Raw genomic sequence first — 70,511 nt, 5'->3', positions numbered from 1 at the left:
ATGAAGTGTTATTCTGTATGACTTAAGATCATACTCCCTCTGGACCAAAATATAGGGCATTAGTACTAATTTACGGTTCTAAAAAAATGTTTGTTGAAACCTTAATCTCTTAAAAAAATTTACATATTTTCATTTTTACTCTTATTAGATACTCTATATAAGTGCTTTGATAATAATAATTAAAATTTCAATGCATCATTTTCCCCCCAAAACGAGTAATAAATGAAGTAGGGATATAGTTGAAAAAACAATTATAAAAGTTATCTAATGCTTTATATTTTGGATCAGACAAGGCTTTTAGAAGATGCCTTATATTGTGGTTCGGAGGGAGCATGATGATCAGTTTTTCTATATACTGGCAGGTGGAAGACTTGAAGGTAAAATTACTTTGTAAATTGGAACAATCACTTGCAGACATTGAGCTGAAACCTGAAGAAACAAATAATGCTTCTTGGGATCCTTTACCCTTTTCCTCAGCTCATGAGGTAAGACAAACTAGTGTAAAATCACGTGCGTCTTAGAACAGAAGTTAAAGCGAGAAATAGGTACTGATCAAGGTAAATAGGGGAAAGCTATGTTAGGTGATGCATGCATGAGGAAAGGAGCACAAGATGGATTTATAATAAACATGTGACAAGGGCAAGAGATAGGTTAAAAACAACTATGGGTTTTTGTGGCAAAAATAAATATGATACTGGTAGTTGCTCCAGTATCCATTATTAAGATGTCAAATGATGAATAAAATATTTATTCAAAAGATGTCTGTTGCAATTCAATTCAAAATTTTGGTCTTATTGTGCGATGCTGTAATTTTACTTTCAGTGTTTTATTAAGTATCAGCGATCCTGACGTATGAAACTGATGAACCAAAACCATTTGTTTGGATTTCCTATCATAGGCTCCCATTCATGAATTTGTGGAGGCCATTCGTGCTTTTCAAGTAATATTTCCTGATTCAGAAAAGCAATTGGTGATACTTGCTCAAGACCTGCTTACCAAGTTAGCATCTTCATTCATCAAACTTAGTGTCTCTATCTACTCACTCTATGAAGTCAAACGTGCTTTTACCCACCTTTTTAATTCTTTTAGGCACTTCTTAATTGCTGAAGAATATGTAAAGAAACGGATTTGTGCAGCAGATTTACTTGGGGTTCTTCGTAAGTTTTTTTTTTCCCCTTTTCAATTCACTTGATATTTTTTAATGAATATGTGTAACTATCATTAATCACAAAAGACCATATAGACTACAATATACAACAGAAACAGAGACAAACCTTCTATTGGCTTCCCCCTCCCAACTATCAAGGCAGAGGGTGATTATTTCACTTGGTTTTTAAACCTGGCAACTTATATCTTGACCCCTACCTTGAGTATGAATCAACTATGTTTGCGATCTTGTATTAGCTTTCATGTGAATGATTACAATTGTTTTTTCTCATATTTAAATTTTTATATTAATATAAAGACTTTTGTCTCCAATTTTATATTTAAACTAATTTAAAGAAAGTTTTATTTTCAGATACATGGTAGGTTTTTATAACCATTGATTTAAACTGTTGTACTTCTTTTATGCAAAATTGTATTAGATGATTGAGACAATGCCTTCAACGGAATACTTTGAAATCCCTATTTTCTTGCTAATATAAATGTTATTTCCTGCAATATTCTCAAAAGTTAATATTTTCACCTGCTTTAATAATCCTGCAATGATTTAGCAAAGTTCTATTTCTTTTCTTTTCTTTTCTTTCTTTCTTTCTTTTTTTTTTTTGGTCTTTACAGCAAAGTGCTATTTCAAACACGGAGATCTTCTCACGTGAAATTGTCATGGCGTGGAGAAAAGTTTAATTTAGTTTTTTTTTTTTTAATAACATGGAATCAATCTATTATTTCAATTGGTTCTTCTAAAATCTACCCATTGGCCATTTTCGAAAATATCAATTTGTGTACATGCTACTTTAACTCGGTACTGTTTAATTTTGGATACCATTAGCTTTTCATGCTTTGATGATTTCTTTAAAGTACGTACGACGCTTAATCTGAACACAGGAGTTATTTGGAACGACATGCTCCAGATGGATAAAGTCTTACAGGAGGCAGATCTCTCTAACTATTCTCTTGAGGTCATACTACTACCGGCTGAAATCCTATTTATGCCTACAGCCCTTCTCCCTGTTTTTCTTCAGAAAATAATCCTTATTAAGTTCATATCTCCATGACTGATTTCAGTGATTAACCCTTTATTTCCAGGCTGCCAAAGTTTCCATGAAGTTGTATGTTAGCAGCACATTTTCTCATCTTCTGCAAGACGTCTCAGGTTACTTCATAACTATCTTTGCAAAAGGCTTGTGAATTCTAGTTATGGCATCATATTTTGAATATCAACCTTATCACATAAGAAAAGGAAGAAAATGAACTTAGAATCAGTTTGTAACAAGGTGACTGTTTGTGAAACAATCAATGAAACGATATAAAAATCATTAAATTGTTAGGGACTCTAATCTTATCTAGACAGATGGTTAATATTTTGTTCATGTTCACCTGATTCCCATTAGTGGAAAAATGCATTTGATCAAAATCTGAGTTTTCTGTTTGGTAGATTTCCTCTTGAAGGTTCTGAAAAAAGATGGAGCAGAGTACTCTCTGGAAGATGCTTTAGATGGTAGCTCAAAAGCTGTTCTTGAAGGCAGCAGGAATATCTTATTTGTACGCACATTTGTTTGCTCAGCTGGATATAGTTTGCTTATGTGCATAAAATTCCATAATTAGGTTTTCTTATAATTTATTTATTCACATATTTTGCTTCTTGTTTTTGCTTTTTGGGGATGGACCATTCCAGGAGTTCTGCAAAGTTCTAGATGATGACTCAGGCCTTTTGGTTAGACTAAGGGAGTTAATTATTGATTTGGTTAAAGAAGGATTTCTAGACTTTTTCAGGCAACTTGAGGATCAGTTCCATTTATTTTCAGAAAGCAATAATTCTTCAGCCATTCCAGATCATAGTTTGACTCAGGGAGCTCAAGGTGACAAAGCTTTCGCTGGTCTTGTCCTAGTGCTAGCACAACTTTCTGCTTTTATTGGACAAACTGCTATTGCAAAAATTACCGAGGCAAGAATTCACCTGATGAGCTTAGATTAGATTCCTGAAAAGACAGCAATATATGGTTAATTTAACTCCCATAACCTCAGGAGTATGAAATACAAATCCTTGTATTTTTCAGGAATTAGAAGTTTGCTTTTCTGGTTGTGGTGTTAGAGGCCTTGTGTATGGACCAGCATTTATTCCTGGAGAAATTTGTCAAAAGTTTCAATCGGCTGGTGAAAAATTCCTGCACCTGGTATAGTTTTAATTTCATATTTTCATTCAATAGGCCTCCAATTTGCACAGATCACTTGCGTGAATCATCCTTGTTTTCTTGGTTTCAATAATTTTTTTTGTTAAATTTTTCTTTCCCATGTTTTTGCCGTTTGTATGTTTCTTTCCCATGAACAGAAGATAATAAATATGAACAGCCATTTGGTTTTGGCAGTGTCTGTGTGAATAGTGAATTTGACTCAAAATAATGTTTGAGTCTTGAAGTATTTTTAAAGATACCAAATGCCACAGTTGCAGAAGTCCAAGGATAGTTTTTAGATTTTATGCAAGTTTCAGAGTGGAGGGGATGGAATAGAAAATGAAGGTACGGGATGGAAAAGGAATGATGGTATGGGAAAAAAAAAATTAAACTTCTGCAGTTTGGACAGTTAAAGAGAAATATAAGGGGGAAAATACTTAAAACACAAATATAACCCTTTTGAGATCTTTTTTATTTAGTTAGAAAGATGAAACAGTAAATTGCACTGCCTTCTAAAATCAAAGTAAGCTGCTCCCTCCATTACCAATATCCCCATAGGATGGTGAATAAAATGTGAGCGTTTGAGAGGTAATTGTTACCTCATTCCGCTTAACTTTTCAATTCTTAGAGAAGGCTACGTGTTTTCATCCCATCCGTTTTCATTTCTACCAAACATACCCTTATGGCATTGGACGTGTTAATATCTACAAGTTAGCTTTCTCCTAAAATGAGTGCTTTGTGTGCAACAAGCTGGGAAACAGTCTCCTGCATATCTTTGCTGTCCAGCTGCCACTTTTTCATGGAAGAAGCTGGCTGGTGTTTCTTGGGAGGTTAAATGTTGTCCTGAGTTCAGGGAAGTTCTGATTGATTTGTCTTTTTTCACCCGTTCTACCTTTTTTTATGACTTTGATCATTTATTCTTTTCAGTACATAAATATGAGAACTCTGAGAATTTCACTTCTCTTGAAGAAGCGGTTTACCACACCTAATTGGGTGAAGGTCAGTTTGGTTCATGCCTTTGTTTCAAACATGAATTCTAAGTGCTTAGATTTTAGAAGAACTTGACAAAGTGTTTCTGTGCTTTGCACAGCATAAGGAGCCTAGAGAAGTTCATATGTTTGTGGATTTATTTCTTCAAGAGGTTGGTACATCTGTATTTTTTTCAATTATTTATTCCATTATTGACGTCTTTCTAGTCACTATATTTTCGAGAATTGTACTTTAATACTTGTCATTTGTCATCATCTGAAACATATCAGCACAAACATTTAATAAACCTGTATTGGATAAATTTGACTGCAGTAATTAATTGAAGTCGAAGCAAAGTAAGTTATCTTTAATTTTATTTCTTATATATTCGTTTCCAGCTGCAATTTATTGTCAATGAAGCGAAGCAACTTTTGCCTCAAGGTACCCGCAAACACCATAGGGCTGGGAGTAATGGAAGTAGTAGCTCATCAAGGAGCAACGCCTTGCTAGAGGATAAATTAGTTCGGTCAAATGCTCAGAGGGCAAGGAGCCAGCTTTTGGAATCACATCTAGCAAAACTATTTAAACAGAAAGTTGAGATTTTCTCTAAAGTAGAATATACACAGGTATTGATTGTATAATTGTTGTTGAGGTGATTTAAATTTTGAAAAATATAATTTTGGGCCCCTACACTTTGCTCATGTTTTATTATTGATCTCTGCACTTTTTTTTTAATATTTTAGGTCCCTACACTTTTGTTTTTCATTATTTTAGGTCTTTCCATGAACAAAATGTAGGGACCTATAACAATGAAAAATAAAAGTGTAGGGACCTAAAATATTAAAAAAAATGCAGGGACCAATAGCGAAACGCGAGTAAAGTGTAGAGATTTAAAATTATGTGTTCCTTTTAAATTTTAATTAACCAGTTCCAAACCATCTCATACAGAGTTTGCTTGCAAACTGCAGGGATCCGTTGTTACTACCATAGTTAAACTGTGCCTTAAAAGTCTGCAGGAATTTGTCCGACTCCAGACTTTTAACCGGAGTGGATTTCAGCAAATTCAGTTGGATATTCAATTCCTGAGGACTCCTTTAAGGGAAGCTGTTGAAGATGAAGCTGCAATGGACTTCTTACTTGATGAGGTTGGAAAAATAATCCTACTTGGTTCCCTACTTCACTCTGCAGAAATTTTGTTTTCTTACGGTAATTTGTTGTGGTGAGCTGATTACTAACTCTTTCTTCGCTTCTCTTTGTGTCTGCATCTATATATTTTGCATCTCGGGGGCACAGGTCATTGTTGCTGCTGCAGAGCGGTGTCTTGATCCAATACCTCTGGAGCCTCCGATTTTGGACAAACTTATACAATCGAAGTTGGCAAAGAAACTTGAGAGCTAAACCGAAATCTTGTCCTATACATTATTTAGTAGCGGAGCCGGTGATCAATTTGATCGTTCGTATCCACAACGCATGCAGCATTTCCCACAGTTCTGGTGGCACCCTTTATGTGTGATTAGTTTGGAGTAATCCATTCATTAAACATTATGGTTTTGGCCAGTACTCATCTTTTGTGGAACTAATTATATAGGGCACCCACCTGTGTGCCATGCATGACTTGACATCTCAAGGCTGTTTGGTTTTATTAAAAGCCTGAAATGATTTTGGTGGAAATGCTTATGTGAATAATGGTGGGATGGCTCGAATAAATAACAATCACTTGATTGTTTCATTCTTTTTTTTTTTGGGGGGGGGGTAATAACACTTGATTGTTTCATTCTATTCCTGCGTCTGGTATTATAATAAAACAATAGCAATTACAGTAATTGACTATTTTGTTCAATTTTTATCTTGGGCACTGATATCCCTCCTAATCGGTTTATTCTGTTGTATTTCAACTTGATCAAGCACTACAAATGCGCTGAAATTTATTCTCATTACCAAGTAGGCTGTTTTAACATCTGTTTAATTCTTGTGGCCAAAAAATATTTTAATAATATTTTATTCTCGTCAGTAGTCAGTATTACTACACAGGCACTGTAATATCTGCACATTTTGCCACTACAAATCGTAGATATGTCTTAAATAAAAACTATCATGCATGCTAAACGAATAAACGATCATATCGAAGGTTAAACATAGTAGCCCTCTTGCTGCGAATGGATCTGATGGCTTCCAACAAATGCTCCTTGACAATGGGTTTGCCTAAATGCATTTCCATTCCCGCCGCTATGGTCGCCCTTGTCTCTTTCCCTGACGTATGTCCACTTAAAGCGATGATAGGAATGCGAACGCCTTACGCCTTTTCCACCTTTCTAATCTGCCTTGTTGCCTCAAATCCGTCGAACACGGGCATCTGTTCAATCATCATTAATATTATACATAATCAAAAGCAGTAAAACACTCGCCCACACGCACCCTCATACAAATCAAATCAAAGATGTATTAAAAATCGTAGTCACAGTTACCTCGTAGTCCATTAATATGTAATCATAAGGAATAGCCTTTGCCAGACAATCATCAACTAAAGTCACTGCTTGCTTGCCATTCTGGCATTGCTCAACGATCGCACCCAGCCGTCTCAGAGCATGGGAAGCTACCTTGCGTGGCAATTCGTCGTCCTCAACGAGCAAAATTCTCTTGCCCCTCAAGGCTTTTTCGAAGCTCGGGTCAACGCATTCTTGAATTTCACCTTGATGATCGGGAGAATTTCTTGCTCCGTGCCTACCATAAGATTGATCTCCTGACGATGTCTGACTTCCCTTCCTGAATTCTTCAACCCTTTGAAATGGAAGTCCATCACTCTCTCTTTCTACTTTGCTAGAACTGCTTTGCCTATATTCAGGAAGAAGCTTCATAACTTGAAACAAACGAGTCCCCTGAAATGGTTTGAATGTGACTATGTCATCTGGATCAAAATGTCCTCGTCAGGGGCATTGTAATTGACACCACGCATGAGTGGCTTGTTTATCCACACAACCTTACAAGGACTGAGAAAGCCTCTTCTGAAGTCAGAAACCATTCTGCAAACTTCTACAGATGGTCCTGCATTTGCGTCAATCACAATCAGAATAAAACCCATAGCAGTATCCCCATTCTTATTACTGGTAAGGACTCCGTTGTCTTTGGCAGTAGAATTCCGAGCCCTAGATTCAGAACTCAGACCAGGAAAACTTTCGCCGGAGTGGCTCCCCCTTTGCTTGATTTCCTTGAGAGTGTTAGACAGATGTTCCCACTGGTTCACGACCATAACTTCAATCTCTAAGCTCTCCATGAAGTCTTGTAATGTCCTTCGACGCTCCTCGTACTGAATGGAAAGAACAACCATGGAACCCCCTGGCCTTGGACAGGATCTAGGAGTTTGAAAAGTCTGTCCCCGAGGCTGGTGCCTGTTAATACCTTCCCTTGTGCTATCGCCACCTGTGACTTTCTCACACGCAGTAAGAGAGTACATTGAACTTGAAACAAGTTCCCTTTTCTCCCATGTCCTCTTCCACAATTCCTATATCTCCATGCATCAAATGTACCTAGAACAAATCACAATAGATTCATTCATTTCATTGAAGTTATATTTTAAATGTAAGTAATAAGATAAGTGTCTTGTATATAGCGGGGGAACCTACTACCTACCAACGATTGCACGATACCAAGCCGCAAGCCAGTGCCTACTCGTCCGAGGGCAGTTTCTTTGTCCTGAACATAATTCTCAAACACATACTTGTGTTTCTCTTTAGGAATTCCTCTTCCGGTATCATCCACTTCAAACACAAAATTCATGACATTAGGGTCCCCATGGATTGCATTCACAGCTTCTGGGTTTCTATGCCTTTCACTCTCCTTATAAAATGAGCACGATAAATGCTTCATGAGGCTGTGACGGTTAGAAGCGGTCATTGACTTCTGACCCCATGCTCGAACTGCTATGTGCCCCTCATCAGTAAATTTAACGGCGTTGCTTAGCAAATTTACTAAAACTCGCTTAAGCTTTCCTGTGTCACCTTTCATGCGGGAACATCTGATAATAGAAGCATCACAAGGGTCCAATACAAGATCCACACCTTTCTTCATAGCCGCAGCATGGAATAAATCAACTACATCCTCCAAAACTTGGGGAAGATCAAACTCTTCTTCCTCTAATTCCATTTTTCCAGCCTCAATCTTGCTGGCGTCAAGTATAGAGTTCAACAATCCTACAAAAAAAAAAACAAACAAACAAAGACATTATGTTTGGCGTGCCATGGAAATTTGTATATTATCTGGGTGAGAAATACAGTCAATGATAAATTTACCTAGTAAGTCTCTGGCACAAGAATCCATTTGCTTTAAATTGGTGTCCAATTCTGAACCTGGGACAGCTTCATGATACGACATCTGTATCAAACCAGCAAGGGCGGCGAGAGAGGCACGAATATCATGGCTGGCACAAGCTAAGGTGAGGTTCTTGTTCATATTTCTCCTCTCTGCCTGTTGAGTTGCTTCCATCTGCTTGATCAGTGGAGCAAGCCAACGCTTCTCTCGCATGGCAGCTCCACCGTTTATAATTAGAAAACTCGACAATGAAAAAATTATCATCACTGTCACTGGGACCAGTAGCTTAAATCCCTCCTTTCTACTCTTTTGAACAAAGCTCGATAATCCATTTTGCGGGATGGCCGACGCGTGCACCTGAAACGTCATATTTCATGAAACATGATGAATGGCTATAACGTATTTAGAAGACCAGAATGGATGTTATTAAAAAAAACAGAGAAAGTATAACGCACCGAATCGCCCATCCAATCAAGGGAGGAGCAGTAAAGCAAATACTGAGTGCCCAGGATATTGAAACCGGAAATAATAGCTTTATCCTTGCACGAGACAGGAGTGGGCCCGCATTTAGTTAGTGGGTTACCATCTGGGTTCAGTGACTGGAAGGAAACTATGTGATTTTTTTTTTTTTTGACCAAAGAAGGAAACTATGTGATTAGAGCAGGCCACATTTGTCCGTTGGATCTCGTGCACGTGCGCTTTTCCATCTTTGGTAACCAAAGACAGGCTTAAGTGTTGACGAGCCATTCCGATGGAGGATGAATTCATAGCGCGTGACAGTTAGCTAAGCCATCAATTTCAGATTGCGTTTCAGACAGACTGACTTGTGAGCTCTCATCCATGATCGCGAGCTGCTCGGTATGTTTAAGCAGAACATACCAGCATGGTATCAATGAGACTGAGACTATCAGTGCATCAGATGCCTGCGTCAACTGTTCGTGATTCGATGTCAATTAAGCTTTTAAGATCAAATACACGGAGTACAAAAAATAAAGAACTGTTTCTCAGCAAGATGGTTTCAATTTTAAAAAACAAGTCCTTGAATAGTTTTCAATTTTTTCGTGCGTTCCGTGAGAAAATGAAACAAGTATCTTGACAGGGGACAAGCAAAGAAGATACAGAGATACAGAGAGATACTGCGCTGTAAAATAACCCAGAAAAACTGAAAACAGGTGGGGGAAAAAGAAAGGCACAAACCAATGCCATCAGGATGACAAGAGATGAGCAGAGATTCATGTCGGAATTTTTCAATCATTACGATGATCGGCCTCTGCTGCGGGCGTGGAGAATTCTTAAAGTTATGTCGATCCGCATATATACGTATATACTGAATGGAGATGCAGGCTTCCAATGGGAAGTTGGCGGCAAGAATTCCAGGATAATATAATAGAAAATAAACAAGGCTTGTATTTTTTACTTTTTTTTCTTTAAAAAATATAAAATATTTTTAATTAAATTTTATTTTAACAAAATAATTATTTATTTCCAAATTAATTTAATTTATTTATATTTATTCCTATTTAATAGAATATTTTATTTTAAAATATATAAAGTAATTTATTTAGTATGAGCGATTTTAAAAAAATATAATAATTATATTTTAAAAAATTAAAAATGTCTTTTATTTTTTAACATTTAATTTTTTAAAAATAAATTTTATATTTTTTAATAGAATAGGATTGCTTGAACCAGGATTCTTCTGTGAACAATATCTCTGTTCATTATTGAAACCTTCATAATTTAACCGGATAGAGATTTAGGTTTCATTTCCATTTTAATGATTTGTAAGGGGTTTCATAGAAAGAGAACAGTAAATAAATAAAACTTGAGATTTAAGTAACATGGTCCAACGGTGATGATTCCAGTAATTTGATAGGCGGTCAAATAGTTTGACCTGGAACTATATATTAGTTATTACAATTAAAATAGACATTGCAGATAATATACGTGCCGTTGAAGAAACAAATCATGAACGAAGCGTAAGACCTCAAATTCTTAAATACATAATTAACGCATACTTAACTTTAATAAATAGCACATACTTAACTTTAAGATTGAGCTATCTTAATATTTATAACTAATTTAATAATAAAAATGTTATGAAAAGAAAAAGATCAACCTTAACTGTATTAAAAACTCAAAAAGCTAAGTAAGAAAACCCTGTAGAGATAGAATTTTATAAATTATTAAATCTCAAAATTGAATTTAAAAAGTCATTTAGCCATTATAAATTGAAGTAAAAAGTGTTTGGAAAGCATGAATAATAATTAGAGTTGAAAATAAGTCAAAATGAAGTAAAAAGAGTCATTTTTGCTTAACAGAGGTACTTGATTGTGGCCAGAGAACATTAAGCCGTGGCCAATACTTCCAGTGAAGCTTTTGGCCGCAACCAATTCTCTCTTGACTACAGCCAAATGGTCTTAAGAAGTCCTTTAGTTGCAGCCGAAAATCTTCTAACCATGGCTAAAGATATGACAGCAACTATCTTAATAACTCCTCAACCATAAACTTTTGACGAGTATAACTTTTGATTCGGACCTCTAATTGAAGTGATTCAAGTACTCACATCTCAAACATTTTATAATCTAGCTAATGGTTTTGCTTTCATGTCAATCCGATATCAGACGAAGAATTTGAACACCTAAAACCATAATTTCACACTTTTATATCTAAACCATCAACTAAGTGTCAAAATCTCAAACCATAAGCCATTAGCCTATACAAGAGCTTGAGCCACACTCAATAAGTTTTAATATACTTGTCCAAATAGTTATAATCATTAAACAACTCTTAATACAAGAGTTGACCACCCAACCACCATAAAGCACATGATAAAAAAGTAAAAAAGTAAAAATGTAATTATTTGCATTTAAGCTAAATAATTACTCAAGACATGTTAAACTCATCTAACTTGTCAAGATATACTTGTTTAAACTATCTTGGCACACTACCATGGTTGGATTAGGGGTTTGGACCCTTCTATGGCTAAAAAAGTCTAAAAATGACTAAGTTCAATATTTAAGATTACAAATGCAAGTAGACTTCAAACAAACATAATTCAATATGAAAGACATCTAGCTAAAAATATTGCATTTAAGTTACACATAAAAGATAAAACTAAAAATATTACAATTGATTATTCAGTCTCTAGCTTCATAGGCCTCTCCTTTGCTCTTAGCTTGATCCTTGCCTGTAAACATTAAACTATGGGAGTGAGATAAATATCTTAATAATCAAGTAATTAAATCAAGCATATTAAAGTGTGGCAACCATAACAATTAAGCGTTTAATATCGCATAAGGCAAATCGACATTATTCACAATGCATCTTTATAATGTGTTTTACATGATCAAATATAACTGCCTTATACTACTCTTTATATCATCTAACCAAATCCATGGGCTATTATCTCATGTAAGTCTAGCCCATGTGACCAGACTAGCCCCTCTCTCTAACTATGAAGGGTCACCCGGCTGAAGGTTCCCACACTCACTTTCGGACCATAGATTTTCCTTAAATTTCGAGGTGTGCTCGACCCATACCGTTTAATCCAGGATTGGTGAGACTGAGCATCATGCTCGACCCATATCACACCCGTAGGTTGTCAGCAATACTAAGCACATATAATAATGAAGTATGCCAACCACTATGTGCAAACTCAGTAGAGGCTATACCACGTGTATTTTCTATCATAATCCCTCTACCATGCTATGGTGATCTCCCACCCATTGTGATCATAATTCAATCAACATATGTGAATTTAAACTCATACATATCATAGTGATTCATCATCAGTATAATTTCTAAAACTTGCATGCTTATCGCAGTTTACATCATATTATAGTTTACAGTGGCTCGTTATATAATCAACTCACAGCCAATCAAAGCCCAATTCATATTTCAAATATTAAATAACATCTATATAAATATGATCACTAAATACTTCATCATAATGAGTCGTGTTTCACATTTGGGTAATAGTTTAAAATTAACATATTCATCCATAAGCTCATTTCAAACTATCTATAATAATGCTTAAAGTGTAAATGAAAACATAATGATATACTATACTTAAATTCTCAATTATCTCAACTGTTGGTTTACCAACCAAGAGTACCCGTGAATGTCCAATGAAGCCTCCAAGAAGTTCAATGGCACTAACAATGATCAATCTATAATCAAACACATCAATAGTCATTAATAGCTAATTATCTTTAATTAACTCTAATTAAAGCCTAAATCTAAACATCTCATTTTGATCATCTACCCACAACCAAATTCATTTTTAAGTTCCTTTAGTTCACTTAGGCATTTATTAATCTAATTAACATCACTAATACCTCATAACCTCTCTAGCTCAACTACAACTCTAGGGTTTACTCCAAATCTCACTTTGAAATCCTAAAATATTGATAGAATTATAACCCAAATGTTAGACACTTAAATAAACTTTCATTAATCTCATTACAGTCAGAATTTTAAGCAAACTCACCGCTTATTTTTGGATTTTGAAGGAACTACCTAAAAATCACGATGAAAATGCATAAAAGAGAAAGAGAAGAGGTTGTCAGCACTTACCTAGGCAATTAAAAGCTTCAAATAGAATTAATTCGATGCCCACAACAAACCCTAGCAAAGCTTTCCTCGCTCACCTTCGGACTTCCACTCAATTCTTTAATTTTTTGAGATGGAATATGATTTTAAAGGCTTAAAAATTGAGTTTTGGCTGCAGTCAAAGATTAAAATTTTAAATTCCAAACACTAACCATTTAATTGGGCTCAAATGTGGCTTAATACCTTCTAAGGTCCAATTCTAAGCCTTAATTAGGGTTCGATAAACCCATTAGTCTTTTATACATTATCTTTTAATCCAAGTTAACTCTCAATTATTTAATTTATCTTTAAATAATCCATTAACCTTAAATTAAATTTTATAAGATGTCACACAAAACAGTAAAAAAAAATAGTGTCACTTAAAAATTATATTAAATATAAAATTCACTGATATATATATATATATATATATATATATAGGGATGAACCTATGTTGGTCTTTGGGGCCATGAGCCCCTCAAACAATACAAGAGGAGGGTGGCGTCTGTTGCTAGTTGCAACCTCTCTAAAAAAGAAACTCACCATGTATTTTTTTTTAATTAAGGTATTTTATGTATATAACACAATATGCATATATTTTTTGTGTATTTCTTTGGTCCTATGCATAAGGCAGGAAGAGAATACTTATTTTGATTCTATTTATAAGATATTGTAATGAATATTGTGTCTATTTTTATCATTGCTCATATTAAATGTTGGGACTAATATTAAACACTAGAGTATTTTATTTTTAAAGTATGTATATTTAATAAGAATAAAGTAAAAAATATGTTAAATTTTTAAATAAAGTTAATGGGGTTTAAATTTTTTTTAATTTTGATAAAAATGCTTGGAGTGACTTATAAACAAGACTGAAGAGAATATATATTAATAAGAATATATATTATATTTAGTTATTTTGATATATGGTATCTTGTGTTTTTTTTTTTTCAATTTTCTTGAAATATTTATGTAATTATACTTATAATAATTAATACAATAATATATTTTAACTAATAAAATTAATTTTAAAAATTAAATATAGATTTATTTTTTTAAAATTCCCCTCTGATTTTTAAAGCTGGTTCCGCCCTATATATATATATATATATATATATCCAATTTCTAGTTGCATCTGGGGTGGGGCCTGGGTATAGTAAACATTTATTTCATCTCAGTTAAAATCTTTAATTAATTATTCATGTGCTTGACCGTTATTAGTATTAGATCAGTGTATGGTATACATACGACATGCTTCACACTCTGCTAGGTTTTGTTTGTTGGGAATTCTACTTTTTGTCTTCTTAATGTTTGTTTGGTGCATAGGAATTGAAAGTTGGAAAGTGAAAAATGAAAGTAAAATTATAAAATTAGAGTGTTTGGTATATTAAAACTCATTCTCTCTATAAATATTAAAATTGATGGAATTGAGCCCCTTGCTATAGCCGATGAAACTGACTTTAGTTCCCTGGAAGTGAAATTTTTTGACCTCTATATATCCTCGATTATTTCATCAATTGACAATTCTTGCCCCTCCTTGCTATCGTACGTCTTCTCCCAATGCCCTCTCCCACCATCATAATGTCTCCCCTCTTCTCCTAATGCTCTTCCTCACCATCGCGATGCTTCCCCCTCCGGTGACCGATGCACCCTCCTCCTCCTATGGCATCACTTCCTCCTCAACTTTCTTCAATCTCAGCTGGTAAATGAACGACATATCTTCAATTTTACCAAATTTGGAAAAAGTCAAACATTTTCTGGACCGATTTTACTCCTGTTCTCATTTCCATGATCGCTAAACGCAACTTCAATTTTCTTTGGAAATGGGTAGAGCTCCTGCACAGAATTTGGCCTTTTCAAAATATAAAGATAATATAAAATAAAATTTTAATCTCAATTCTATTTCTATATCAAACATATTTTTAAACTTCACTTTCACTTCTACTTCTACCTCTTCAAAAAAAAGAATTTCCTGTACCAAACGGGGCATTATTGCAGCATTGAAAGGATTTGTATGAAAACTATTATTTTCGTATTTTTGTTGTCTGATTTAAAATATGAGTAAAAGTCATGTGCTTGTATATAAAAAAAAAATGGTGGACCGTGTTGAAGCATGCACCCCCAGCCCCAATTTACCGCCGAAGAAGGTTTTTTTTTGTTTTTTTGTTTTTTGTTTGGGTACAGATTGACCTATGACAGGGGCATTCGGATCTGGACCTGCGATATTGCGGGGTAACATGGACGAGTCATTTTAGCGAGAGCATGGGCCTTTGCCTGTCCCGTTCACCGAAATTGGCGGTTCCCGGGAAAAGTACCGTAATTTCCCGCCAGGTTTCAGGTCCTCCCTGGTATTGAAAAGCGCTCGCCGTTCTTCGTGTTTGCTTCAGTTCCCCACAACACAGCCTCACTCTTCTTCCTCAGCAATGTCCTCCTCACGTCGTCAGAGCAATGGTCGATCGCCCCTAGTCAATCCTCAGCGTCAAATTACATCCTTCTTTTCTAAAACCACTTCTTCTCCTCCTTCATTTCCTGCCCAGCAGAAAGCTAACCCTAACCCTTCGCCCCCCTCCATTCTCTCCAAGCAGAAATTAAGCCCTAGCCGAATCACTGATCGAAAATCCAGTCCTAGCCCCAGCCCTTCTACACCTTCCCCTTCCCCTCCCAATCCAAGATGCAACAAACCTCTTCTTCTCATCGGCACTTCATCACCCCACTCTCCGTCTCGACCCACCCCCTCGTCTTCACCACCATTGGATAGCCTACCGTACGGCCAAGAGGTTGTCGGAAGAAGGATCAAGGTTTATTGGCCTTTGGATAAAACCTGGTATGAAGGCTGTGTCGGCTCATTTGATAAGCACACAGGCAAGCATTTGGTTCTATACGATGATGATGAAGAGGAATCATTGGACCTTGCCAAGGAGAAGATTGAGTGGGTTCAAGAGACTGTGAAGAAGTTCAAACGGCTGCGTCGTGGCTTTTGTGCTTCGAAGCAAATGGTGATTGAGGATGAGGGAGCAGAGAATGCTGGTGTCAGGGAAGAAGAAGGCAGTGGTGATGACGGTCATGACGACGATTCTAGCGACGATGATTGGGGGAAGAATGAGATTGCGGACGACGCCGAGGACTCTGATGAAGACATGGAGCTGAAAGACGAGGAGGATGTAGCCGAGAGGCCTAAAGCAAAAGGAGGTAAGAAGTTTGAGCCCACAAAGCCCACAAAGCGGAAACCAAGTGGGGGAGAGAAACGGGGACCTGCAAAAAAGAGCAAGATCGCAGTAGAATTTGGGAAGGGAAGTTTCAAGGTTTCAATGCCGGAGCAAAAAAGTAATTCGGACAGTAAGTGGTCAAGTATGTTTGAACTTTATCTATCGAGGAAGGTGTTGGAGGGCAGGGTTTGCATGTTTTCCTTCTTATTTTCTTTTCCTCATCGCTTAATTATTTCTTAGGGTGGCTTTAAAGGATCGCTATTTTTTGAGACACGTTATCTGACGTTGAGGGGAATATCAATTAAGAACTGAGGTCTGCCTATTTGGTTTATTCGCTTAATCTTGGGAATTTGAATTTCAGATGTATGAGTGAACTGCATATATTGTTTGTCAAATAAGATAGTAATCAAGGAGCAAAAGCACCACTTAGTTGGTAGCACAAATGCGCATTATGCATATCAAAGGGAATGTGATGATGCATCCCCATCGGAGTTCAATAAAAGTCTGGAAAGTGGAATGAATAACGGTTAAATTTAAGTCATCTCTATGCAGGTAAAAAGGCCATTAATGAAATTGGTTGTGTTGCAACTGGCGATGCCCCCGAAAGATTTGCAGCACGTGAAGCTGAGAAATTGCATTTCCTCCGAGTGTAAGTGCTGGCAAGAACACAATGGCGATTTCCTTTAATTCACATTTATAAGCAATTATTTTTATTATTGTTGCTGCTGCTGCTACTTTTTGTCTGGCCTTTTCTTTGCCGTCTTTTATCATAATATTTTTATGGTGCTTTGTATCTAATGAAACAGAAATCGAAAGGATGCCAGAAGAAGACGTCCAGGAGATGAAAACTATGATCCAAAGACCCTATATCTGCCTCCTGATTTCTTAAAGAGTTTGTCCGATGGGCAGGTGATTGCTTCTAAAATAGTTCAATAAGACTCTGAAATGCTTATTGTGGAATATTATTAATAAGGTTGCCTGATGAATGTAGAAACAATGGTGGGAGTTCAAGTCAAAGCATATGGACAAAGTTCTGTTTTTTAAGGTAATTTAGTGTGGCTAATTTTTCTTGGTGCCATAAGTGGAAAACAAAAGGTTTTCTTGGTGCCATCACACTTCAGTCTAATGAAACTTCTTTTTGGTTGGAGCAGATGGGTAAATTTTATGAACTTTTTGAAATGGATGCACACGTGGGAGTGAAAGAGCTTGACTTGCAGTATATGAAGGTTAGTACGAGTACCATAGAGTCCTGGACACTCTTTAGGACCTTTTGTTGCTCCATTACTTATTCTTAAACATGCATTTTAATTTTGGCCTCTCACCTTTGGTCACTAACATCATCAAATTGTGTAAATAAAATTATGAGGGCCTGTGTAAAATATGTCTAAGCTCTACAGCTCTTGGATCTTGTACCTTATTTGTTTACACATATTTTCATTTTTAGGGGGAACAACCTCATTGTGGATTTCCAGAGAAGAATTTTTCAATGAATGTGGAGAAACTGGCTGGGAAGGTTTGCCTTTTCTGACTCAGTTTCTTATTTATTTCTTTCACTGAACTTGAGCATATTTGTAAGCCAACTTGCAACTCTTACTAGAACTCCTCTGGCAGAGCAGGGCTATCGAATTCTTGTTGTAGAGCAGACTGAAACACCTGAACAATTGGAGATTCGTCGCAAGAAGGGTTCTAAAGATAAGGTCCAATTGCGTCGAGTGAAAATTGACTGTTTCTGTTTGTCAATGTCATCTTTTTTCCCCTTGAAGAGTGAAAATTGTCTGTTTCTGTTTTTTAATGTCATATTTTTTTCCCTTTGGAGTTTAAGTTGTAAAGAAGCAATCTCATGCCCGTACCTTATATTCATTCTCTTTGCATCCTGTTTTTATATATAGTTTTATGGTGAATCTGGCTAGAATTTCCTCTTGTTGATATCTTAGGGTTGGTAAAGGAATATTTTTATTATCTTGACATAATTCTCTTTTAGGTTGTGAAACGGGAAATATGTGCTGTGGTTACAAAAGGTACATTAACTGATGGGGAGTTGTTGTCGGTAAACCCAGAAGCTTCTTATCTAATGGCCTTAACTGAGTGCCATGAAAGCAAGGAAGATGAAAGTTTGGAACGTATTTATGGTGTTTGTGTAGTTGATGTTGCTACGAGCAGAGTCATTCTTGGCCAGGTTTGACTCTCTACTATCTTAGTCAATGGCATAATTGGTTTACAATATGAATTTATTTTTTGGATGGATCCATGAGACACCATCAAGGATAAATTATCTAATCATTCAGATATGTATCTATTCTATTAATTGCTCATTTTGCGTCTGTTTAAATGAGGGTTTACCTCTGTATGACAGTTTGAGGATGATTCAGAGTGCAGTGCCTTGTGCAGTATTTTATCTGAACTTAGGCCAGTGGAAATTATAAAACCTGCTAAACTGCTCAGTGCTGAAACAGAGAGGGTACTGCGGAAGCATACAAGAAATCCTCTGGTCAATGAATTAGTTCCTAATGTGGAATTCTGGGATGCTGAGAAAGCTTTTATTGAATTGAAGAGATTTTACAGTAATTCAGGTCTTTCTAGTGTTGAAGGTGATGGGATAGGTGGCATGCCAGATGTTTTGCTGGAGATGGTGAGAGCAGTCGATGACAATAGAAGTGCACTTTCAGCACTGGGTGGTGCTCTATATTATCTGAAACAGGCTTTCCTTGATGAGTCATTGCTTAGATTTGCACAATTTGAGATACTTCCATTTTCCAATTTTGATGGTCTTGCTTCCAAACCATACATGGTTCTAGACGCTGCAGCCCTGGAGAATCTTGAAATTTTTGAGAATAGCAGAAATGGTGATTCTTCAGGGTATTGTCATCTAATGATGGGCATTCTGTACATTTCTTATTTAAAAATGATAAATACTTGTTTATCTTTTACTGAAGTGATGCATCTCCTGTAGCACACTTTATGCACAATTGAACCAATGTGTTACTGCATTTGGGAAGAGATTGCTGAAGACATGGCTTGCGAGACCATTATATCATCTAGAGAAAATAAAGGAACGCCAAGAAGCTGTGGCTGGTCTAAGGGTAAATTTCAAAATTATGTAGTCTGTTTCTGATTTTAAAATATAATTAAGCTTTTGAGAGATCATTTACTATGACAACCTAGGTAAAATCAAACAGGATTTTGAAACTATCAGATTTTCTTTTCAGGTGTTGGCAATACTTGTTTTCTGATTTATTGAATTTTTTTGTCATGCCCCTGATTTGCATCAGAAAGTGGCCTAATGTTTTGTAGTTATAAATAATGAAATATAGTAGCTGACATTCTTGGCTATAGAATTGGTATGGACAAAATTTATCATTGGTACTAATTGTTACTTGCTGTTTAGGGAGTTAATCTACCTTCCTCACTAGAATTCCGGAAAGCATTATCAAGGCTGCCTGATATGGAGCGGTTGCTGGCATGCATATTCTCTAGTAGGTAAAAGCAGCATATATAAAAATTTATGCATCATTTACATGTAATTTTATGCATGCCAAACTGATGGTTCTCCTGATCATTTCTGCTCCTCTACTTGTGAATGCAGTGAAGCTAGTGGCCGGAATGCTAATAAGGTGGTTCTGTATGAGGATGCAGCAAAGAAACAACTGCAACAGTTTGTTTCAGCGCTTCGTGGATGTGAACTAATGGCACGAGCATGTTCATTGCTTCATGTCATTTTGAACAATAATGAATCTAGGCAACTTCATCATTTGTTAACACCTGGTATAATAAAATACAGTGAGCATAGTTTTTCAACTACTGCAGAGTAACTGTTTGATTTATTTATTGTTGTCATGTGCAGGAGAAGGTCTTCCAGATGTTCATACGCTTTTAGATCATTTCAAGGATGCCTTTGATTGGGATGAAGCCAATAACTCTGGGCGTATACTACCTCACAAGGGAGTTGATTCTGAGTATGACTCAGCCTGCAAAATGGTTGATGAAATTGAATCCAGTCTATTGCAGCATCTCAAGGAACAAAGGAAATTTCTTCGAGACAACTCAGTAAGATCTCTAAGGAGATCATTGGTGTTTAGTCATTTCATTGCTTGTTTAATCAATATCTGAATGTTGTCATTTGGCATTACAGATTACTTACGTTTCTGTTGGAAAGGAGGCATACCTGTTGGAAGTGCCAGAAAGTTTGAGTGGAAATATTCCACAGGATTATGAGATGAGGTCATCCAGAAAGGTAAGAAGCCAAACTTTTGATGGTGTAGTTAAATGCAAGCTGTGTATTGTGATTTCTATAACTGGGTCTGCAGTAATGTTATACTGTCTGGTGTCATCTTGCACGGGGCCCTGCTAATTCTTGAGCAATTGTATGAGTGTCATTTATAAATTAAAAGCATTAACCATTATGAGATTATTTGTTAGTCTTCAATAGATGGATTTTAAGTCTATCAAAAGATTATGCTGGTCAGCATAAATTGGCTTTCCTTATAAAGTAATTGATCTTTCATTCTTCCATCTTGTACATGTAGGGTTTTTTCAGGTACTGGACTCCAGATATTAAAAAGTTACTGGGGAAGCTTTCCCAAGGAGAACAGGAAAAGGAGTCCTCATTGAAAACTATTTTACAGAGATTAGTTTGTCGTTTTTGCGAACATCATACTAAGTGGAGGCAGTTAGTGTCTGCTACTGCTGGTATGTTGACTGTAGTTCTACCCAACTGACTGTGTTTTTAATGACAGTGCAATAAAAAAGTGGATGCCTAGGATTCTCAGTGAGTGTATTGGACTGCAATTGAAAGTATAAATTGCAATATCATAACATCAATAATTAAATCAATGACTTCCCATTTTCCCTTGGAGGATGTCTAATAGGTGTAAATTAGCATCTTTTGCCCACTTATAATGAGACAGTGAGATAACCAATGAGAAAGAAAGGTATAATTGAGTGAGGTGCATGTCTAGAACATTTGATTTGATGCATGTCGTGAGTGATTTGATTTGGGCTCAAATTGGATTTCAAATGTTGCAGAGCTGGATGCTTTGATCAGCTTAGCAATTGCCGGTGACTACTATGAAGGTTCAATATGCCAACCAAGATTCTTAGGCTCACTATGCACAAAAGAAACTCCATGCCTCTCTGCTAAAGGTTTAGGACACCCAGTCCTTGGGAGTGATTATTTAGGCAAGGGTGCCTTTGTACCGAATGACATAACCATTGGTGGTCCACGTCAGGCAAGCTTTATACTTCTAACTGGCCCTAACATGGGTGGAAAGTCGACGCTTCTTCGCCAAGTTTGCTTGGCAGTGATTTTGGCCCAGGTTAAGTTTTCATTCATGTTGCTTCAATTTTTTTTTTCTAAATCTTTTGGGGAGATTCTTTTATATATGTATGGCTTGTTCCCTAGCCTAGAGTGACAGAATTTTGTTAAAAAAGAGTGAGAATTTTTTTTTTAACCAACAAGAGTAACAGAATTAGAAACACAAATATTTTGAAAGCTACAGCACACTTAGACCCCAATCTAATATATCAAGCGACTGGCATTTTCTATTGAACCCTTGTACAACCGAGATTATAGATGTTTGTAACCCAATAATTTTCTTTTGGAGTGGGAGAGTAGGCATCATAGGGTTTTGTTAAATAGGCTTCTCTTTTAACTCTAAAGTCACTCATTTAGTTCCTTTTGCAGGTAGGAGCTGATGTTCCAGCCAAAAGTTTTGATTTGTCACCTGTGGACCGAATTTTTGTTCGAATGGGTGCCAAGGATAATATCATGGCTGACCAAAGTACATTTTTAACTGAGCTTTCAGAAACTGCAACTGTGCTGGTGAGATGTCCTTGCATTGGCAATGCTATTGAATCTATTGTGGATTCAATTGGTTTTTTAAAATTAAAGACATACGATATTCCTACTATTAGTTTGTAGTTTTTTAGGTTCTCAATAAGTTAATTGATGGCTCACTGCAGCCACAAATTAGACCATTATATTTTGAAGGCTGTTTCTTTTGGACGTGAATGGATAGTAATAAAAAATACATGCAAAAAAACATTGTTCAATGAGCCAATGAAATTAACAGTGAGCAGGAAAATATTCTCCTTGTCTTTTTTAATCAGTTAATCCATAATGTTTCCTTGTCTTATCAATTGCTCATTATGCATTATGCTTTGTATCAACTATTAAAGCACTCTTTCTTCTTCTGCATATCTAATTGGTGAATACAGTCATCAGCTACTCGTAATTCATTAGTGGCTTTGGATGAGCTTGGACGTGGGACCTCAACTTCCGATGGACAAGCCATTGCGTAAGTGCCTGTAATAGGATTAGGTGCACATGTCCCCAACGGTTTCAGTTTCCATGAAAGATTATTCAACTTTCTGATTTCCATCTTAGCTTCTGCTTTGTGCTTTTCAAATATCTGTCAGGGAATCAGTACTTGAATATCTTGTGCAAAAAGTGCAGTGTCGTGGGTTGTTTTCTACTCATTATCACCTATTAGCTGTTGATTTCCACAAGGACCCCAAGGTATGCCTAGGTTTTATCCTACAGAGTTAATTAGAGGTCATTGTACCAATCGTCATAATCTATAGTAAGTTAATGTATTTGAATGCTTAAATATCACTATCTGCTCATTTTTATATTGGAAGTTGCTTTTTAGCAAGATAATGTGAATGAATAGCCTCACTTTCTTTTTGGCTACTGTTTCTGCCTTTCTGGTATTTCAGTTCCTTTCCAATCATTTTTTTTTTTTTTGCATTTGTTGTAAAGGTTTCTCTCTGCCATATGGCTTGTCAAGTTGGTGATGGAGTTGGAGGCGTGGATGAAGTCACATTTCTTTATAGGTTGACACCTGGTGCATGCCCTAAGAGCTATGGGGTTAATGTTGCTCGGTTAGCTGGTATGGTCATATTTCTTTTTCAGATTCCCAATTCACTGAAACTGTTGGCAGCCGTCAGATTTTTAGTGTATCGCCCTTATTTTTGAGGATTTTGCTTTGATATGGATCCACTAAGCATACAACAGATGGACCTTAGTATTTATATCATTCTTAACTCAGAAAAGGAGCCTAAACTTGAGGTTAACATTCTCGTACTATTCATGTAGACATTGGTTTTGGGGCTTTGCGCGCTAAAATGTCTTTCACGTTTGGAAACTGTCTTTGAGAGCAATATTAGAAATGAAACAGATTGAAAAGATGTTCGTCACTAGTTAATTGTTAGTGAAGTGGTACTTTTAGGGGGAAAGTTGTGTGGTTTAGATTTTAGAATATTATGATCGTGTTTAAACTATTCTGTTTGAGAATATTTTAAAAAGAATTTAGTTGAAATATTCTCATTTCCGCTTGTTCTTTTGTGCTTCGAAGTCAATTTTTACTTCATTTCATTCTATTGATGCTTTATTCCATTATTAATTAATTCTTATTCTAAAGAAAGCAATCAGCTTTATTTCAGGTCTTCCAACTTCTGTTCTGCAAAAGGCTGCTGCTAAGTCTAGAGAATTTGAGGCCAAATATGGTAAACACAGAAAGGCATCTCTGGAAAACAACGCTTCCAATCAAAGTTTGGCCGATAAGATGGCCGTCATCATTCAAAAATTGATCAATGCCACCACAAATTTGAATATCCTGGAAAACTTGTCCGATAGTTTCCTCAGTGAACTTCATAATAAAACAAGAGCGCTGCGGCAAATGTTAAACCGTTCCAAGTAATTGTTTTGATCCACTAATATCCATTCGCCGGTCGTTGCCGGTTCTGTCATCAAAATTATTGTTCATTATTGGAAAGTCGAGTCTTGCTTGTTATGTTAGTTGTCTAACATCTCGGAACTTTATTCGAAATAGCTTTGGTTCCCTGTAAATAATTGTAGTCAATGAGTTGATCCAAGTTCAACTGATACTACCGCAGTGCTTTTTGTACGCGTTTCCAGAAGTGAATACTACTATGTAGGTGAATTCGGTTGTTGATTGTACTGACTAGTATTTGTAAATATTTTTTTGGTGGATGGGTGGGCGGTAGTAGGCAGAATGAAAATGCATTTGAATTTAATTTATGAATTCAATTACTTTTTTCCATAAAATTAATTGATGTTGCATAAGTGTTGGAACTCGTGAAGGGCATCAGCATGATGCTCCGAAAGACTGCCTATGTGTGTCTAAAAATCACATCACGCAGTGGCCCGTTTTCGTTGTTGTGTCCGTCAGATATTGCTGCGCCACCTTCAGAATCCTGAATGTGTACAATAACCATCGCGCTATCAGTTGCGATTGCATGTCGACCAGACAACGAATCAGTAACTGTGATTGCAAAGGTTAAAAACTAATAAACCTGATGCTGGCGCTGGACGATGTTTTGAAGCGCTCCGATCATCCTAATAATCATGAACATGGGTAGAACAATTCCGCCAGCCCTTAGCATTAAAACCTGCAAAGTAATCATCACCACAAAACTTCATTATTAGATGAGTTCGAAAAGCTTGTTCTTCCATCATTAACCGCAACTATATTGGAAATAAAACACACTTACAGTAAGAAGTGTAAATGGGTAATCTTCTACTCCACTTGTAAGCACGGCGAAAAGATGTCTCACGAGCATAAAGAGTGTGAACTGCCAATAAGATGAAGTGACTTGTATATTTTAGCCAAGTCCTCAGGCATGATACAGGAAGAGCTTTTACATTGGTGCAAAACTTAGCTACGCTGTATCAACTAGTTTTGTAATGCTTGACTTATGGTATGGGAGAAAAATTTACATGAAATATGGGGAAATATTCTCCGGATTCAACAAATCCTATGTTTCCTGGGAGAGAGAATATTGAGGTCAATATGACTCTTGGAGCCCTTGGTTGCAATTATGGGACCCATTGTGGGTATTGGGTAATTTAGTTGGCAATAAAACATGAGAGCAAAACTACCTTTGGTTCTTTCATTTTGCAACCTAAGAGTGTCTTGTTTGATAATTGTTATTCTACAATAATGACAGCGTAACTCGATGAATCTGATTAAGGAAAAAAAAAAATGCTTACTGCCAAGGCCAGGAATCGACAGTAAGATGCACTTCTATCTGCGGCAGACGTGCATTCAGAGTAATCACTTTCTATTGTCACTCTTTCAACTATTGCCTCTAATCTTGCATTAAGCGCTTCTTCATCCATTCTTGCAACTTGCAGGCTATCTCTGTAATAATGCAGTCAGAATTAAATGGTTCACACTTCACACTAGGATGCTGTCAACTTTGCTATGCATTATTAATCGATTAAGAAAAAAAAATAACAGTGAAATGGGTCCACATTCAAGAACCGTTGAAATCATTGACATTGAATTTTTAGTTGTCAGGCACTTTGGTACAATTTTGAGCGGACTGCACGCAGGAATTGAGAGAAGCTGTAATAAAGCAAATCAAAACCATCAGTAACTATACATAAAAGGAAGTGTACCGGATGGTCATTGCTTCATCATTTATCTGCAATTTCTTTGGAGGAGCTGTGTAGCCAGGTTCATATTGCTGCGAACAAAAAGTCAAACTAATACCAGTCAGGTATAGCAGAAGCCTCTTAAAAGGAATAATGCCATTCGTTATTGGAAGCTCACTGAATGAATGTATACAATCACATTTATCGAAAAAAATACCGAAGAAAAGTTTTCATGGATCCATTTTCCCCTCGAGAGAAAATGATGAATAAAAGTTAATTCAGTACAGGGTGAGCTAGACTTCAATATTAAGCAAAGAAAGCAAAAGGCCAGGAAAAAAAAATGAAAAAGAAAAAGTCTACGGAGGAGGAAGAAAGGAAATTATCATAGTTTCTAAAAGTCACTATCAGAAAGGACAGCCGACCCAAATTTACATAACGACACCAAAATGAATTGATTCACACGACCAACTTCTTTTCCCTTTTCCCAACAAGAAGATAGATGATCTGTTTAGTAAAACATGTATAAAAAATTATTCGAATTTATTGGAGCAAGAGAAAAGAATTGAATTGCAGATTACAAACTAGAGGAATGATCAACATTCATACCTGGAGGCATATTTCACAGATTGTATTCCCTTTCTCATTGCACCATCTCTGTATGCAATCTCTGTGAGCAAACTGAAGAAGGAAACAGAGTTATTAATTTTGAGAAAATACGAAAGAGAACAAGACCAGGAGAGCATGGATAGAGCTATTTCTGCGATTACCTTGACGGTCCCAGAACAAGCACAGGGAGCCTCAAAGCTTGTTGAGCTCTCGAATTCTTCCTCATGACATATTCTGCATCGAGAAATCCCAGAAATAGATTTCAAATCGTCAATCAACATAACAACCTCTCCCATTTTTCGCAATCCCCACTGCACTCGCTCCCTCTGTTTCTCTTCTTCCTCGGTTTTCAAATCTTTCTGTGAGACTGTTTTTCTCTGGCCTGGAGTGGAGGATGGACTCTATTTATAGAAGTGACACATAGAGTTCCAAAATCACCCCTTCTCTCTTTTTCAAATGTACCATAAAAGGATGTCTCACTTTTTTATTTTCGTTTTTATCATTATTTTCCATCCTCTTGGTTTATTTGTAATTTCACTTTTTTAAAAACTCATTATAAATCATGCAAATATTTTACTATAGCAACTTCCTTCCATTTTTTGACCTCTACCGATTTAATGTCTTTCGCTGATTAAACTGTTTTGGTTAATAAAATGATATATTTTTTTAAATGAAATGAATATAAAATTAGATTAAATAAAAAATTTCACATCTGCCAGTAAAGGTAGAATGACAAAGAGATTTTTAATTAATTTAAATTAAATTTTAAGTGTCAAACTTTAAAAATTTACAATTCAATATTTTAATTTTATAATTATATTATGATAAATTTATAACTTATTTTTTAAATTTTAATATGGTTGAAAAATAAAAAAATTATTTTTTATTAAAATTTAAAATATAAGTTATAATTTCATTATAACAAAATTATAAAATTAAAATATCAAGTTGAGTTGTAAATTTCTCAAACTTGACAGTTAAAATCTAACTTAAATTAATTAATCATTTTAAAATATCTCTGTCATTTTCCAAAAAAGTAAACGAGTGTCAAACAAAACTTCAAAACATGGAGAAATGTCCTAAAACTTCAAAACTGCTGGGTAGCAGTATTAAAATGCTAGACAAATGTCCTACAAAGCCAAACTTCTTAGTGAATATTCAGAGAGTGATCAGAGTTTATATGATGAGCTAATTAAGGAATGGATTAAAGAAAAACAAGATAAGCCTCCGAAACTTAGTGATGAACTGAACTGAAGAAAATAATGGAGAGTCTGTCAAAGATGATGTGCCCAGCCGAGATGCCCAAATCATCTTTCCTTCCTTGGCAGCATGCACTTGACGTTACCCGATTAGGATGCACTCTCACTCTGTTTACTCGTGACTTGTGATATAATGTCTTTCGCCAACTAAAATATTTTAGTTGATAAAGTGATGAATTTTAGGTTATTAAAAAAATTATATTGAAGTGTTGTGTAGTTTCACTCTAATTTTCAAGGGAAAATTGTGTGTGCATTTATATATTTAATAATTCACCAATTTTTTTAAGAAAATAAGTTGTAAATATTAATTTAAATTATCATAAATACAAATTTCAATTATAAACTGACAGTTCAGTTACATTTAAAATTTAAATATTTTATTTATAATAAAAACTTTTAATTTTTAATTATTTGTAATTGATTTTTAAAAAAAAATCTGTCAAGAATTTAATTATCATTAATTTTTTTAAGACTTAATTGTCATTCTTCTATATTATTATCTCCCAAAATGTGTTCTTTTTAAAAAATTACCAGAAAATAAAATACAAGTATTCAGGTGGAAGTAGGAAACAGGTTACATGAAAACATTACGGACCTACCATTAATTTTTTATCAATCAAAATTCTTTCCAACGCAACACAGACTCACATTGCCGATACTCCCAGCAAACATTTAAGGCAGTAGAAAATAATACGAACAATATTTACTCAAAAATAAGAAATAATAAGGATGGGTGTAAATTGCGGTATAATGCGAACTATTGTAATTTTAGTAATTACTTGTCTGAGAAATAAAATTAAAATTTGAAGAGCTCCCCTCAAAATTATCAAACTTTCGAGTTAACTTTACGAGTTTAATGATTTTACGTTTCCAACATACAAAATCATATCAACTTATTTATAAATTTAGATTAAATATAAATTCAGTTAAACTTACGAATTTATCTTTCAATTTACCACTTTCATGTTTCTAATTTACAAAATTGTGTTAACTAATTTATAAACTTAAACTAAATATAATTTTGGTTAAACTTGTTAAGCTCGTTAAATTTTTTTTTTTTTAGTTCAGCAAGTTAGGTATATATCATGAAGAATTCAATTTATAAAAGTTATAGAATCTAGTTTAAAGAAAAAAATTAAAATACAAAAATTAATATTAATAAAAAAAACAAAAATACTAAAAATAAGTTTCTCTATTTTAAAATTTTTATATCTTGTATATGATAATTTATTAATGTATATGTATTTAATTTTAATGATTTATATTTTTAACATATTTAAATTAAATTACAGTCATATGTTAATAATTATTTATTAATATATTTAAATTTTTATAAATTTATAATTTAAATTTATAATAAAAATTTACGTTTCTATCACAAATTTAATTAAACTTGTGAGCTCAGCACCTTTAATTCTCCCCCAGTCCGGGTTTTGTGAGAGAAAGCAGTTTTTTAAATCCAATGACTTCTGACTGGGGCCCATCAAATTCAAAACTGCGTTTCCAGATTCAAATGTGGGAACCACAGTTCCTCACCAACGGTAATAAACGTTCAAACGAACTTCAATTTGAAATCATGGGGCCCCATGAACTAAATCACTTGCCACGCGGTTCCGTGGGCCCTCTTACGATCTACGGTATCCATTCGTCTATTAGAATTTAGAACAAAGGTGTAATTTCACATTCATTAAATTATTACAATTTTAACCTGGTTTTCGCCCGGTGCCCATGATTCAGTTAAAAATTGAAGATATTCATATCATATGCTGTGAGAAGCGATTCTCTCTCGGCATAATATTCGCAATTATATATGATAAAAAAAAAATCATAATGTGGGCGACACTATTCATTTTAATAAATTATTCTCGTTCTCAAATTCAAAGATTATACAAAAAATAAAGTAATATCTTTTAATGTCTGGTAAAGTATTATTTCTTGATAGTTTCAATTTGTAAGCAATTGTGGGGAACAATGAGCATGTAGCTGTGGATTACGCTTGCTGTCCACGTCTTTCCACAAACATCATCAGATTATTAACCAATAATGGATAATTTCTTTAGGCCAAAATCAATAATGGATCAGGGATTAGGCTATTTGCATCTTTTAAACATTAAAAAATAAAATAATACTTTAAAACATGAGTTATAAGAGTAAAATTGGGATTAAATCTACAAAATACTGCTTTCTTTTGATTTGATTCTTTAAACATGAAGGCAAACCTTCGTTTGTTGAAAGAATATTGATAACTTGATCTAATATTTTATTTTTTATTTTTTAATCCAGATAGAACTTAAAAGAAAGTCAAGAAATTTTCGTGCAAAGATAACGTGACTCAAGAAAAAATATTTAGAGGAATTAAAATTGAAACATACATTTATAGAAGATCCAATTAAAAGTAGAAAAATATTTTAGGGATTAATTTGAGATGAAACTCAATTTAAGAAGTTAAACCAAAATGATAGATTTTGGTGAAAAATGAGTTTTGATTTGTAAAAATGGCAGCATTTCAAGGAGTTTGGGCTCAAAAAGTCATTTAAAACATTTAATCTAAGCCAGCAGCAGCAATAGAATCATGGAATCTGAAGTTCAAAAATTTCAAGAGAAAGGCATTTTGGCTTTGGTCAATCCAGGGCATAGCAATTTGATTAACGAGCAACAAAGTACATTGAAGGTATCTAGAAACAATGTAAAATAGTCAATGAATCTAGTGACAAGATTCTACACGAGATCCAAATTTCGAAATCACAGGATTCATAACGGATAGTAGAATTCCAGATGAAATTTCTCCCACTTTAGATCAAACTAACTAGCATGCAAGAAATCAAAGATAAAGCTTGATTCATGGGGGACAAAAGCCACAACATAATTTATACATTCACAGATCATGGAGGTCAGAAGCCCATGGACATGGAGGTTTTGCAGTTTTTTTTTGGAAAAAAAAAATTCTCGCTGCACATGTTTGCCACGTGGATGCAATTTTGCCATCAAATTTTGCAATAGCACTTGGGCAAACATGGCAACATTGCAATTTTCTTTGAGTTCAGGAGGTAATAGCATGTCGTTTGATAGTCTAGGACATTCATTTACACCTGCAAGAATAGTTTACGAGCAATACTGCCCCTTTACTCGTATTTTATTTTAATAACAAATATTTTAAATAATTAATAAATATTGATATAATTTATTATTCCACGTTGTAATTAAATAGGAAAAAAATGCGCAAAAATTAAAAAAAAAAAAGGCAGCTAAAAGGAAGAAATAAGGGGCAGTGATTAGTTTATAATAATGGAGGGTTGATAAAATGAGGGAATTAGGTGCGTGGTTGATATTTGAGAGGGAAGTTGTTCCGTTAGAAGAAGGTAATGGTGTGGCCGTTGAGTTTGGTGTAAGCTATGAATTAATTAGGTTTGAGAATATCATGGACCTGATCAGGAACGAGAGGCCATCCGTGATATATCCAATCCAATCTGAGCATGAATTTCCACACTTTGATTAGCAGAACTCCAACCATATTGTTGTTGATGCCTTAGCTTCCAAGTTCACGCCTGCTTCTCCCATCAATCTCGTATCCCTTACCCTTTTTCAATATGGTGGCCCATAAAATCTCTTCTCTCTCACTCCATTCTTAATTTGACTCTTCCCCTAAGTGTTACATGTCAAACCTCTTTTTCATGCTGCTGTCTCGCCACTTCCCTTAACACTCTGTCTCTTTTAGCATCGGTTGATCTCGGTGGACTATTTTGTCACGTTTGAGAGGTAGCACGCTCTTCGTTTAGGTGTAGTCGTGTATTATTACCAGTGGCGATGCAGTTATCAACTCAGATCTCACACCATCGTCGTATCTTTTATTTCCTTGTTTGTTCCATCAACTGGAGCTGTTTGGTGTTACTGGCTTCTAATTATATTGCTTTCTGATGTATGTACACGACATTAGTGAAAATGTTTGCTTAATGTACATCGGTACATATACATATACATGTTAAAGATATATGGCTAGCTTTCATGGGTTCAAAGCTCAATTGGATGGGTTAATATGTCACCCACCACATCACAAAACAGGGTACGCACACTCAAACTGCAACAGACGGCGCCAGATGTTGATCCACAATAAATTAATGACCTAAAATTTCTAGACCGAGTTTCATATACAATTGAAAACACGGGTTTTCAATAATTTTTTTTGCTTTGTCCTCACTTGATGCTCCGATACAAAGGTGGGCCTTCCCTATTGTTTTCTCCTTATCTGGGCCGCGACAACCGACACCAAGCGTGAATCCTATCCTTATGTCATTAAATATTAGGCTCCTCGAGTCGAGACAAAGTCCTCTCAATGATCTCAGGCTTGAAGAATCCAGGGCTTAATTAAAACCAGAGGCGACTAAACCCCGAAGCAGTTGCATATGTACGCAATAACACTTGCAAGTTTGAGCATCGAAAGCAAAACCAGTGGGTTATGGAAACGAAGGAGCGAATGTTTGTGGCGGCGGTGGACGAGAGCGAGAAGAGCATGTATGCACTGTCATGGTGCATCACCAATCTCATGTCCCCTGCACAAAACTACAAGCTTGTGCTTCACTATGTCAAGCCGCCGCCGCCTGCTCTTTACTCCTACTTCGACGCTGCGGGTTCTACTTGTTAATTTATTGTTGTTGTTGTCAACTCAAGGCTACACTTTCCCTTGGGTTTCACTGGCTAATTTTTGGTGTTAATAGTGGTTTGATGTCTAAAGGGCATATATTTGCCGGCGATTTTGCCGTGGCTATGGAAAAGTACGGCCGGGAATTGGCTGATTCAGTAATGGAAAGAGCTGAAGCCATTTGCAGGAAATTGAACACCACCAATAATGTAATCGCATGCATGCGTCCTTGAGCTTTATTCATTTGATGTCCTCCTTCTTAATTGAAGAGGGCGTGTGTGTTGTGTATTCTCTGAAGAAGGGTTCATACAGATGAACACGGAGAGTGATAGAGACCGGAGAAGCAAAGGATGTGATATGAAGTACAGTGCAGAAACTGAAGGCTGACATCTGGTCATGGGAAGCCATGGTTATGGATTCTTTAAGCTGTGCCGCTACTTTTTAATCAGTTCACGTATTTTTATGATTAAATCAAGCATGCACGTAATTACTGAAACTCAACTTGATTATTTGCCAACTTGCAGGGCGCTCCTAGGAAGTGTCAGCGATCACTGTGCCCAGCACGCCAAGTGTCCTGTTGTGGTTGTAAAGCACCCATGAGGAGAATTTCTTCGTTTGCAGCTACATCTTATCCGGAAGCAGATTGGTGCGTTTACCTTCAGCTTGTATTCAGCCTGAAAACACAGATCTGGTTTACTAGCTTGTCCATGTATGTTGTGTATAAATGTAACAAAATGTAGAGCCTGCAGACAGATTAGAGATTTCTTGAATGCATAGTGATAAATAATACCCCCTTTTTCCAAATTATAGGGCATTTTTGTTAAATGTTTCTTTATCTCAAAATATAGGATACTTTGGATAGATTAAAATTTCATTAAATACATCAATTTTAATATTATCCTTTATCTTTTTATAATTAATTTGTATCTTTTCTCTTTTCAATATATTAAATGATGAATATTTTTAAAATTTTATATTTTTGTTTTGAAAAGATAAAGTTGTTAAGTGTATTTAATGAGTTTTATTGATATATGAGATTTTATCTAAAAGTGTTTAATAATTTAAAATGAAGTGAGTATTAATGATGAAATAGCCTGCATTTCATTTCCTGTGGTGTTATCAAAAAAATAATTTTTATAATCATGCATGCGAATTTTAAAAAACAATCAGATGGCGAAATAGTCAAACTCTCTCAACAATTAGAGTTTTTGTTTTTTGAAGGCCAGATTACTGTGATAACCACTGGCTATAATTCATGGGCATTGATCATGTTCAGTAGGTTCAAAGGCCCAAAATATGTAGTTTAAGATCCAACATTGGGACGAACATTGTTGCATTCTCGGCCCATAAGTACTGGTGAGATGTCGAGACAAGTCTTGTATAAATTGGGCTTTTGGTGTCTTGCATGGTCTTTTTTCCCCCAGTCTTCCTGGTCTCTACTGGTGCCTAATCTAATTCCTCCACGCTAATACTACCCGGAAAAAAACAAAATGCCAGACTAAACGTGAAAGAATTCACATACACGCGATTAGGGGTGGAAGTAGGATATATAATGTATGGTCTCCTTTACTATTCTCTAGTTTAACTTCAGTTTTAAGGAAATTAAGGCATTAACTCCAAATAAAAAAATTTATATTGTAACATTATCAAAAAGATCCCAAATTTTTAAGCTTTTTTCATCATGATAAAACATATTTACAAATATAAATCAGAGTACAAATTTTATGTGAAAGCATGAGAATTTAAAAAGAATCAAATCATTTGCATAAGAGTTGAAAATAATGAAACAGTGCAGAAAATAAACATGCATCATAGCTTGTTATATGTGCATTGTAGCATGTTACTTTCTGTGCCATGTATCACAGCTCAAGTGCTATGTGCCATGACACATTGCATGTTTTTAACAATAATAGAGGTGAACTTCCAACAAGCCCAATTTCTTTGTCCGATTGAGGCAATCTAGGGGTTTACATAGAGTTTTCCCCTAACTTTAACTAATGACATTGATTTTACAAAAAAATTATTTTTCAGTCAAACATTGGACAATCATTTCATAATTCACTCTTTTTCACAATTCAAACATATCTTGGGTATCCCAATTTCATACTAAGTGCCAAAATCCTTAAATACACCCTAGACCATGCTCAATGGACTATTATAAACCTATGTAATACACCACATCTTACAAACATCATGTATAACACATTTTTAATACTCAATCCCCTTAATCACAAAAACAAAAATGGGAGTTCAAATAGCATAATTCATTCATAAGTCGTCATACCTAATCAACGTATCTTCATATTTGCTCATATCTCACTTGTACTAGTATTTTGACCCTTCTTGATTTTCACAATTAACACATACATAAACTAGGGCCCAAAATACTCAATTAAACTTAATATTCACATAGTGCAAACAAGTAATCATGAATTGTCCTAATTGACAATATCAAAACAGATTATACATATAAACATTCAAATTAAATGAGGCCTATAGTTTAGGACAGAATCCTAAGCCTCAAATTCTTTCTTTTGGTCTTATCCCAATGAGCTAACTCTTGTGATATTAAAAAGAAAGGAATGAGTACAACTATTTAATAACCAATATTCATCTAACTCATATTAATACATGTCAATTAATTTAAATGCAAACAACAAAATGTCATATTTAAGTCAAATTAGCATATTCAAGCACATATTTGCATTTTTCATCATCAATTGTATAAATTCATGAAATAATATCATGATAACTAATGTTCATATGACTTCATCTCAAGGGACACAATATTGACAACTATGTGCCCTTTTTATCACAATATGTAAGATCACACCTCCCTTATATCTTCATTATGCCTCTAACATGAAACCGTAGGCAATAACACAATAAGACTGTCTATGAAACAATACTACCCTGGCCATTCACATGTAAGGGGTTACCCGATTAAGGTTGCCTAACTCATTTGTGGATCACAATTTTTCCTAAATCTCACACTGTGTGGTCTCATTCTCTCTAAAATAACTTTCTCATCAAACAAATGAAAAACTAGTTAGGTTCGAGTTCTTCATAAAATAAGTGGGACAGTTCGTTTTCAAACAAGTGGGACGATAACAAACAAATTCAGGCAAACCATCAAACTCTGATGAAAGCCTTACCGTGTGGATTTTAAACTCACTACTCCTTTTATTAGACGAACTTCCTCCTCACATGATCATGCAATGCACAAACATCAACATTCATGGCACACATATGTCTCGCACAATAAACATACTTATTAACTTCATTATACTCCATACTTTCATATTTCACACTTAATCATGGAACTTCACATCACATATAATTATTAAACTCCATTAGCACATAATCATTTAACTCTAATATTCACAAAATCATTAAACTTCACTCAACACATAGTTATTAGACTCCACATATACCAAATCATTGAATTTCACATAAACCATGTCATAGAACTCTACAAAAATATAATATTTGATTTTCAAATATTTTTATGCCATACTTGATTTTAATTTCACACACCTTGATTTTAACATTTAAATCAATAAATTAATTAACATATAATAGTATAAGGAATATTTTTTTTCCTAATTATCTCAAACCTTTAAGACATGAAAGATTTACCCCTCAATTACTCACTCTTAAAGTTTTCATAAAACTTGAATGGTGTCAAGTCGTAGTTACTCTATATTTATTTGCACAACAATTATCAATAACCTCCTTTAGATAATTTTCAACACTTAATTCACACTTCAACACTCTCTCAAAACTCAATTTCTTCATATCTAAAAGTACCCACTATGTTCATTAATTTCCTCTAACTTTCATTAACTCCTTTGAACTCTCAACTAGCCATGAATGACTTCACGTTACTCCATCTTCCTAATTTATGGAGGATTTTTACGTATTTATGACTCCCAACTATAAAAAATGCATAGAGTCATGAATATTAAATTTAAATAACCTAAATAACTTTTATTAACTTTATTTTAAGTCAATGAATTTGGATTCATAACCTTTATGCGTTGAAAATTATTTTTTTCAACTAAACTCTATCCTCTGAATTCAAGAAAATGTAAGAGGAAGAGAGGGAAAGAACTTAAGAACCTTACCTTAATGTCTAGTAACTTAGAATTACTCTTAACCCTTTAGTTTTGCAAGTCCTAGCAAATTTCTTTCATTTCTCCCTCATTTCTCTTTTGTTTCCTCCTTGTTTTTTTTGCATGTGTATGCTTTTATTTTTGCATATTCATTATTATACACCGTAGCGTGTGGCAACATTAGTACAAAGTGGAAACTCTTACCTTCTGGTGGCTCATGCGCATTGTGGCATGTGGTGCAGAGCTATTCTTCATTGTTTTTCTCACTTTTTGACATTCAAGTAGCCCGATTTTGCTCCAGACTCAATCCTATGGTTGAAATCATAATCCATAACACTTGTGAGCTCTTCATAACTAACGCCACATTAATTTACTTATTTAACTTCATTTACTCAGTTAATTAGAAATTAAATTCTCCAAGATGTTTTACATAATATTAAATATGCCTAAGTCAAGTTTTTTTACTAGGCTTATTTAATTAAATAGAGCAGGCTTATTTTTACAAGTTTTATCATATAAGGCTAACATGTTGGCATATTTATATATATTATTATATAATATATATTATGCATACATTAGTTTTATGATTTAATTTTTAATCAATTCATTCTTTTTTATTTTTAATTATATTTTCAATCATATTAGATTTATATGTTAATTTTAATATTAGCACTTTATTGTTGTATTGTATCATAGTTAGTAAGTCATCTTAATTATTATATATTATAATTAATAAATTATGTTATATATATATATATTGACTTTAATAGTTTTAAAACATATATATTTGATAAATTTAAATAAATATGTAAGCTTTTTTAAAAAGCTTACTTTTAAATAGGCTTTTAAATATACTTATAAGCCAGTTTTTAGATAAACTCAGGTCTGATACATAAATTTTTTTTTTAATATATGTTAAGGTTTTTAAACAATCATATAGACTTAAACTTACTTGACTAAAGCCAGACCTGGCCTAGTTTATTTCTACCCTTATATGCAATGCTTTTTTCTTAGTTAATTCCTGCTTATGAGCTCCAGCGTTTCCTTGATCAAATCAATTTCGTGATAGGATGTTGGATGCATCAGACTACTTTAATTTTAATCACTTATTACTTCTTGGCGACCTAATCATCTTGTCGTAACAAATCAACGGCAACCTAGTATTATGTAACGTAACTAGAGATAGAGGGAGGTGGAGAAGTGAATTAGAAGGGACGATTCAACTCCGTCCATGATAATCTAATCCAATTAGGTGATGGAGTTGTAGTTGAACGGTTCCTCGTGTGCACTCCGCAATTAGATATGGATGCTCTAGAACAAATCTAAATTCCCTTCCGATCGAAGATCAATTCCAAAAGCAAGAGTATTTCTTTTAGCTGGCTCAGTCTACCTTAAATTGGCTAGAAGTTTCTTTTTAAAAAAACATACAACAGAAGAAACACCCACTAAAATCTGTCAACTAGAAGAAGTATTAATAAAACGAACTAAAATGGAAAGAAAAGTGAGAGCACAAATAGTATACAGACACAGAGAGAGGGATAGAGAGACAGGATATGAGGAAGTCAAAGGATGAAGTGGGGTGAAAGTGAAAACCGAAACATGAAAACAAAACATGAAAGGAGGAGAGGCAACGACCGGGCCAAATCAAAGGTTTAATTTAAAAATGGTACCAAGTCCACCATAATATCCGTCACAAGATGGAGCGGTTTAACAAACATCAATTTCCATTACGTACATTTACTCTCATCCCAGCCCCACTTGCCTCTTTTTTGTATATATAACTCCCTTCCCTTTCCCTTTCTCTCTAGTCGTACCTCACACAACAAGAAGCCTTGCACGAGAATAAGAATATATGGGGAACTATATGCCTTCTGGTCGAAATTCCACCGGCAAAATTGTTCACTGGGATGGCTCGATTCAAGAATTTGATAAACCAGTGATGGTGGCCGAGCTCATGCTGGAGCACCCTCAACAGCTCGTGGTCGAGTTCCATTCTGCTGTCAACCAGAGAAGGCCGAATCCGTTGCCTGCCGATCACAATCTTCAAACTAACAGCATATATCTGATGATTCCCATGAAGCGAGGGAAGCCCCTCGGATTAAACGCTCAGGACGCTCGTCGTTTTGTTTTGCTTCTCAACTCCGCCGGGCTGCATTCCAGATTTGTTCCTTGGGTTGCTCGCATGTGTCATCATCCCAGTGCAGTGGCGGCAGGTCATGTCACACAAAAAAAGCCACGGCTATCGGAAAAGGAGCAGACGGATGAGATCCGCAGGAACGTGTTCCCTGAGGAGATTCTGCAGCCTGAAAGACCCGAATATTTGAGTCGTGAGCTTTCTGGGAAAGGGTGGAAGCCCAGCTTGGACACGATAACGGAGAAGAAAATCGACACAAAAATCTCCCACTGGCTGTTCTTCAAGGCTTTCTAGTGTTTTCGCTATCTCCGGTGCCCCCTGGGCATTCTCTATTATCGACGTATGTAACTTACTATATGTAGTTTAATGTTTAATGATATACATATGTACGTATCCATCTTAGCCTTAGGTTAACGTCTCTCTTCTTGATCATCATCAAATTAAACATGCTAAAGCCATATATTGTAATTTGTAAGGAAGGCCTTTGTTCTATTTTGATTTAGTCGAGTTCAATTAGAGGCTCGAGTAGTTTTTAAGAAATCCCAGTTTTGAAGCGACGAGTCCAAATGTATTAAAAATTGTGCGTGACTTTATTTATTTGCTCGTTTTTTGTGATATCGTTAGAGTTTTTTTGGAACAGTGTAATTATCCAATTATTATTTTTTGACTGATATTTTTTAAAAAATAACAATAGTATATCAGCCTTGTCTTGAAAGGGCGTGCGTGTAACATTTAACCTATTCTCATTGACTTAGTTTATGTTGAATTTATGCTGCTCTTCTTCGTCAAACTTGAGGCTAGATACCACGCCTTGCGCTCAGGTCAAACCCAGAAGAGAACATGCATGTTTGGAGCTTTCGGCGTTCGATTTTTAAGGGCAACGATATATTGCAATTCCTGATCATTAGACGTGTTTACTTGTCGAGTGGTGGTGGTCACCCACTCACCCCTCCGCTCCTACCTCATTTTTTAATAGAATTGATAATTCAAGTCAAATTTAATAGGTCAATTTGAATTTGCTTGATAAAAGTTAAAGTTAGGTTTAACTACATATTTTTTTTATGATACTTTAGGTTAATCTCGAATTGAGCCCGACAGTTGAAATTTTTGACTTTATATATATACGGAGTTACTAATTTTAATCAAGTCTAACAGGTTAATCCAAATTTAATAAAAAGAAGTTAAAACTGAGCTTAATTATATGAGTTTTTTTTTAATAAAGTATAATACTTTAAGTTCAATTCAAATGAGCTTAACTCGCCTGAATTATCAACTCTAGTTTCTAATGCAAATTAAAAGCATACACATTCTCCAGGGGTTCTCTGATCAAAGGCACTTGTATATCAGCTATGTCCATGTGTTTGGAATCGAATTAATTTATAAACTAAAAATGGTGCTTCGGTGACCGTAACTAGCCGCTCTTATTATGTTTGGTAAAAAAGACACTCCTTCCAATTTTTATTATTAAATAAACTATTATTTTTTTACTTATATTTTTTATAAGTAAAATCATTCATTTCAATAAGTATTTATTACACATTTTTTAAATCACCCTTCATAATTTACATTAATAAAAAATAATTAATACATATTTATGTTAATTATCATATGACATTTTAATTTAATTTTTTATTTTTAAATATAATTATTATAATTAAATAATTTTGTTTAAATTGTGTGATATAATTTTTTTATATATAATAAAAATGAAAAAAGTGGAGTTTTTTCTGACCACCTTACGCGTTTATTAGATGAGGTGAGCCGAGTTTGAAGGCCCGTTTCTATTACCGACGAATAACTACCAAACCTATATAACGGCCCAATAGTTCTGGACTTACAAGACGAAGTTGAAAGCGTTCAGTGAAAGGAGCCAATGGGCCATCATCTTGAAAGTTCCGATTTAATGCTTGTAAAAAGCATGAGTGTGTTATTGTTTGTTCTTGGGTAATGAATTAGGTGTTATTTTCCGTGCCAAATGGGAGGAAGGAGTAACCTTCGCTACTTGTTGTCATGGGTAACTTGATGCTCTCGTACTTGTTATTATATTGGTAAGTTGCAGCTTGTCTGTAGTGGGAAAATTGGAGGAGAGCAATTTAAACAGGAATGGTGATGTGATCCCAGACACGAATAGATACGGTTGATCAAATCGAAGCACTTAAACCTGGGAAGATCAAAGTTCACACCATTCAATCCATATCACGGTCTGGTACAGGTTTTCCCTGGCTGGCGCCAACTTTGATCACCCCGCCTATAGTTGGGCGTTAACCTCTCCTGTCTCTCAAAGCAATTGGCTAAACAAATTAAAGAATCGATCAACAAATTCACGTGAGTAGAGCATTAAATGAAGCTCCTTTGACGGGGCCATTCAATTGACTGCGACTGGATACACGTCTTCACCTACATCTACAAGCAAAGCTCTTTTTGGATGACTGCACCTTCAAGCCGTATATCATAAGCATACTTAAGTCACTTCCCATTATATCACCCACTCAATATTTGTCTACACTTGTGCTATACGCCAATCTCTCATTTTCGGTCCTTTTTTTTTTTTTTTTTGGTTTTACCAAAATATGGGGCACGCTTGTATGCACATGCGCTGTAGCTCACTGCCAACGACACATTTCACTCCGCCGAGACTGTCTAGCGTCTTCTCCGCACGAGCCTCTCATGTCTGCAGTATCTCTCATTCTCCCATATTTTTCAACAACGCCCGCTCTCTCTGTCTTTTTATTTAATATAAGTATTTAAAAAAAAAAAATTGGCAACCAGACACGGTTGGTCACTAGACGTAAGCGCCACTATCAGCGAAGATTTGGATATTCATTCGTCAGGGTGTGAAGGGCTAGTTTTTCACCAAACATCTATTAATAATGCCTGCTCAATTAATTTTATAATTAAATTAATTTCTTTATCAACGTTGATGAGGTCATAAGTTTTGGCTGTGTGTTTGGAATGGGTTCAGGAGGCAAAAACGTACTATATGTGACCCTATCTTGTAAGTAAAGCTAATCTTGAACCAGGAGTGCTTCCCAAATGCATCCCAACAGGAACTGCGCTTTATTTCTTCTTCCCCGAACTTGGGTGCACCTGACTCCACTTGTTTAATTTGTTGTCTCTCCCCGGTTTTTAAAATCAACCATCATCCTAGATAATGTGCCTTGTACTCAACCTCTCAACGCCCTCTCACGCTTTTTGATCAGCTTTCGTCCATTTTACAGAAACCTTCCTCCCCGAAATTAACAGGACACCAGACAGCTTAACCGAAAATTAGTTACAACCTATATGCATATGAACCCCCTCCTGTTACTAACTACTTCGACAGCCTCATCTTCAATCCCCTCGTTTGTTTTATTCTTCTTCATAGCATCACTGTCAATTTGTAACCACCATCACATGGATAATTATCGCTCTCCATCTAATGTTACGAAGCACATCAATTATTTTATTTTATTTTTTATTCCACGGCTATGTATATATTAATTATATTCTCTTTTACTAGCTAATTGAAACTTGCATTAATTAAGCAATCAACGTTGTCACTCTGGGATTCAAATCGAGGATTTAGGGTTAAAAAAATTGTATATCGGCTCCAAGTCTCATCACTTTCTTTGCTCTCAAAACACTTTCACGCTCATATTGTCCCAAACCCTACACCCCCCCCCCCAATAACTTATATATATATATATATATATTCTTGTCAGACATGAAATCTATGAAAGGTGAGCACAACAAAATTCGGGCACAAACCAAATGATGTTGGACCAACATGACTTGGGCAACATATATCTCGCCACTCAACAAATAGTCTGTTATTGCAGTATAATTGTACGTCCTCATAAATTAATGGAAAATCACAAAGGCCTTTTATCTTCATTCTACTAACCAACTTTATTCAAACCTCACCAGCCATCTAAGTTGTTTCATCACTTCTTAAACCGCCAAAAAAAAAAAAGGAAAATGAAATCATGAAAGGAGTTCCGCCATTACATCGAAGTACAGTCATATCACCCATATCTGATATATATATATATACACACACACATATGCCTCTCCACAGAGTCATTCATCCATTTCTCAAGGCATTTCCAAATCCCATAATGGCTTCCTTCTCATGCATCCTGAGTATCAGTTTGATGCTCCTGTCGGTTGTGGGCGGAGAAGGACGTGATCCATTCGCGTGTGACCCAAAAGTCGCAAACACGAGTGCGCTGCCATTTTGCCGGACATCGCTGTCGACGGTGGAGAGAGTGAAGGACCTGATCGGAAGGTTGACTCTGCAAGAGAAAGTAAGGCTGCTGGTGAACAATGCGGCGGGCGTTCCCTGGCTTGGGATTAAAGGATACGAATGGTGGTCCGAAGCACTTCATGGCGTTTCCAATGTGGGTCCCGGTACCAAGTTTGCCTGGCCATTCCCTGCGGCCACCAGCTTCCCTCAAGTCATCACCGCCGCCGCTTCTTTCAACGCGTCCTTGTGGGAGGCGATCGGGCAGGTTAGTTAATTATCTTAGTCTATTCACTGTGGCTGAGTCTTGCAAGATTAATTTGTAATGGGAAGTAGCAAGCTTAGCTAAGCTAAGAGGTGGGATGGAGCAGGTAGTGTCGGACGAAGCGAGAGCAATGTATAACGGGGGAACGGCAGGGCTGACGTACTGGAGCCCAAACGTGAACATATTCAGGGATCCCAGATGGGGACGGGGACAGGAAACTCCCGGTGAAGATCCCATCGTAGCCGGTAGATATGCGGCCCATTACGTGAGGGGGTTACAGGGAACGGATGTCAACCGCTTGAAGGTTGCCGCCTGTTGCAAGCACTTTACGGCCTACGACCTTGACAATTGGAAAGGCATGGATCGCTTCCACTTCAATGCTCAGGTTCTGCCCCCGCCCCCCCGTTTGTTACCTATATGTTCATCTACATTCAACACGGTCTTATTATTAGCTTTATTATATGTTGGCACGAGGTTATTAACTTTACAATGCTTACCAGATATAGAAGTGCTAATGTTCTTATTTCATAGGATATATAGGATTCTTGGTTTTTCCCCCTCAGAGGGGGAAAAAACATTGATCTTATATAAATTTATATATCCATTGTTGCCGTGGAGCGTGGACAGTTGGTACTTTCGATTGGCACTCTACAGCCACCATGTCTGGTTTTTAAAAGTTTTTTACGTTATGTTAATTTAAGGATTTTCATAAAATCCGAGGTTTCTTAGTAACTCTAGTTATTATCGTTTTTTGATTTTTGACTTTAGACACCATCTTTAGAATTAGCCTTAGCAGAGCCACACATATATGCAGGGGAAGTAACATGGTTGGGTGGGTTTGAGGACAGGTTAGCAAGCAGGACATAGAGGACACGTTCGACGTGCCATTCAGGATGTGTGTGAAGGAAGGGAATGTGGCGAGTGTGATGTGTTCGTATAATCAGGTGAATGGTAAGCCCACGTGCGCCGATCCTAACCTGCTGAAGCGAACAGTTCGTGGTCAGTGGCATCTGAATGGCTACATCGTCTCCGACTGTGACTCCGTCGGCGTCTTCTTCTCCAACCAACATTATACTTCGACCCCCGAGGAGGCCGCCGCGGAAGCCATCAAAGCAGGTTTGGATCTGGACTGTGGCCCTTTCCTTGCACAGCACACTCAGGACGCCGTCAACAAGGGCTTGCTCGCCGAGGCCGATGTCAATGGTGCCCTCGTTAATACCCTGACGGTCCAAATGAGACTAGGCATGTTCGATGGAGAACCATCGGCTCAGCCATATGGCCACTTGGGTCCAAAACATGTGTGCACCCCAGCGCATCAGAATCTTGCCCTCCAAGCTGCCACCCAAGGAATCGTGCTACTGAAGAACGATGGTCCTACTTTGCCCCTCTCTTCACGTCGTCACCGTACCGTGGCTGTCATTGGTCCCAATTCTAACGTCACCGTCACCATGATCGGTAACTATGCAGGTAATGCTTGAGTTTTATTCTGTGAGCTGGGCACGAGCACAAATGATTGTCGAAGTTTCTATTCATATTTTTTCTTGTTCTATATTAGGCATTGCTTGTAGATACACCAGCCCCTTGCAAGGAATAGGGAAATATGCAACGACTATTCACCAGCTAGGTTGTGCGAATGTGGCTTGTACCGATGACAAACAGTTTGGAGGGGCAGTAGATGCCGCCCGTCGAGCCGACGCAACGGTTCTGGTGATGGGCCTAGATCAGTCCATTGAGGCAGAAACCGTTGACAGGACTGGCTTGCTTCTGCCCGGCCACCAGCAAGACCTCGTATCAAAGGTGGCTGCAGCCTCTAAGGGCCCAACTATTTTGGTCTTGATGTCGGGCGGTCCTGTTGATGTCACTTTCGCCAAGAACGACCCACGTGTTGCTGCCATCTTGTGGGCCGGCTATCCAGGCCAAGCCGGTGGCGCCGCCATTGCCGATATCTTGTTCGGAACTGCAAACCCAGGTTTGTTTCTTTCGCTGCATGTTTCCTTTTCTACAAGCGCTCATTGAAGTTAAAGCTGAGCTTGCTTTGCTCCTACTCTAATTCTACAAGGTGGCAAGCTGCCAATGACATGGTATCCGCAAGATTACCTCACCAACTTGCCGATGACAGACATGGCAATGAGAGCAAGCCGGTCCAGAGGGTATCCAGGAAGAACTTACAGATTTTACAAGGGGCCAGTGGTATACCCGTTTGGGTACGGATTAAGCTACACACAATTTGTTCACTCGTTGGCTAGAGCGCCGAAGGTGGTGTCGGTTCCTGTGGATGGGCACCGCCGTGGGAATAACACAAACCTTTCAAACAAGGCCATTAGAGTGACACATGCAAGATGCGGGAAGCTGTCCGTCAGCCTCGACGTGGATGTTAAGAATGTTGGGTCCATGGACGGCACTCACACGTTGTTAGTGTTCTCGGCACCACCTGCGGGCGGACAATGGGCACCGCACAAGCAACTGGTGTCTTTCGAGAAAGTGCACGTTCCTGCCAGAGCTCAGCAGCGAGTGAGACTTAATATTCATGTGTGCAAATTGCTCAGTGTTGTGGACAGTTCTGGGATCCGAAGAATTCCCTTGGGTGAACATAGTCTTCACGTTGGCGATGTCAAACACCCAATATCGCTCCGAGCACAGACACTAGGGATTATCAAGACCTGATTTCACGAGGGAATAATCTCGTTCTTCTAGCTAAATTCTGATGAACAATATACATCTACAGTCTATAGATCAAAATTATTTGAAGGTTCAACTTTCATCAACTACAACTCTCCAAGGACTTGGTAGCTAGTGAATCTTCCATTATTCTTCAATATCCAAGGTAAACAAAATTACATAGGATTGATGTAATTTTAGGCGAGAGCTATTGATTGTAATAATACTCGTGTCCTGTGTTTGTATTATTGATTCGGCCGTCAGATTTTTTCCAATGACTTAATATGATTGGAATCCAGCCGTCTTTTTCTTAAGATTGATGATATGAATAGGGTTTTTACTCCATGACCATAAGCGTCACCGTGACTGTTTCTCTTTTCTTTTTAGTTGATAAATCTGCGTCAGTTAGTTGCTGGGAGTGGAGTTTATCTCAATATACATGCTTGGTACATGCTATTTATTTATACGAAATGCAAGAGCTCTAATAGCAAAAAATTCAGATTATATACATTGGCCAGGAAATCAGAGAATGTACATATTATTAATTGATCGATGGTGCAAATTGATTTCGAAACTATAGGACGCAAGAAACTAACTACTGCAGCACCTCCTTTATTGCATGAAGGGTAGCAATAAACTATACAAGCAACTACATTAACTTTCTTGGTACCAAAATAATATTCAATTAAGGGTCAAACTAGAAATTTTAAACAGAGAACCCGTGCTGAATAGGATGACGGGCTGATTTTCACAGTGCTAGGCCAACCTTTCCTAGACAGATTCATTTGATTTGTGAGCTTGCAGTGCACAATGCATAACATCTATTCTTGGAGAATTTATAATTATTTTTAAGTTTCCAATAATGAAAGGAATGGTCCAGGAGGACGGGTTTTCGTCTTTTTTTTTATTTGGGAGCACTGCATTTTTGTCGAAGCGCCTGTGAGTGTTGTGTGTATGTGTGATAATATGATGCAAACAGGGTATACTTTGCTCAAAAGTCAAACTTCTTGGAAATCATTGATGGGCTGGGGAATGGATCCACGCTCCTCAATTTTCTCACGTGCTTGAATGTTGAGCTTCATTCCTCGGGCCAATTCATTTAAGCTACCTTGGTTCTGAAAGAAAATTTAAAGAGAGAAGATTAAATAAAAATTACTTTTTTCATTTAAAAATATAATTTTTTTAAGTGAGAAGTTTAGAAATATAATTAAATCTTTCAAAATACAATTAATGAATTTTAAAAAAAAATCCTTGATTGAGAGACTCGTTAAACATAAAAATAATGCATGATTTTAAAGATAATTAATTAATTTATTAAAGATGTTATTTAATTATAAATGGCTTATACCAATAGTCCTTTTGTTTTAAATTATAAAATATTTTTGAGAGAGATTTAGTGTTGTAAAATATAAGACACTTTGAAACTATTAAGATTTTTTTAGACAAGCTTGTTCCAATATAACCCTCTCTCTCTATCTCTATTTAATTTATGCCCCCTTCTTTTCTAATTTATTAAAGGATAAACGTGCAAATTTACCTTAAAATTTTTTCTCCAAGGGCGCCTGGTGTTTTAAGCTTTTTATAGGTGCAACAGTGCTCAAAAACTTTTTAAAATGGTGCAATGTTGTCCTATTGTCAAAATTGACCGTTTTGTCTAACTGAACTTGCCATGTGGCTGCCATGTAGCATTTTTTTTAATTTTTTTTAAAAATCCCATGTAGCTATCACGTGACAAGTAAAGTCAAACAAAATAGTCAACTCTGATAGCAAGGCAACATTGCACTGTTTTTGAGAATTTCAAGGCAACATTGCTCATAAAAAAAGTCGAGGATACTAGGTGCCTCAGGAGGAAAAGTTCTAAAGTAAATTTGCATCTTCATCAATTTTTATTTTTAAAAATGCCACGTGGCAAGTCTAGTCAAACAAATGGTCAACTTTGATGGCAGCGCAACATTGACCATTTTGGAGAGTTTTAAGGCAACCTTGCTCCCACAAAAAGTATAGAATGCCAGGTGTCCTTAAAAAAAAAAGTTTCAGGATAATTTACCTTTACCCTATATTAAGTGAAGGGTATTGTTAAATTTTTATATTTTTATTTTAAAAAACAAAGTTATTAAGTGTATTTGATGAGATTTATTAGTGCTTAAGATTTTATCCAAAAGTGGATTATAATTTACTCCCTCTAGTCCTATTCATAGGCAAGAGAGAGAAGATTTTTTTGTCATATTTATAAGTTATCTCATTAAATTTTTAATATAAATTTTTTCTTTTATCCTCCATTGAATGTTAGAAAGAGAAAATATATTATTAAAGTATATATATTTAATAGGACAAAATTGAGAATTTGTTAAATTTTAAGATAGAGTTAATGAGTTTTAAAATTTTTATTAGTTTCAATAAAATATATTGAAAGTGATTTATAAATATAATCAGAAAAGTAAAAAGGAGGAAATATCAAATTGAATTAGACAGTTTCTCATGCATTGCACAGGTTGAAATTAAGGAATTTGAAATGAATATCATTAATACAATTGATATCATCACATCTAAGATGGCTAAATTTTTGAGAGTTTCTCTATTCTATTATTTTTCTTCTTGGATATTTCATTTTGTACACATCTTGTTTTTGGCTAAATTTAAAATTTATTGCTAATATTTAAAATTATTAAACATTTTTAATCTTTATAAATATTAAAAGATCAGAGGGAATAAAATGTTTTATGCCTAGAATGTATAAGAAAGCCCTTCCTTATGTCTTCCTCACCAAGAATGAAAGAAATATATTTTTTCTTATATGTGTGTGCGGTCAAAGAATTGAATATATATTGTCCGTTGAATTATTTTTGCCTTGCTTCTTCGATGTGAAAACATGAAAAGTCGCCACATTATCTTATTAGTGCAAAATATATGGTGAAACATGCACAATTTGAAGAGCCAAGACTATAAAATAATGATTGATGATCTAAATTAAACTTAAATTTCTTCTTTCCCTTTTTTTCAATAATATTTATAGATGAGAGTTGATTGATATTGATAACAGTGAAACAAAAAAATACATGAAAAATAGAAAAATAAATTTAATCTCATTGATTGGGAAAATTGAAAAGGTATAAAAAATATAATGAATAGGGAAAGATAGTCGGATGGAATTCATGATAACGATCAAGGAAACTTAAAAAATGAAATTGCTCTTGAATTAATGCTCCCATGAAAGTGGACTGAAAATACAATAAAAAATAAAAAAATTAAATCTCATTAATGAATCAAGAGAAATTTTTATATTAACATTAGCCTGAAATTTATTAATCAATGAGAGTTATTTTTTTTAATCAGTCAGGTTGAAGCTATGAGATTTGTATATAAATATATTGATAATGAGTAGAATAGTACTACTTTGTCCCAAATTATAATATACGTTTGGGAAAGATTCTGTATCACAGAATATGAGACATTTTAATAAAAATAAAATTTTGATAATGATATTTTTTTACATTTCCCTTCTCGTATATTCTCTCTTTAATATTCTTTATAAATTAAGTATTAAATGAAAAATATTTTAAAAGTTTATATTTTTGTCTTAAAAAAATATAAAGTATATTTAATAATTTTTATTGACATATATAATTTTATCCAAAATGATTTTATCTAAAAATATTTTATAATTTATTCCCTCTAGTCTTATTTATAGGGCAGAGAGAAAAGAATTTTTTTTAATTCTATTTATAAGTTATATCATTAAATTTTTATTATAATTTTTTTACCCTCCATTAAATGTTGAAACGAGAAAATATGTTATTTAAGTGTGTACATTTAATAAGAAAAAAGTTAATAACATATTAAATTTTAAGATAAAATTAATGAGTTTAAAGATTTTTTTAATACTAATAAAATATTTCATCCATCTTAAATTATAGGGCACTTTTAAAAAAGTTTTTTGATCTCAAAATATAAGACACTTTGGGTAGATTAAAGTTTCATTAAATGCATTAAGTTTAATATTACCCTTTCTCTTTTTATAATTAATTTTCATATTTTTTCTTTTCAATGTATTAAATAATGAGTATTTTTAAAAGTTTATATTTTTATTTTAAAAAAATAAAGTTGTTAAGTGTATTCAATAAGGTTTATTAGTATGTAAGATTTTATTTAAAAGTATTTTATAATTTAAAATAAAAAAATATTAAAAATGATTTATAAATAGAATTAATATTAAAATGGAAGGAGTGTTTAACGACAAAATCAGGTCAACAAAGGAACAACCAAGCGAGGCATAACTGGGCGTGTTTAATTGGGTAATTGGGAGACATTGGAGCCTAGAACGCAATCAATAATGATCCAATTGCCATTCAAACCTAAAACTGCCATGTACTAGCCCTCCAGCCCACGCCCATTAAATACGAACTACTGTGGAAAAAGGGGCATTGATGAAAATAAATCCAATCGGCTGAGTGGCCTTGAAACTATAACAATCTCTAAAGATAGTTACAGGACCCCAAAAATTAGAACCTCGATCTGTCCAAGAGTGGGGTCATATGGGTGGGTCATGCTGATCTCTACTGTCTCAGACTCTCAGTTTTCAATAGACTTTTTTTAATAATTAAAGAAGATTCATTAGCAAGGAGGGTGTGAAAAATCAACTGAACATATATAAAAACAAAATGATAAAATATTAATAGCAATTAAAAATGCAGATTTCAGGCATATTAATATCATTATATATATAAAAATAAAGTTATGAGAGAATAACACGTGTCTACTTTTAAGCTTGTTGTAATTTTGTATTTCGAAATGTCTTTTTTACAATTTTATACTTCAAAATTAGGTTTGGAACTAAGTTTGAGATGGTGTATTATTTTTTAATATATATAAAATATGTTATTGAGATTTGAAGTTAGACACGAAATAAATTATTAATTTTTATATTATTTTTTAAGTATTTGAAATTCAAATCTCATCTACTTTGATGAATTTCAAAAAATTTGGATGATATTCTAAAAATTAAGCTTTGTACAATTGAGTGTATATATGTACATGTATTTAAATTTAAATTAATATTTATCTATTTATATCATTTTTTAAACTTATATAAAAATTAATTTTTAACTATTTAAAATGAACATTTTGATCTATCTGAGTGATTTTTAAAAATTATTCAAGCCAAAAATGATATTCATATATATTTAAAAAATGAAATTTAAATAAAATAAATTATGGAGGTTTGAGATAATTTATTATTTTTATATGTATATGAAATAAAGAATTAAGGTTTAGAGTACATACTGGGATTATTTATTATATATAAAAAATAAATAAATTTTTGATTATTTTCGATAGATTTGGTTTCAAAATAATATGTGTGTGCGCGCGCGCGCACATAGGAGTGGTAACACGTGTCTGTGTTTGAGATTCATATCAAATGATTTAAAAAGGATTAATCAAATTGTTTTATATTTTTGTATAATAATAAAATTAAATATTGTTTATATTTTGATAGGTCCAATTTGAAAAATAAAATAAAAAAATATATTCATCTATTTGAAGTTAAAATTATTATTTAATTATGGGATAATTTTTTATCATCTCCCTTTATCCTCGCATATTTAGAAATAAAAAGGCTTTATGTTTAAATTTTAAATTTTAAGTTAGATTGACTGATATTTTAATTTCTGATGATTAGATTAGATTTATAATTTAAATTTAAATTTCATTTTAACATGGATGTCGTATCCATTATAGATAAATGTGCTCGATGTGATTTCATTTCATGTTTCCACTTTGATTAATTTCAATATCATTCATGAATCTATTGTGCAAATATTATATGAAAATTATCTTTTTGTGGCCCTTATCACTTCATCACTCATGTTTATGTTGTCTTTTATGTGTTTGTAACAAGTCTACCTTAACATTTTACTCCTTTATAGCATTGCATATGGGTTTCACTTTAATCATACCATTATTGAGTTGAAAGCGGCAAATCACAATTCAAGAGTAATTTATCTTTGAAAAATACTTGGTCAAAACTTATCAAATGAATCAAATGACATTGAGTTGGTATTTTAAGATATCGAGTAAATTTATAACTATGGTATTACATAAAGCAATGCTAGTTTCTTTTCTTTGTTTGTTTTTTTTTTTTTACAATTCCAATTTTTTTTGTATATACTACCAAGGTGATTTAATTTTGATAATTGTGTGTAAGCATTTTATGAGATGTTAGGGTAATAGGTTGCAACAAGAAAATAATAAATAAAGTTTCAAAGTTTAGTTTTGGAGGTGATAAATTTATTGCTTGTCTTTTAATTTATGTATATAATAATATTAATTATTGTCCTTCCTCTAATTTTTAATTGGTTGTTTTGTTAATATTTTTATTTGAACTTTTTTTATTGATAGTTTAAATTCAAATTTTCCTTCAGTACTAGCCTAGACATTACTCTATATATATATATATATATATATATAGTGTGAGGGGGGATTAGCTTTGGCGTGCTTCTTGTAATTTTATACTTCAAAATGCCTCCCCCCACCCCCTCTATAGTTTAATAATTTATGTATATAAATTAAAAAAGTAGTTATAATATGTGTATCTTTTAAATATAATATTCTATTTTTATTTGTCTTGAACTAAATTTAATTCTTTGAAATTCAGATCTACTTATTTAAAAATATTGTTATGAACTCATAATCAAACACCAATTCATATCATATTGTTAAACTATTTTATATAGTTATGAAATATTGGGCTTTGAATTACAAAGATATTAGGCATGCTATAATAAAATTTAATTTTTTTTAATGTGCTATTTTAACGATTTATGGCCTGTTTGTGGTTGACATTAAAAAATAAGTTTGTTTTAGATGAGTTAGAGATTTTATATAAAAAAATATCCATTTATAGAGATTTTACCAAAAAAAAAACCATATACTTTTGTATCCTTACTTGATCATGTGTCTCAAAATTAGGGTTTAGTAATTGCTTTTAAATTGGTTCCAGATTATATTATTGATTAAAAAAATTTATTCTTGGTATTTTGTTTTGATTTATTTTAATTACTTAAAATATTATTAATTATATCAAAATATATCAATCTAAATATTTGTTTTACATGATTATAACAGATTAAAATGTTACAAATATTAAGATCAAGATTAATTAAAATATAAACATATCATATAACCTATTAATATTTTTTTAATATTTTAAATTTTTTTATTTGTATAATTTGATTATGCGCTTTTGGAGCTAACAACATATTTCTTTAAAATTTAATTATTGTTTTGATTTTTTTTAATAAAATAATCTAATTGCATTGCATTGGATTCAACGACAACTAATTATTTCATAATATAATTGATCTTTTATTCTAAAAATCCATATGTGTCTAATTATCTTGAAAAATCTAATTGTATATTCGAATTATTATTCATGTTGAGTTTAAGATTAGTAAGTATTTGGATTTAAAATTGAAATATATAACCAAGATAAGTTAAAAGTACGAAAAAAATATCACAGTAATATATCTTTGGTAAAATGATTTTCATAAATTAATTATATCTTCCAGAAGTATTTGAAGTTTTGATAATACTGTAATTTGATTAGGATATGTTAACACCATCGCTTAATATATTCAATAAGTTTGGATTGCCAATGTAATGTACTTAATAATAAAAAGGCTTTAGGTTTAAATTTTGAATTTTAATCTACACCCAATAAAAATTAATATATAGTAATTAGATAAAATTGTCAAATTTATTTTGAATTTTCCTTTCATCTAGTTATTATCTTCATTATAAATAAGTGATATTAGCTACTATTTTATTTCAATTAAAATTGTGAGAATTACAAATTTATAACTTATGAGAGAAGAGACGCGTGAATAAAAATTTAATAGTGAATAAATAAAATTGATTATAAATATGTGATCCTAAATTAAATAGTCAATAAAAATACTAAAATAAAAACGTAATTATAAATAAAATATTTAAAATTAAATATTCTTATGGTATTAAATCCAATTCTACGCATTCTGTTTTCAAAGTATGTTGAAAGGCAATGTTTTTAAATCTAAACTATTAAAACTAATTACACAAATTTATATAAAAATTATGAATTTAAGTAGTTTTTAAAATTTCCTCGATCCTTCATCGTCCAATCTCATTTGAATTAAATATAAAATCTAATCATTTAAATGTATTATGAGATAAAATTATGTTAAATCTTAAATTTTAGTTCCATTTGTATTTATAATTTTTATAAAATAAATAAACTTTTTCCAACATGTTATTAAATCATTATATAATTATGTAGAACTTAATTATTCGGAAATTAAATGAGTATAACATATAATATTTCTATATTAATTTCAATTTACTTCTTGTTTAGATTATATACTTTAAATGCATTGATGGGATTGAAATACAGCCAATAACGATATTTAGATATTTATTATATTCAAATTGAAATTTTTATAAAAATTTAAGAAGTAAATTTTTATAAGATCTAATTTTTGTATTTGTATATTCTATCAATTAATTCATATTGTTTTTCACATGATTACAATCGGACGAGGGACATGAGACTAGTTTACACAACTTTTGATTAAAAATAAAGTTAAAAAAATAAACCACCTTGCAAGCAATGGTGGAGTCACATGTTGGTGATTGGGGGCACACGCCCCCTCACTTGAGAAAAATAATAGATATAGGGGTATGAATTTTTATATTTCACAATTTACACCCTCTTATTTCTATACTTTGCACTTTTTTATTTTAATATTTTAAATTTTAAACTTATTTTAATTTTATAATTTTTAGCTCTTATTTTTTTAGCTCAAAGTCTAGTGAATATTAACACATAATTTTATTATATTTAAATACCAATATTATTTATTAATATTTTAAAAAATAGAAGAAAAAATTATTTTGACTAAACTATACTTGCATAATCTTCATCCCAAATACTAGCCAAGAACTAGTAAAACAAACAATGAAAAATAAAGATTTAAGACTCAATAGTAAACTCATTGAATGTCTTTTATTAACTCGTTGTACTTGCAAGTCTACAACTTAAAGTTGAATTAATAAATAAAGAGAAAGTAAAAAAAATAGAGAGAGAGAGGGAGGGAGATAGTAGATATGGAAGAGAGAAAAAGGTTTTCCTTAAACCAAAGTCCTAACTCTGTCCTCCTAACTTAGAATCCTGACTTTGCTACTGTCTACAGGCTATGGGTTGATAGGTGTGGGTTGAAAACTCACACTTTTTGATGGGCTATGATTTTCTCAACCTAGCTTACTAGCTTATCAATTATATTTTTTCAAAAAAAACTTATATTTGTGCTTGCTTAAAAATATTATGTTTAAACATATTTTAAAATTTTATTTTTATTATTTTTAATATAAATAATAATAATTAAATTTTGCTCTCTTCAAGTAAACAAAAAATTAAACATGTTAAAATAGGATGAGGAAGGAGAAGAAAAATCAATAAAAACTCTTTTTCTTCTCAAATCCTTCCACAGGGTTCTATTGTAACAAATAAATATGACGTAGAAATCATATGCCAAGGGATAGGATAAATAGGTGGTGGTTGAAAAGAATTTAGTTATAAAGATTTCAAAGTTAATCACAACACCATGTACATGTTTTCTTTTTCTAAAGCTCTACACGCACTTTCATTTTGGAAAACAAAAATATGTATACATACATACATACATACATATATATGACATTAAAAAATCAATAGCCTTGTGATATCCAAAACTTATTCCTTCATCATAGTGGTGTGCTGGAAGGGAAAAGATGTTGAAATAAAATGAGAAAAATTGGAAGAGGAAGAAATGAATAATTAAATAATAAGAAAATTTAAAATAAAAAAAGTTAATATGCAATTTGGACCTTAAACTATAAATCCAGAAATGATTTGAATCCTAAATTTTTAAAAGATACATTCTGAATCCTAAACAATTAAAGTTAGGTAATTTCATCCGTATCGTTAACTTTCAATTAATAATTGTCAAATTAAGGCATAATATGAAATTTTCACCAAATGAGGGCAGAAGAGAGATGGCGAGTAAACTTTGATGAAAATCACACATTAGACTCCAATTTAATGAATGTTTGTTGAAAATTAATAGTAAAAGTAAAATTGTCCCAACTTTAATTATGTAGCATTCAAAATGCACTTTTTAAAAATTTAGGGTTCAAATTGCTCTTGAAGTTATAGTTTAAAATTCAAATTGTATATTACTTAATAAAAAAATTATAAGTGGGTTTGTTAGGAGATTGTAACATAAATTAAGAAATTAATAAAAAAAAGTAAACAAAAAAATGAAGAATGATTTCCTTAATAATATGTATGATTCTACATATTTTAGAAATCGAACTATATTAGCTACTACCTTGTTGTGGTTGGAAAAGTAAATATGTGTGTGTGTATATATATATATATATATATATGTTGTCTTTGTTCCCTAGAGATAAAGTTAGGTACTTAATCTAGTTTTGTTTGTTGGGGGAGAAAATGTGAGGTGGGAGAAAATTGGAGGGGAGGGAACTGAAAAGAAAACAATTTTTTTTCTATTTGGATGAAGAAGGAAAAATGAGAAGAAGAAAAGTATGGAAGAAAATATAAGGTGGGGCTCACCACATTTTCACCCTAAGTTTTCTCTCCATATTTGGAAGAAAAACAATTGTTATCTCCCTTCTCTCTTTTACTTTTTTTTTTTCTCCCGTCTTTACACTTTGTGAATCTCTCTATCTTATGCAAAGCCTCTCTGCCCCCTACTCTTCTTTTTCTTCTTTGCCCAGGAGCGACGATATCCCATTGTATTGTATAAATGGTTTATATTTTGATTTTAATAAATTATCCCCTTTTAATATTTTAAATACAAATAATATATATTTATTAAATTATTTAGTTTTAAAATATAATAATATGACAATATTTTTTTAATAAACAAATTGATTTTAATTTTTGTTATGAATTTCATTTTAATATAATTTTGTCTTTTAATTTGTTTTTATAAAAATAATTATATGAAATATGACATATTTTGATATTAGGGTATCATAGTTATTATGCTATTTGCTCATTTTCTTTCCTCTCTATTTTCATCTACTCATCCAAATATAAGAAAAGATAATATTTTCTTCTCAATTTTCTCTTCTTTCTATATTCTTTCCTCTTAATATTTTTTCCCATCCAAACGGAGGGTGATAATGTTATGAAAGATGATGAAAAACATGAATTCATTTGTAACCTGAACTCTAAAGATTCTATAAATTCAATTGCAATGCCTAGCCTCCTTGATCATGATACAAGGTTGTTATTGGGGCCTAAGTAATGTTTGGATCAAATGTAGGGATGAGAGTACGTATATCACATATTACTATGAGTCTATTTGATTCTTAGTTTTCATTTACTATGAAAAAGAGGCAGTTTCTTATGGTGTTGACATTTACAATGATAATTAATAAAAGCAAAGACTAGAGCCTGTATCATATTGGTTTATATCAGCTTTGTCCTATTTTCACTCACAATCAATTATATGTTGTTATTTCTTATGTTCAAAGTAGGAAAGGTTAAAAATATTGGCTCTTAATGAGGATAGTCGCTCTATAGATAGAACTCCTAATGTTGTTTATAGGAATGATTTTGATAATTTGATCTAAATAATTATGAATTTTTATTAATATACTTTTGATTATACCCATTTGCATAATATGCTTTTAGTTTGTATTGTTTGTTTTACTCTATTATGCATATTTAATATTAATGATAGCAATTACACAGCCCCACTATGTATAAAATAATATGGAGAAGGTGTTTACTATAAGTTATTTTTTTGGAAAAAATCTTCCTACAAAAATAACACCTATTAAAAAAAATATTGTTGTATACAATTCGTGTATCACATGAGTACTTTATTAGTTGTAGTATATATCTAGTTATTATTAGGTGAGAAGAAAGGCAACTGAGCTGAGTCAAAAATTTTAGATAGTGTTGGGGAAAACCTGAATTAAACTGGCAAATGCATGAAACATGTGCGGGAGCCAGAATTTGCACTTAAAAAATGGGATGCTTGACTTTCAGTTCAAGTTTCTGGTTTGAACATCGCCAGTTGAAACTGGACAGTGATGATAATGGCTTTAAGATCTGGGGAGGATTTGAAGGAATATATATCTTTCCCGTAAACAAGAAGAATAAACAGAGGGTGGAGGATGCAAGCAAGCTGTTTGAAATAAAAGAGCTTTTCTTTTTCCACGCCACTGTTATTCAAAGCGAAGAAAACCTATGGCAAAGGCTAACTTCTTGGGGTTGGTTTGCTGATAAATAAATTCTCGACAGTGCAGCACATGTTCACTTTGCAGTTGGTATCTTCACGTCTACTTTTCCATGACAATTAATAATTGGAAGAACAGCCTCGTAGTTTTTTCCATTCCCTTGTGGGATCGCCCTAGCTAGCTAGGCATGCATAACAATGTCAATGCCTCGTATTGATGACTTGACTCGGTCTTGACTCTTTTGCGGTGCATGCACTAGCATGCATGATGTTTGAATCCAATTAATGATAAGGCAATAAGTGGGCTGCCTTAAGTTTTCAGTATGGTTGAAAGCACCTTTCACACGCTAGCTACCTATCAGTTCCTTCCTTTCATTAAGTTTGTTCTTAACTATAATAATTAATTGGTAGGGCATAAAGTCACTGATCTGTTAGAGATTGCATAATGAACCCAGGGACGTGAGCTCTGGAGCTTTTAGCGAGATTATATTTTGAGTGATATTTCTATAGATTTAGGTGCATGAAATTTAAAAGATGACTAATGTGAAAACAAGAAGAACATAAAGAGAGAGCCACCTCACGGTGTGTAAAGATTTGAAATTTCAGGGTTGGTTGAATTATTGAAGGTATATTGAAGGTAACAGCAACGCTCGGAACGAAAAAGAATATAAACAAAGAGCAGTGACACTGTTTTTTAATTCAAAATTCAAATAAAAACTTTCTACATTAATTCAAATCCACTCATAGTTGAGTATACTATATATTCTAACATGGGATGAGGTTAAGAGCAAAGTAGCAGACTAATTAAGCTGGCGATGTTGGGCATATTGAGGGAAGAATTAGCGTTAGGTGGTGGAGCCAAGCGCAGGGGCACATGGTGGGGAGGGTGGCCATGTGCACGTGAAATTCCATCCACAAGACACGTGCTTCCCACAGAGGTTCCCTGAACGCTTTGCCCGCAAGCCTTGAAAACATAACCCAATGGTTAGAATTTGGCCATTATCATTGGCGAAAGACTCCGGATAAGACTTGCAATCGAAAACATATACTGTTATATATACAATACGAGTCACTCACTCTATTGTGCCGCCAAAGAAAAAGCCAGTATGGTATCAGTTGATAGATTTACGTGCATCGTGCATATAGAAGAAAGAAAATTAAACCTTATCCAAGCGCAGTAGAATCTTTAGGGCTTCACGTCACTCCTTTGCCTCCTTATGCACTAACATGTCTTTGAGAACTGAGAGGAACGCTTCCCATCATATTAATTAATCAAATAACTCTCCATCTACCATCGCATACCCGAGGAGGATCTTCCTTGACAGAGCAACATCTTTGTGAGCATCTTAATTATATTCCCCTGTACGAAGCTTTAACGTTCAATAATTTTGTTTTGGAATAATAATGTGTTTTAGTAAGCGAGCCCGGCCTTAATCTCCATGCGTCGTTATGCAATTATGAAGTGGTTGTATTTTCTGTCATTTTCTCTCGCGAGAGGAATGTTGGGTGGTTAATAGCATCTTAAAGCCACTATTGCCTTCCAATCAGGAATAAAGCTGTCCTCATTAATTGAGGATTTGGATGTTACAAATAGGCTCTAATGATAAGAGACGCTCTTAAAACTTCCAATTATGCAACCATGCACTATATAATACAGCTGCAGCATATTCATCCATCAGTATCGCCTTTTACGTGGTCCCCGCCCTCATAAAGTGAACAATAACGCGGTAATTATCGATCTCAAGAATATTAATTTACCAACCGATCAATGGGGAATAGGAATATTAATAAGGCATGTGTGAAGGCAAAGGTAAGAATCTCGACCCTTATTTCCTCTCTCTTTCACTTTGGAAAAGAGTTATTCACATATGTCAGGTCTATTTGCATCTATCCTTGTTCGACGGATTCCAACAATCATGTGATATGTATATAAGCATCGATTAACAAACGCGGTGGGTCCTTGAGTCGTAAGCAAGATCAGTACGTATTGTTCAAGAGAAATGAGAGAAATACAATGATGAGGAGAAGAAGGACTAATAGGAGATTCAAAAACAAAATGCTAGATATTTAGACAGCTACCTGGGAAGGACATGGGACCTTACATGTGGATAGATAATAATTGGCAATAATAGGCGGAGTGAGTGAGAACGAAATAAGGGTAGATCCAAAAGTAATGATCGGGCATGGCACCCAAAAAAAAAAAAAAAAAAAACAGAGAGGGGACCTGTTTGATAAGGGCATAAACTTTTTGCACTAGGTAAAGTGAATTCACATACATGTTCGTAAAACCAGTTACACGCAGCATGTGTTGTGACTGCACCACTTAAAGACCGTCCTTCGAATTGGTCTCCATTTTTCATACAAAGAAACAAACATAAACCTCATAACAGGCCTACTAAGAATCTGGACATTGACATCCCCCTCAAAGAAAAATGTGAGCCTTGAGAGTTGAGAGGAAGAGGGAGTGTCACGTAAAGCAAAGTGGGCTCTCACCTATTTAAGATTTCTACCAAATAATTAAAAGGGGTGGTCTCCATCACACTGAAGGGCCCCACCCGCTTACAACTGGAACACCTTAGCTGTTCCAGCGTAGCAGAGTGGCTGCCATGTTTGTGAAAGAGACCAGCCCTTGTAGTCCCTGCCCTGTCCTTAGGGGGCCAAATGGTCCCGATACCTACGGGAGCAACCTTCACTGCAACTATATTCATACGTTCGCTTCTTGTGTCTCTGTGACACTGCCGTTCTCTTCTTTTCGTGAATCATGCTTATTCTCCATTTAAGTTTCTGTATAATCCAAACCAGCGGGTAGCCGCCCCTTCAGAGATGATAAATGTTACTTCCTTACATTTACTGTGATTCCTTCCTGCAAGAACCAGCTTTTGAACGAGACATTTATATAAAACAAGGTTGATTGTTGAAGATGTCAGTATTAAGTTTTTCTGCTCTTACGGACCCAAATTGTAATAATTGTCTTCCTCGTGCTACCACATATATCTTTGGCATAATTATATTGGCATCCGGTCCCTTTTGGAAAAGGATAAAAAAGAAAAAGAAATGAAATGTAAGGAAGACTATGCGGGAAAGAATCAAGTTATGGACAGTATAGTTGAGCTAGAAATTAGGGGCTTGTCCGTGAACGAGTCAATACAGAACTTAGCGCGCGCGGCAAGTTCCAGGATAAGAAGCAGCCAGCGGGACGATTATTTGGCAAAATTGGGTTTCAAAAACTTGAGACATCTAGATTCCGTTTACATTCAAGAGACTTCGCTTTGTGCCCAAAGATGTAGATTAGTTTGCGTTAAATTATCGACCTTCAGTTTCTCCATAAAAGGTTTGACAAAAAAAGCGATTATTCTCCGTCATTAATCGACAAATACCGCGCCTTATTATATGCGGACGGACAAATTGCTTGGCTCAATCAATGTAACTAACGTTAAAACCGTTAGCTTTTGAAACTTCAAAGTCGTTTCTTTCACACTCTACAGCTCCCAGTATTCCCCGTAAAGAAAAGTTACAACTCCCGGCAGCTAAAGATGCAAAAAAGACAAAGATGGAGTGTTTTTTCGGTCACAAAATGACGTGACAGAAATTAACTCAAGTTATTATGATTAATTGACGGAACTCACAGGATTCTCTCGTTTAAAATCCCTGCGTGTAAGGATTAGTCCGTTGAGTGCTGACTTGTCAATGGGCAGACGCAGAGCCATGTGGCTGTACATGATTAAGAATTTTCAGAACACGAAGGAAATGCAGGGAGAGACATTTAAAAAATAAAAAATAAAAAACGAAAGAGAATTTGAATAAAGGATCGGAAGGAGGAACTGTTCCGAGGTTGATGCATTAATTTTAGAAAAGCAAAGGCCTATCCTTATAATAATGGAAGCGGTCCGAAAATACAAAAGAAAAAAAAAACAAAAAACAAAAGCACAAGGACAAGGTCCAAAAACTGGGGCTTATCTGGATACGAGGGACCCAAACTCCAGGAATGCCACGTGGAGACAGGCTAGCTTCGATAGGGATGACATGGCAAAATGCAGGTGATTGCAGAAAGTGTGGGATTTATAATGGAGATGGTGGGGGCAACGGAAAGGGGGGTTAGAGAAGCTTTAAGACAAACCCATCTGGCAATCTATCCAAATTCATGTGCCCTCATTAATCTGTGCGGGTTGAGAATGCAATGAAAAGCAAAGATAGCAGCAGCAGCAGAAGCAAACCCTTGCTCAACGAAAAAGCATGATTCCTGTTACACCACCCTGCTTTCTCTCTGCCCTCCATTACTACTCCATCGCTCACCTTCCATCGCTCTTTTTAATTTTCACCGTTTTACCTCTCTTCCTTTTCCTCTATACTATAAAATTAATAATAATGAGATGGGGTTTGCCCAATTCACGGAACTACCTCCCGGTGATTATTGCAGCTTGAAAGGCTAATTAAAGCATCACTGGTAATCATTAACTGGTAAACAAGATTATAAGGTGCGCCAATTCTACATCAGGTTTTTGGTTCATTGAACAGCTAAAGCGCCATGATAACGGTTTCTTTCCTTTTTCTTTTTGTTTTTTGTTGGGATGCAAAATCTTGCACCATTTCCTGATTCATTGTCCTGCAGCCTCACATGTGCAGCTTACTATTATTTCCCCCCCTTTCCTTGGCCTTGTGAATTGGATGAGCCCCGTGACTACAGGGACTGAGCGCACAAACTAAGGCCACAGAAGTTAGTATTAAAAGAAAAGCCAGTCAAATCACAAGATAGCTGCTTCTTTTCATGGTGTTGAGTTGGCTGCTTAAAAGAGTTCCCTTTGCCCGATTAAGTGCCAATACAGAAACAACACCCCCCCCCAGAAAAAAAAAGAAGAGGAAGAAATGAAAGGCAGGGACAATCACACTAGAGGACTTCAGAAAAATATTTATTGCAATTAAGGATCAAATAATTCTAAAATTGCTTTATAGAATCAGGGGTAGAACATCCTGAATGTTAATTTGAAAATTAATTACTAATTAATGATAAATTAATAAATTGGTGAAGTAATTAGTTTGATCATGGTTTCAAATCGTAAATTGACATTTTGGGTCCTTAGACAATTGTCTAATCGATCTAGGAAGAAAGAAGAGCTGATTGGGATTAAACAAGAGAGTTAAAGTGAGACTTAGCTCACTGTACTGCGCACTGCAATGCCTAATACTTAACTTATCTGCTACTTTTACTAACCCCATTACTCTTGAGAGGAAAGGTTTGAATTGTGAAAAAACTTTGTATTGAGGCCAATGGGGTTAGTATAAGTGGTAGAGAATTTGTGAAAAGTGGATAGGACTTGAAATTACCTAATGGAAGATATTAGAAATTCAAGCTAGTTTAATTGTACTAGCAAGTACCTGCGTTCAATTTGAAATTGACATATAGTACTTAATCTTGTAGATTAACATGATTCATGAGTATTTTGTGCAGCTGATAATGCAAAAAAAAAAAAGTACCATGGGCAACTTTTGTATATCTATAGGGTTAATGCAACCGAATAATTCATTATATTTATTAACTTGTTTAATTGTTTACAAGTTATTTGCAAACTTAATTATATTTTTTATACTAGTGTGATTTGAAATTTATAGAATTGGACAAACATAAAAAGGGTTTTTAAACCTAAATATGTATATGTTACATGGGTATAGTTTAAAACTTGCAAATTGGGAATAAAATAATGATTTTTGAGAAAATGACGTGTATTTACTTATTGTGGTTATAATTAGAGGTTATATGGTAAAGAGATATGATTATTGTAAAGTATAATAATTTCATTATATGTGTGAAAGTCATGATTATTATAGTGAGAATGGAAGTTCACCCTAAGTGGAGTAGTGAAAAATTCATTAGTCAAACTTGCATAATGGGACATTTGATACAACATGTGATGAATTGTTACTATGGGACATTTAGGTAGTCATGACATTGTTATCAGCTCCCTACTATCCAAATGGGTACGACATTGGAGTATATGACACCTCGATTATGTGTAATGGTGGGAGTCTTAATTTTAGAAGTGGATTAGAATACTTTTAGTTGGATAATTCTCCCATAAAAGGTGAGCTCAGTTCAACTTGTTTAGAGTTAGTCCAATGTAGTTTATGAATTTAGCCGGAGGTAGATGTGAAGATTTGGATGGATAGTATGATCATGCATGTGATTATAAATATATGCATTACAACATGTGTTTTATATTCTCGCTTTACTCACTTGTTTATAATTTTACTTGTTAATAGATAATTGTGAATTATTTTAGTTATTAAGAATTTGTCTCATCTTGTGGTTGTAAGGTCTCCCTTACTAATTCACAATTAACTCCACAATTCAAGATAATTAGAGAATAACTCAAATGAATTATCAAGTTTGTAAACTTTACATAAATAGGATGCCAAGTTTTTGAAACTTAAATGCTATAAACTCATTTAAAAGAAACCAAAATCAAAGCAAAACATACATATAGAAGCATGAATATCATACAAATTAAGATAACATCAAATTAGGGTCAAAATAGTAAAAAATGATCTTAGCAAAATTACGTTGCAGCATAAAATTTTACGCTGCGGCATAAACTACAGAACCCATGACAACAAAAAGCTGTTATGGCAAATTTCCTAGTCAAACTTTTAGCTAGCACCAATTTTTTGTCCGATGTCTGATTGAGGTTATCAGGGTGTCCATAGAAAGCTTTCTTTGAGCTCTAGCTAATGGCACTAGTTTCACATTTAAATCATTTCTCAATTAAAAGTTGGATGTCAAAATACAAGTTTACTCATTTATGCTGTCAAAACAAAATTAGGGTATCTAAAACTCAATCCAAGTGCCAAAAGTCCACACTAACCCTTAGACCACACTTAATAGACTTAGGACAACCTATGTAACATACCACAACAACTAGATATCACATATTTTATAATTTCAACCCTCAATTTCTTGATTTTAGAAATAATAAGGGGAGGCATTTTGATTTCAAAACTCAATATAATTCAATAAAACCATGCATATAGTCAAATTTATACTTGCACCAGTATTTTGATCTTACTTATGTATCTTAATTAAAAAGATATCACATATACTAGGGTCCAAAATACACATTTCAATACTCAATATTTAATAGTGCATGTAATAATAAAATACGAACATTCTAGTTGGCAATATCATGACAATTACACATTAATTAAAAGTAATTGAGGCATTACAGTAGAAAATTTAATTCCTAAATCTCATATGCCATTCCCTTTTCTCAACCAGAGCTAATACTTGTAAAATGTTAAATAGAAGGGTGAGTATAACCATTCAATAATTAAAGTCAACTTAACCTATATAATTGCATATCAATTAATTATAGATGCAAATGGTAAATAAATAACTTTACAAGCATCACATACATATTTTACAATTATAGTCTCAGCCATAAAACTAACAACCACATGATCGGGCACTAATACGTATTGTCACATTTATTTCAAAAATGCATATCTTGGCAATAATAACAAACATGCAACCCCTAATATAAACATGCCAAACCACAATAATAATAATCATGTGGCCGGATCTAAATGCATGATCAATGCCAACCTTATACCCTCCTGTTACCTTTGACATAAAATAGTTATCTATTAAATGGCTACGTCTATAACACAGACTAACACAATCTTTCACTTGTGAGGAGCTACCAAGCTACGATTAACTCACTCACTTGTATACCACGGTTTCTCCTAATACTAACAACTATGAGGTGTTGTACCTCCGAGTTAGCCTTTTCATGAATCGGTAGAGACTAGTTAGGTTCAAATCTTTCATAAAACAAGTGAGACATTCCTAAATCAATCATGGAACAAAGGCTACCTCTCGATTTTAACGGTCGATGCTAGGACAAGCTTTTAATTCCAACGGTCGGTGCTAAGGCAGGGTTTCAATGCTAATGGTAAGCCACCAGTACCATGTGTATAACAATCCTCCCATGCCATCAGGGGTCTTTTGGATTGGGCCAACCCACCTTATGACAGCAGAAGCTAGCTTTTCTCAAGGTGGTACTTGGGTTATTCCTCACTCCACCAAAGAGGTCTTTTGGAACCTTTCCAGACTTGAACAAACCTCCAACCTCTACCATCTTAAGGAAGTTGAGGCTAAGTTTAGTACCATTGAGTTAGGGGCCTAAAACACACATAATGATGTTATTTTGTAAAGGACAAGATGGGGTCGTAATAACACCAATCATGCACCCCTAACATATGTCGGATCACAATACTAAGGCTGAATTTATATGTATGATCAAATGGCAACCTTATACCCTCCTGTTATCTCCGACATGAAACTGGTAGCTATCATGTGGCTATATCCTTTACGAACTAACCCAACTTTTCACTTGTAAGGAGCTACTAGGTCAGGGTTAACTCACTCACTTATATAATTCGGTTTCCTCTAATATTAATAATCATGAGATATCGTACCCCTAATCTAACCTTCTTATGAATTGATAGAGACTAGTTAAATTTGAGTTCCTTATAGAACAAATGGGACAGTCTCGAATCAACTATGAGATAAGGGCTACTTCTCGATTCTAGCAGTTGGTGTTAAGGTAAGTTCTCGATTCCAACGGTCACTACTAGTACCATGTGAATTTACTTGACTACTTCTCTCTTTAGGCAAACTCCCACCAATGATCATGCTATACACATTATCACATATTTATGCAACTCAATCAAAAATCATATCATAACTTATTTCATTCTTTCTCACTCACTCAATCATTGCACATTACACATCACAATAACACATTATTTTTAAATCGTCATCATTACTCACATATATATATGAGCACACATAGCATTTTCACAATATCACATCAATAGTATGCCAAATTTACATTAAGGGTTTAAAATATAAATCATATCTTAAATCAACCCATTTTCAATAAACAATCAATTGATATTCAACTATATAAAATTAGGTTTTTCCTAGTTACTTTAAACCTTTAAGAGGTTAAAGATTTACCTCTTACATAAATCATTTCCAAAGCTTTTCACAAGCTTGAATGGTGCCAAATCGAATCTCACTACATTCATAACATAAGAATACCATCATTATCTCATTTTAAGGATTTACCAATTCCAAACTCCACATATATATTCTATCAACCTTATAAATCATTACCCATTTATACCCAATGGGTCCATTAGGCTCCATTAATGCCCATTATCATTTATAAATCTTTAAGCCATCATTTATGGACATAAAACTCTCCCAACTACCTCATTAATGATAAATTTTCAGACATTAAGTGCTTTACTCAATAAACTCTTGATAAAATCATCAATGTAGGGTTTATCTATCACAAACAACTCTTAATATATCCATTTTATCTAATAGATTCGGACCCATAGCTCTTATGGACAGCAAATCAACTTTACACTCAACCTTATCATAAATCTTCATAAATGGGGGAGAAAAGGAAGAAAAAGGCATGGATTACTTACCTTAGGTGTTTGGGAGCTTCAAATTATCCTCAATGTGATCCAACAATGTGCCCTAGTAGAGCTTTGGTCGAGCTCTTCATTTCCTTATTCCCTAATTTTTCATATAAAAGTGTATATGATAAAGTAGATTTTTAACCATGTGCTGTGGTGCACGCAGCCCTCCATTGTAGCATATGACACATAGAGGTCGTTACATTTGAATTTATCATTGTGCACAGCAGCGGACTGACCAGATGCTGCGCCATATGGCACAAAGGACATTCCTTCACTTTTTCTCCCTTTTTCCTTGCCCGGTGGTCCACCATTGATCCAAACTCACTTTTAAGGCTAAAATTACAATAAATTATACCAATTAGGCCCTTATAATCATACACCTCATTAACTTACTAATCACACTCATTGGGTTGATAAATTAAGATTAAATTTTCTCAAATGTTACAATATGGGTTTACCAATATACTCTTCTCTCTAGGCAAACTCCCGTCAATGATCATGTTATGCATAACTTACACATATTATGCAGTCTAGTCAACAATTCATCTCATATGAATTCACAAATCCTCACTCACATATTCATTACATTCCACATATCAATTTTTACAATGACATGCCATTAAATATAATCATTAATCTTATATATGCATCGTGCTTAGGGTTCTTCATTTTTCCAAAATGATTTCACACATGTAGAACATGCATATTATTTACAACCATTTAACACAACTTTCAAAAATACTAAATTTGCATTAAAGAGTTCAAAATATCAATCATGTTTTCAAAATAACAATTTTAATAAATAAATAATTAATATCCAACTATACAAACTGGATTTTTCTTAGTTACCTCAAACTTTTAAGAGGTCAAAAGTTACTTCTCAAGCACAACTTTCTTTTGAGCTAAATTTAAGCTCACATGTGCTTCGTAAGGTTAGTCTACAATTATATTAACACTCATCACTAATAATCATTTAAATTATCACTTTCAACATTTAATTCCATACTTTAATAACCAAAATTCTTAATTATAAGATCAACCTCACATCCAATACGTTTCTTAACATTTATTAATTTCATTTAGCTCTCAACAACTTAAATAATCATTAATATATTATCTAACAACCCAAAATCATCATCAATGTCACAATTTACTTAGTTTCAACTCTCAAATTTTCAACTCTCAAATTTTAGCACTTTAATCACCAAAAACTCTCAACTATTGAGTTTTATTACCACATTAAGTTTATTAACTCCTATTTGCTTTAACTAATACTAACAAAATCTTTAATTAACATCAATGACAACCACTTGCCTCGACCACTACCATTTATAGTATTTTAGGGCATAATTTCATCCATAATTGAGAGCCCACTCTCATGGATGCATAGAACTATTGTATCTAGGCTTAGATAACTCAAACAATTCACATTAGTCTTATTTAAACTAATGAATTTAGAAATCATCATCTTCCAACCTCAAATCTCACTTCCAAAACATGTAAAGAGAAGAAGAGTAATGAAGCCATACTTAGGTAAAATTAAGCTCCAATCACCTCTAAAATGTCTAAAAGTTGATGCCCTAGCAGAGTAATTACTCTCTCTATCTCCCTCCCTCTGTTTTTGGCCCCCTCTCCTTGTTTGAAACCCTTTTTTCTCATTTAAAAAAATTAATTCTATAATTTATGTTACAATGTAAATTTTTAGTTGTAGCATAATGCATTAGGCCAAAATCTAATTTCTTTTCTTTAAAATTTGAGTCTGGGTGAATTTACTTTTAAACCTTATCTAAACTCTAAAACCAAACCCAATAGTTGCTTCTAACTATTCTTAAATCTATTTATATTTAAATTTATAAATTTACCTTTCATTAACTTAATTAATCAATGAAAAAATTTTTAGGATGTTAAGTGGTTACTATTTCACATGTCCAAATGCAAATAGGGGCATGGGGAAAGAATCAAGCCAAGCATAACGAGACTATTATTGTATAGCTTTATTTTATATCGTATAACGAGTATATAAAAAGTTTATGTTTATAAGCTGCCTAGTAGGAAAATGTCATGCATTTGTATGAGAGGACGTGTGGAGTATCTTAGCCTTAATATTGATATTTGTGATAAATGAGATTAAAGGGTTGGGATATTAGTACAAGTGCATGTTTATATAGGGTTTACTGGGGTAGTTGATTTTGTGTACATGTATAATGTAGCCCTATTTATGAGAAATCAAGGCGTTTGAGTCACCAAATGTGATTTAAAATGCACTTTTGATTATATAACTGATTAATCAAGTGTATAATGATCTATTAGATATGGTTGAGACCTTAAATGTGGATAATGACATATGGTTATAATTTGGGGCACTTGGATGTGAGAAAATGACATTAAGTGGCTACTTGGCATCCGATTGTCCAACTTTCAAATGAAATATATTATTGAAACAAAGCCTATTTTATTGGTTAGATTATCAAATAAACTATGTGTGAGTACTTGAATTACTCTAATTGAATTTCATATGTGAAAATGATATATGTCAGAAATTCACTTCTAGCAAGCTATCACGATAGCATCTGCTGTTATGTGCGTCACAACTTATGGCACAAAACAATAATTTATTTCTCTATGCGACGGCATTTAGGCATAAATGGCCTTTTTGTCTCTAGTTTTCTTATATAATATGATTTTATGATCTTTTTTACTTCCATTGTGCCTATGTACTTATAATTTTGAGTTTAAATGTATTTTTGAAAGGTTTTTGAGATCCTAAATGTTTAAAAAGTTTTTATTTTTCTATATTGTAACCCTTCTTGTTTTTAGCAGGCTTAAGGGTTTAATGATTCTTAATTACTTAGGTGTGATTTGTTTGTGGTAATCAAATGGTAATGTCAAGGTAGACATTACAATGAGACTTTAAGACAATTAAAATTTATTGTGAAAAGACAAAAAATTCCTCATATATATATATATATATAGATATATTTGTTGTGATAGAGGAATTTATTATTGTTAAAATAAAAATTAAACTTGTTTTTCTCTAATGA

At 34.1% G+C, this 70,511-nt stretch overlaps 7 protein-coding genes and 1 long non-coding RNA gene across 15 annotated transcripts in view; 5 read left to right on the top strand and 3 right to left on the bottom strand.

Moving 5' to 3' along the window:
• LOC129304742 (vacuolar protein sorting-associated protein 51 homolog) overlaps window positions 1–6,030 on the top strand; it is an 8,257-nt gene extending 2,227 nt beyond the window's left edge. For 2 of the 5 annotated variants that reach the window (XM_054944509.1, XM_054944510.1), the window contains exons 8-20: window positions 363–485; window positions 899–999; window positions 1,090–1,157; window positions 2,047–2,120; window positions 2,248–2,314; window positions 2,597–2,703; window positions 2,837–3,106; window positions 3,219–3,335; window positions 4,260–4,331; window positions 4,423–4,473; window positions 4,700–4,927; window positions 5,270–5,446; window positions 5,595–6,030. In XM_054944509.1, the coding sequence (XP_054800484.1) occupies window positions 363–485; window positions 899–999; window positions 1,090–1,157; window positions 2,047–2,120; window positions 2,248–2,314; window positions 2,597–2,703; window positions 2,837–3,106; window positions 3,219–3,335; window positions 4,260–4,331; window positions 4,423–4,473; window positions 4,700–4,927; window positions 5,270–5,446; window positions 5,595–5,699 (1,560 nt within the window). In that variant the 3' untranslated portion in view covers window positions 5,700–6,030. Of the gene's footprint in view, window positions 1–362; window positions 486–898; window positions 1,000–1,089; window positions 1,158–2,046; window positions 2,121–2,247; window positions 2,315–2,596; window positions 2,704–2,836; window positions 3,107–3,218; window positions 3,336–4,093; window positions 4,332–4,422; window positions 4,474–4,699; window positions 4,928–5,269; window positions 5,447–5,594 lie in introns of those variants that run through there. The other 3 variants (XR_008591763.1, XR_008591762.1, XR_008591761.1) reach the window with 3 other exon arrangements.
• A 254-nt stretch (window positions 6,031–6,284) lies between these two features.
• On the bottom strand, window positions 6,285–7,549 carry LOC129307150 (histidine kinase CKI1-like). The gene is made up of 2 exons (XM_054948031.1): window positions 6,767–7,549; window positions 6,285–6,654 (listed from the first exon to the last, which is right to left on the bottom strand). Exons 1-2 carry the CDS (start codon window positions 7,154–7,156, stop codon window positions 6,595–6,597), a joined length of 450 nt encoding a protein of 149 aa, XP_054804006.1. The 5' UTR covers window positions 7,157–7,549; the 3' UTR covers window positions 6,285–6,594.
• Window positions 7,550–7,586: 37 nt separating this feature from the next.
• LOC129307149 (histidine kinase CKI1-like) lies at window positions 7,587–9,927 on the bottom strand. The gene is made up of 5 exons (XM_054948030.1): window positions 9,804–9,927; window positions 9,062–9,538; window positions 8,588–8,963; window positions 7,929–8,488; window positions 7,587–7,825 (listed from the first exon to the last, which is right to left on the bottom strand). Exons 2-5 carry the CDS (start codon window positions 9,071–9,073, stop codon window positions 7,730–7,732), a joined length of 1,044 nt encoding a protein of 347 aa, XP_054804005.1. The 5' UTR covers window positions 9,074–9,538; window positions 9,804–9,927; the 3' UTR covers window positions 7,587–7,729.
• A 5,437-nt stretch (window positions 9,928–15,364) lies between these two features.
• Window positions 15,365–24,439, top strand: LOC129305806 (DNA mismatch repair protein MSH6). Of its 3 annotated transcripts, none has more exons than XM_054945909.1 (21): window positions 15,365–16,547; window positions 16,958–17,054; window positions 17,212–17,314; window positions 17,397–17,450; window positions 17,557–17,631; window positions 17,850–17,918; window positions 18,022–18,102; window positions 18,387–18,581; window positions 18,759–19,261; window positions 19,356–19,485; window positions 19,791–19,882; window positions 19,989–20,167; window positions 20,247–20,449; window positions 20,535–20,636; window positions 20,929–21,091; window positions 21,428–21,717; window positions 22,086–22,223; window positions 22,619–22,698; window positions 22,820–22,919; window positions 23,163–23,292; window positions 23,835–24,439. In XM_054945909.1, the coding sequence occupies exons 1-21, from the start codon at window positions 15,623–15,625 to the stop codon at window positions 23,990–23,992; spliced, it is 3,867 nt and encodes a 1,288-aa protein (XP_054801884.1). In that variant the 5' UTR covers window positions 15,365–15,622; the 3' UTR covers window positions 23,993–24,439. The 3 variants fall into 3 exon arrangements, with proteins under 3 accessions (XP_054801884.1, XP_054801882.1, XP_054801883.1); XM_054945907.1 differs by having other exon boundaries at window positions 15,372–16,547; window positions 23,846–24,439; XM_054945908.1 differs by having other exon boundaries at window positions 15,373–16,535; window positions 23,846–24,439.
• On the bottom strand, window positions 24,415–26,781 carry LOC129305807 (uncharacterized). 2 transcript variants are annotated; one of them, XM_054945911.1, is made up of 7 exons: window positions 26,570–26,781; window positions 26,409–26,480; window positions 25,827–25,894; window positions 25,416–25,566; window positions 24,917–24,997; window positions 24,719–24,814; window positions 24,415–24,619 (listed from the first exon to the last, which is right to left on the bottom strand). In XM_054945911.1, the coding sequence occupies exons 1-7, from the start codon at window positions 26,702–26,704 to the stop codon at window positions 24,536–24,538; spliced, it is 687 nt and encodes a 228-aa protein (XP_054801886.1). In that variant the 5' UTR covers window positions 26,705–26,781; the 3' UTR covers window positions 24,415–24,535. The 2 variants fall into 2 exon arrangements, with proteins under 2 accessions (XP_054801886.1, XP_054801887.1); XM_054945912.1 differs by having other exon boundaries at window positions 25,827–25,913; window positions 26,570–26,769.
• Window positions 26,782–32,007: 5,226 nt separating this feature from the next.
• Window positions 32,008–33,110, top strand: LOC129304470 (uncharacterized). Its single transcript, XR_008591701.1, has 2 exons — window positions 32,008–32,712; window positions 32,828–33,110. It is a non-coding gene; the product is annotated as an uncharacterized LOC129304470 (long non-coding RNA).
• Window positions 33,111–38,188: 5,078 nt separating this feature from the next.
• Window positions 38,189–39,250, top strand: LOC129307487 (uncharacterized). Its single transcript, XM_054948466.1, has one exon. The coding sequence runs from the start codon at window positions 38,271–38,273 to the stop codon at window positions 38,844–38,846; it is 576 nt and encodes a 191-aa protein (XP_054804441.1). The 5' UTR covers window positions 38,189–38,270; the 3' UTR covers window positions 38,847–39,250.
• A 3,362-nt stretch (window positions 39,251–42,612) lies between these two features.
• LOC129304389 (probable beta-D-xylosidase 2) lies at window positions 42,613–46,042 on the top strand. The gene is made up of 5 exons (XM_054944022.1): window positions 42,613–43,042; window positions 43,146–43,424; window positions 43,888–44,506; window positions 44,595–45,008; window positions 45,099–46,042. Exons 1-5 carry the CDS (start codon window positions 42,650–42,652, stop codon window positions 45,701–45,703), a joined length of 2,310 nt encoding a protein of 769 aa, XP_054799997.1. The 5' UTR covers window positions 42,613–42,649; the 3' UTR covers window positions 45,704–46,042.
• Window positions 46,043–70,511: the final 24,469 nt, after the last annotated feature.

Source organism: Prosopis cineraria, unplaced genomic scaffold, assembly GCF_029017545.1.
Source record: "Prosopis cineraria cultivar Desert tree isolate PC_DT_omini unplaced genomic scaffold, ASM2901754v1 PC3, whole genome shotgun sequence".
Taxonomy (NCBI): domain Eukaryota; kingdom Viridiplantae; phylum Streptophyta; class Magnoliopsida; order Fabales; family Fabaceae; genus Prosopis; species Prosopis cineraria.
The sequence above is the reverse complement of the archived record's forward strand: the minus strand, read 5'-3'. Positions and strand labels throughout refer to the sequence as shown.

Excerpts from the sequence above, each read along its gene's own strand:
- LOC129307150 (XM_054948031.1), bottom strand. The coding sequence starts at position 7,156 with ATGAAGCTTCTTCCTGAATATAGGCAAAGCAGTTCTAGCAAAGTAGAA. Across the intron at positions 6,655-6,766 it reads ACATATTAATGGACTACGAG|ATGCCCGTGTTCGACGGATT; the intron begins GTAACTGTGACT and ends ATGATTGAACAG.
- LOC129305806 (XM_054945907.1), top strand. The coding sequence starts at position 15,623 with ATGTCCTCCTCACGTCGTCAGAGCAATGGTCGATCGCCCCTAGTCAAT. Across the intron at positions 18,582-18,758 it reads GCAGAGTCATTCTTGGCCAG|TTTGAGGATGATTCAGAGTG; the intron begins GTTTGACTCTCT and ends TCTGTATGACAG. Across the intron at positions 22,224-22,618 it reads CAGAAACTGCAACTGTGCTG|TCATCAGCTACTCGTAATTC; the intron begins GTGAGATGTCCT and ends TGGTGAATACAG.
- LOC129304389 (XM_054944022.1), top strand. The coding sequence starts at position 42,650 with ATGGCTTCCTTCTCATGCATCCTGAGTATCAGTTTGATGCTCCTGTCG. Across the intron at positions 44,507-44,594 it reads CATGATCGGTAACTATGCAG|GCATTGCTTGTAGATACACC; the intron begins GTAATGCTTGAG and ends GTTCTATATTAG. Across the intron at positions 45,009-45,098 it reads GTTCGGAACTGCAAACCCAG|GTGGCAAGCTGCCAATGACA; the intron begins GTTTGTTTCTTT and ends TAATTCTACAAG.
- LOC129307487 (XM_054948466.1), top strand. The coding sequence starts at position 38,271 with ATGGGGAACTATATGCCTTCTGGTCGAAATTCCACCGGCAAAATTGTT.
- LOC129307149 (XM_054948030.1), bottom strand. Across the intron at positions 8,489-8,587 it reads TTGTGCCAGAGACTTACTAG|GATTGTTGAACTCTATACTT; the intron begins GTAAATTTATCA and ends TTTTTTTTGTAG. Across the intron at positions 7,826-7,928 it reads TTGGTATCGTGCAATCGTTG|GTACATTTGATGCATGGAGA; the intron begins GTAGGTAGTAGG and ends GATTTGTTCTAG.
- LOC129305807 (XM_054945911.1), bottom strand. The coding sequence starts at position 26,704 with ATGGGAGAGGTTGTTATGTTGATTGACGATTTGAAATCTATTTCTGGG. Across the intron at positions 24,815-24,916 it reads ACCCATTTACACTTCTTACT|GTTTTAATGCTAAGGGCTGG; the intron begins GTAAGTGTGTTT and ends ATTACTTTGCAG. Across the intron at positions 24,620-24,718 it reads TCGTCCAGCGCCAGCATCAG|GATTCTGAAGGTGGCGCAGC; the intron begins GTTTATTAGTTT and ends GTACACATTCAG.